The sequence below is a fragment of the Nicotiana sylvestris genome, chromosome 9 (genome assembly GCF_000393655.2).
Source record: "Nicotiana sylvestris chromosome 9, ASM39365v2, whole genome shotgun sequence".
Taxonomy (NCBI): Eukaryota; Viridiplantae; Streptophyta; class Magnoliopsida; order Solanales; family Solanaceae; genus Nicotiana; species Nicotiana sylvestris.
Genome location: NC_091065.1, coordinates 184,717,761 through 184,789,849, shown reverse-complemented (window position 1 = coordinate 184,789,849; position 72,089 = coordinate 184,717,761). Strand labels below are relative to the sequence as shown.

At 35.9% G+C, this 72,089-nt stretch overlaps 1 protein-coding gene and 1 long non-coding RNA gene across 2 annotated transcripts; both read right to left on the bottom strand.

Moving 5' to 3' along the window:
- Window positions 1-18,118: 18,118 nt before the first annotated feature.
- On the bottom strand, window positions 18,119-35,487 carry LOC104222708 (uncharacterized). Its single transcript, XM_070156694.1, has 16 exons — window positions 33,783-35,487; window positions 32,705-32,802; window positions 32,171-32,271; window positions 32,049-32,090; window positions 31,786-31,922; window positions 31,291-31,339; window positions 31,109-31,211; window positions 30,902-31,038; window positions 26,953-27,168; window positions 24,889-24,938; window positions 22,196-22,421; window positions 21,073-21,192; window positions 20,231-20,852; window positions 19,348-20,008; window positions 18,443-19,126; window positions 18,119-18,220 (listed from the first exon to the last, which is right to left on the bottom strand). The coding sequence occupies exons 1-8, from the start codon at window positions 33,806-33,808 to the stop codon at window positions 30,974-30,976; spliced, it is 621 nt and encodes a 206-aa protein (XP_070012795.1). The 5' UTR covers window positions 33,809-35,487; the 3' UTR covers window positions 18,119-18,220; window positions 18,443-19,126; window positions 19,348-20,008; window positions 20,231-20,852; window positions 21,073-21,192; window positions 22,196-22,421; window positions 24,889-24,938; window positions 26,953-27,168; window positions 30,902-30,973.
- A 10,486-nt stretch (window positions 35,488-45,973) lies between these two features.
- Window positions 45,974-46,885, bottom strand: LOC104222709 (uncharacterized). Its single transcript, XR_709981.2, has 2 exons — window positions 46,794-46,885; window positions 45,974-46,422 (listed from the first exon to the last, which is right to left on the bottom strand). It is a non-coding gene; the product is annotated as an uncharacterized lncRNA (long non-coding RNA).
- Window positions 46,886-72,089: the final 25,204 nt, after the last annotated feature.

Here is a 72,089-nt window from a genome sequence, read left to right as displayed (position 1 = left end):
ATCCTCACTTATTTCTTTAAGCTGAACTCATATCATTGTGAATAGGCAAGTTTTGCATTGGCTGTCAGTCTACCGCAGCCCTCCTCCTTTACCGAGGCTTGGGACCGGCAATGTGAGCAAGCTCATACAGGAAGTGTTACTACCACTTCTTTCCATATACTGCTTATTTTTGTAGGACCAAAAGATTATTTGAAAAATATTTGTAGGATCAAATAGATATTCCTTCTTTTTACATAGTCAGCACTAAGAAAGGGAGGCTTTGCCTCAGGAAATAATAGACTCTATTCTCTATTTACTAAGTCATTCAAAATTAATCAAATTCCATGCACACATTAGTTACAAATTAAAAGAACTGCAACAGCATGAAGACTATGGCCAAAAATATAGAACTGCAATAAAGCTGATACTAGCCATTGCATCCATCAATTTCATCTACAAGGGGCCTAAGCCTTGCAGCAATCTTTAAACGTTCTCTCGACAGCAAATATTCATGGCCACAACGATTTCTTTGAACAAACGATGGAACCTAAAAAAGCCATGTTCTTATTACAACATAAATTCATTCAAAATCTATGTTGCGCGGACTTTCCAAAATGTTGCCGTACCATGTCGGATCCTCCAAAGATGAACTACTTTTGGAGGATCCGACACGTATCCGGCAACATTTTCGGAGAATCCGAGCAACATAGTGCAAAATCACCCTACACAAATATGAAGTTGAAAAGAAGACGCAGCTTAGAATCATAGTTCTGTTTCGGCAAAATTAGGCTATTAGCTAACCTGAGAGAACAGTGAAAATCCAAGCTTCAAATGATTCCACATTGACGACCAAAATGACCACCATAGACCAAAACACATAGGTGCACTCCTTATACGGGCTTCCACAAAGAGAAGTCATTTCAGGCGAATATTATAATGTTACATGAGAAACTTTGCAGTTTCCTAAAGTCTCTTTTACTCAAGCACACAGTCTGCAAGAGCAATGAGATATCATTGATATAAATTGCGGAAAAATGATAATGAAAGACTTGAGAGAAGCAGGCATCTGGAAAAAAAAAATATATCTTCTTCTTTTTTGTTAGCGGCATCAGAAAAAGATAACTCTAGGTACAATAGCAAAGAGAATGATGCCAAACAGAACAATATGCACATTGAGTACATAACATATTTCCTTTGCAAGATTTTGTTTTCTTTTTTTTTCAATCATAATTTTTCTTCACAAGGTTCCCTTAATCTCACACTTGTTCATACACAACATACAATTCTTTAACCAGAGTAACAGACTCCTAATAGACATTGATCCTAATTATTTAGTATTAGCACAAAATGGACTTAGAAATTAACAACGGATTCTTATAGCTGACCCTCAACTAACTTGGGATTGAACTTTGGAGCATATTGATTGATTGATTTGATCGTGAACCCTTCCCAATTCGGTCATTCTTCCGCAAGTGTTTCTTTTCAAGGATGCGCCAAATATGAAAATTGAATTTGCACATAGATGCAGTACACCAGAAAGCTTTCCAAATAGCAAAAAGATTAAACCCACACATAGTTCAAGATCTTGCAGAATTTCTTTAAGCTATTAATTCTGTTTATAATGATTTACCACCACATCTAAATTAAGAGGAAATTTTTTCAAAAGAATTTTGACTCTTTGCAAATTCACCAAGATCATCATTAAGAGGAAATTTATATTACAACAAAAAGGGCAGCCCAGTGCACTAAGTTCCCGCTATGCGCGGGGTCCGGAGAAGGGCTGGACCACAAGAGTCTATCGTATACAAACACCAATCAGAAAATCACCAGACAATTCTATAAAGTATGGTCCATATGCATATGCACATACATAATCTAGATATATAAGTTATATTAGAAGTGCAGAAACCATCGTTACAGACCATGTTTTGATCTCACCAGCACTGGAAATGTCAGAATAGAAGCTTGTGAAATACAATTTCTGATATGAACAAAATCATCTGATGGAATATCATGCTTAAGACCAGCATATGATATACGATTCTATTTCTTAATAAAGCAATATGTGATAAATTTTTAGTGGTTTTAGTACAGATGGCAATAGCCATGGCCAACCAAGCAAACAAACAAAAAGCAAAAATTAAAGTAAAGATCATATCACTAACCTGAGCCAGCAGTTGTAGTGACATGCCTCTACTTCTTGTCTTGAATATACCTAGCAGCACAAACGTCCATGAACTAGCATCTATTGTTCCTGGCTCGGCTACAACATACCCGTCAAAATCCAATTGCAAGAAAAACCCGAGACCTCCAAATCTGAAGCCTCTCCAGTAATCATAATTTTCACTTTAAGTCCTACCAAAAGCCGGTTCTTCCGACAGGCCTCCACTGCCACACAGTTCCAAAGTACTTTGCATTGTTTTCGAAGCCCTAAACGCATTCCTCCTATAAATTATATATGTTTTGGATGGAAAGGAAGTGTATTGGCTGATGGTACCATATGACTCATCCATCTCTAGAAAAAGTGAATTGGATGTTACTTCTTCTGCACGTATCATTAGGTAGCCTTGCTCTCGAATTCTCTCTACCAAAAAATTTAATTCAGGTAGCAAGCTGAAGCAAATTATCTAAGAGAATGCAAGAGCAAGGCAACCTTATCACACCTGCGTAAGAAGTGACATCCAATTTACAATTTTTTTACAATGGACAAGACGAGTCACATGATGCCATTAGACAACACAAAGGAACTTCCTCTCATGCAACATCAACCTACACACTTTTGTTGTGATGAAAGAAGAAACAGAGGAGCATGCTTTTAGCAGAATGTGGATAACCAATCAAAGAGATGCCTGCAAAAGGAATAAGAACTGCTGAAGCATAATTTTTTCTGATATGAAGCAAATCATCTGATGGAATATCATGCTTGAGACCAGCATATGATATACGATTCTATTTCTTCATTAAGCAATATGTGATACTTTTTTAGTGGTTTTAGTACAGATGGCAATAGCCATGGCCAAGAAAACAAACCAACAAAAATCAAAAATTAAAGTAAAATTCAGATTACTAACCTGAGCTAGCAGCTGGCGTGGCTTGCATGTACTTCTTGTCTTGAATACACCTAGCAGCACAAACGCACATGAGCTAGTCTCTATTGTTCCTAGCTCGGCTACAACATACCCGTCAAAATTCAATTGCAAGAAAAACCCGAGACCTCCAAATCGGAAACCTCTCCAGTAATCATAATTTTCACTTTAAGTCCTACCAAAAGCCTATTCTTCCAACAGGCCTCCACTGTCATACAGTTCCAAAGTACTTTGCATTGTTTTCGAAGCCCTAAACCCATTCCTCCTATGAATTATGTATGCTTTGGATGGAAAGGAAGTGTATTGGCTGATGGTACCATATGACTCATCTATCTCTAGAAAAAGTGAATTGGATGTTACTTTTTCTGCATGTATCATGAGGCAGCCTTGCTCTCGAATTCTCTCTACCAAAAAATTTAATTCAAGTAGCAAGTTGAATCAAATTATCTAAGAAAATGCAAGAGCAAGGCAACCTTATCACACCTGCGTAAGAAGTGACATCCAATTTACAATTTTTTTACAATGGACAAGACGAGTCACATGATGCCATTAGACAACACAGAGGAACTTCCTCTCATGCAACATCAACCTACACACTTCTGTTGTGATGAAAGCAGAAACAGAGGAGCTTTCTTTTAGTTGAATGTGGATAACCGATCAAAGAGATGCCTGCAAAAGGAATAAGAACTCCTGAAGCATAATTTTATCTAATATAAAGTAAATCATCTGATGGAATATCATACTTGAGACCAACATATGATACACGATTCTAACTCTTAATAAAGCAATATGTGATACTTTCTTAACGTTTTAGTAAAGATGGCAATAGCCATGGCCAACCAAGCAAACAAACAAAAAGCAAAAATTAAAGTAAAGATCATATCACTAACCTGAGCCAGCAGCTGTAGTGACATGCCTCTACTTCTTGTCTTGAATATACCTAGCAGCACAAACGTCCACGAGCTAGTATCTATTGTTCCTGGCTCGGCTACAACATACCCGTCAAAATCCAATTGCAAGATAAACCCGAGACCTCCAAATCTAAAGCCTCTCAAGTAATCATAATTTTCACATTAAGTCCTACCAAAAGCCTGTTCTTCCAACAGGCCTCCACTGTCATACCGTTCCAAAGTACTTTGCATTGTTTTCGAAGCCCTAAACTCATTCCTCCTATGAATTATATATGTATTGGATGGAAAGGAAGTGTATTGGCTGATGGTAACATATGACTCATCCATCTCTAGAAAAAGTGAATTGGATGTTACTTTTTCTGCACGTATCATGAGGTAGCCTTGCTCTCGAATTCTCTCTACCAAAAAATTTAATTCAAGTAGCAAGCTGAATCAAATTATCAAAGAGAATGCAAGAGCAAGGCAACCTTATCACACCTGCGTAAGAAGTGACATCCAATTTACAATTTTTTTACAATGGACAAGACGAGTCACATGATGCCATTAGACAACACTGAGGAACTTCCTCTCATGCAACATCAACCTACACACTTCTGTTGTGATGAAAGAAGAAACAGAGGAGCTTGCTTTTAGTCGAATGTGGATAACCGATCAAAGAGATGCCTGCAAAAGGAATAAGAACTACTGAAGCATAATTTTTTCTGATATGAAGTAAATCATCTGATGGAATATCATACTTGAGACCAACATATGATACACGATTCTAATTCTGAATAAAGCAATATGTGATACTTTCTTAACGTTTTAGTAAAGATGGCAATAGCCATGGCCAACCAAGCAAACAAACAAAAAGCAAAAATTAAAGTAAAGATCATATCACTAACCTGAGCCAGCAGCTGTAGTGACATGCCTCTACTTCTTGTCTTGAATATACCTAGCAGCACAAACGTCCATGAACTAGCATCTATTGTTCCTGGCTCGGCTACAACATACCCGTCAAAATCCAATTGCAAGAAAAACCCGAGACCTCCAAATCTGAATCCTCTCCAGTAATCATAATTTTCACTTTAAGTCCTACCAAAAGCCGGTTCTTCCGACAGGCCTCCACTGCCACACAGTTCCAAAGTATTTTGCATTGTTTTCGAAGCCCTAAACGCATTCCTCCTATAAATTATATATGTTTTGGATGGAAAGGAAGTGTATTGGCTGATGGTACCATATGACTCATCCATCTCTAGAAAAAGTGAATTGGATGTTACTTCTTTTGCACGTATCATTAGGTAGCCTTGCTCTCGAATTCTCTCTACCAAAAAATTTAATTCAGGTAGCAAGCTGAATCAAATTATCTAAGAGAATGCAAGAGCAAGGCAACCTTATCACACCTGCGTAAGAAGTGACATCCAATTTACAATTTTTTTACAATGGACAAGACGAGTCACATGATGCCATTAGACAACACAAAGGAACTTCCTCTCATGCAACATCAACCTACACACTTTTGTTGTGATGAAAGAAGAAACAGAGGAGCTTGCTTTTAGCAGAATGTGGATAACCAATCAAAGAGATGCCTGCAAAAGGAATAAGAACTACTGAAGCATAATTTTTTCTGATATGAAGCAAATCATCTGAATTGAATATCATGCTTGAGACCAGCATATGATATACGATTCTATTTCTTCATTAAGCAATATGTGATACTTTTTTAATGGTTTTAGTACAGATGGCAATAGCCATGGCCAAGAAAACAAACCAACAAAAATCAAAAATTAAAGTAAAATTCAGATTACTAACCTGAGCTAGCAGCTGGCGTGGCTTGCATGTACTTCTTGTCTTGAATACACCTAGCAGCACAAACGCACATGAGCTAGTCTCTATTGTTCCTAGCTCGGCTACAACATACCCGTCAAAATTCAATTGCAAGAAAAACCCGAGACCTCCAAATCGGAAACCTCTCCAGTAATCATAATTTTCACTTTAAGTCCTACCAAAAGCCTATTCTTCCAACAGGCCTCCTGTGTCATACAGTTCCAAAGTACTTTGCATTGTTTTCGAAGCCCTAAACCCATTCCTCCTATGAATTATGTATGCTTTGGATGGAAAGGAAGTGTATTGGCTGATGGTACCATATGACTCATCTATCTCTAGAAAAAGTGAATTGGATGTTACTTTTTCTGCACGTATCATGAGGCAGCCTTGCTCTCGAACTCTCTCTACCAAAAAATTTAATTCAAGTAGCAAGTTGAATCAAATTATCTAAGAAAATGCAAGAGCAAGGCAACCTTATCACACCTGCGTAAGAAGTGACATCCAATTTACAATTTTTTTACAATGGACAAGACGAGTCACATGATGCCATTAGACAACACAGAGGAACTTCCTCTCATGCAACATCAACCTACACACTTCTGTTGTGATGAAAGCAGAAACAGAGGAGCTTTCTTTTAGTTGAATGTGGATAACCGATCAAAGAGATGCCTGCAAAAGGAATAAGAACTACTGAAGCATAATTTTTTCTAATATGAAGTAAATCATCTGATGGAATATCATACTTGAGACCAACATATGATACACGATTCTAACTCTTAATAAAGCAATATGTGATACTTTCTTAACGTTTTAGTAAAGATGGCAATAGCCATGGCCAACCAAGCAAACCAACAAAAAGCAAAAATTAAAGTAAAGATCATATCACTAACCTGAGCCAGCAGCTGTAGTGACATGCCTCTACTTCTTGTCTTGAATATACCTAGCAGCACAAACGTCCACGAGCTAGTATCTATTGTTCCTGGCTCGGCTACAACATACCCGTCAAAATCCAATTGCAAGATAAACCCGAGACCTCCAAATCTAAAGCCTCTCAAGTAATCATAATTTTCACATTATGTCCTACCAAAAGCCTGTTCTTCCAACAGGCCTCCACTGTCATACCGTTCCAAAGTACTTTGCATTGTTTTCGAAGCCCTAAACTCATTCCTCCTATGAATTATATATGTATTGGATGGAAAGGAAGTGTATTGGCTGATGGTAACATATGACTCATCCATCTCTAGAAAAAGTGAATTGGATGTTACTTTTTCTGCACGTATCATGAGGTAGCCTTGCTCTCGAATTCTCTCTACCAAAAAATTTAATTCAAGTAGCAAGCTGAATCAAATTATCAAAGAGAATGCAAGAGCAAGGCAACCTTATCACACCTGCGTAAGAAGTGACATCCAATTTACAATTTTTTTACAATGGACAAGACGAGTCACATGATGCCATTAGACAACACTGAGGAACTTCCTCTCATGCAACATCAACCTACACACTTCTGTTGTGATGAAAGAAGAAACAGAGGAGCTTGCTTTTAGTCGAATGTGGATAACCGATCAAAGAGATGCCTGCAAAAGGAATAAGAACTACTGAAGCATAATTTTTTCTGATATGAAGTAAATCATCTGATGGAATATCATACTTGAGACCAACATATGATACACGATTCTAATTCTTAATAAAGCAATATGTGATACTTTCTTAACGTTTTAGTAAAGATGGAAATAGCCATGGCCAACCAAGCAAACAAACAAAAAGCAAAAATTAAAGTAAAGATCATATCACTAACCTGAGCCAGCAGCTGTAGTGACATGCCTCTACTTCTTGTCTTGAATATACCTAGCAGCACAAACGTCCATGAACTAGCATCTATTGTTCCTGGCTCGGCTACAACATACCCGTCAAAATCCAATTGCAAGAAAAACCCGAGACCTCCAAATCTGAAGCCTCTCCAGTAATCATAATTTTCACTTTAAGTCCTACCAAAAGCCGGTTCTTCCGACAAGCCTCCACTGCCACACAGTTCCAATGTACTTTGCATTGTTTTCGAAGCCCTAAACGCATTCCTCCTATAAATTATATATGTTTTGGATGGAAAGGAAGTGTATTGGCTGATGGTACCATATGACTCATCCATCTCTAGAAAAAGTGAATTGAATGTTACTTCTTCTGCACGTATCATTAGGTAGTCTTGCTCTCGAATTCTCTCTACCAAAAAATTTAATTCAGGTAGCAAGCTGAATCAAATTTTCTAAGAGAATGCAAGAGCAAGGCAACCTTATCACACCTGCGTAAGAAGTGACATCCAATTTACAATTTTTTTACAATGGACAAGACGAGTCACATGATGCCATTAGACAACACAAAGGAACTTCCTCTCATGCAACATCAACCTACACACTTTTGTTGTGATGAAAGAAGAAACAGAGGAGCTTGCTTTTAGCAGAATGTGGATAACCAATCAAAGAGATGCCTGCAAAAGTAATAAGAACTACTGAAGCATAATTTTTTCTGATATGAAGCAAATCATCTGATGGAATATCATGCTTGAGACCATCATATGATATACGATTCTATTTCTTCACTAAGCAATATGTGATACTTTTTTAGTGGTTTTAGTACAGATGGCAATAGCCATGGCCAAGAAAACAAACCAACAAAAATCAAAAATTAAAGTAAAATTCAGATTACTAACCTGAGCTAGCAGCTGGCGTGGCTTGCATGTACTTCTTGTCTTGAATACACCTAGCAGCACAAACGCACATGAGCTAGTCTCTATTGTTCCTAGCTCGGCTACAACATACCCGTCAAAATTCAATTGCCAGAAAAACCCGAGACCTCCAAATCGGAAACCTCTCCAGTAATCATAATTTTCACTTTAAGTCCTACCAAAAGCCTATTCTTCCAACAGGCCTCCACTGTCATACAGTTCCAAAGTACTTTGCATTGTTTTCGAAGCCCTAAACCCATTCCTCCTATGAATTATGTATGCTTTGGATGGAAAGGAAGTGTATTGGCTGATGGTACCATATAACTCATCTATCTCTAGAAAAAGTGAATTGGATGTTACTTTTTCTGCACGTATCATGAGGCAGCCTTGCTCTCGAATTCTCTCTACCAAAAAATTTAATTCAAGTAGCAAGTTGAATCAAATTATCTAAGAAAATGCAAGAGCAAGGCAACCTTATCACACCTGCGTAAGAAGTGACATCCAATTTACAATTTTTTTACAATGGACAAGACGAGTCACATGATGCCATTAGACAACACAGAGGAACTTCCTCTCATGCAACATCAACCTACACACTTCTGTTGTGATGAAAGCAGAAACAGAGGAGCTTTCTTTTAGTCGAATGTGGATAACCGATCAAAGAGATGCCTGCAAAAGGAATAAGAACTACTGAAGCATAATTTTTTCTAATATGAAGTAAATCATCTGATGGAATATCATACTTGAGACCAACATATGATACACGATTCTAACTCTTAATAAAGCAATATGTGATACTTTCTTAACGTTTTAGTAAAGATGGCAATAGCCATGGCCAACCAAGCAAACCAACAAAAAGCAAAAATTAAAGTAAAGATCATATCACTAACCTGAGCCAGCAGCTGTAGTGACATGCCTCTACTTCTTGTCTTGAATATACCTAGCAGCACAAACGTCCACGAGCTAGTATCTATTGTTCCTGGCTCGGCTACAACATACCCGTCAAAATCCAATTGCAAGATAAACCCGAGACCTCCAAATCTAAAGCCTCTCAAGTAATCATAATTTTCACATTATGTCCTACCAAAAGCCTGTTCTTCCAACAGGCCTCCACTGTCATACCGTTCCAAAGTACTTTGCATTGTTTTCGAAGCCCTAAACTCATTCCTCCTATGAATTATATATGTATTGGATGGAAAGGAAGTGTATTGGCTGATGGTAACATATGACTCATCCATCTCTAGAAAAAGTGAATTGGATGTTACTTTTTCTGCACGTATCATGAGGTAGCCTTGCTCTCGAATTCTCTCTACCAAAAAATTTAATTCAAGTAGCAAGCTGAATCAAATTATCAAAGAGAATGCAAGAGCAAGGCAACCTTATCACACCTGCGTAAGAAGTGACATCCAATTTACAATTTTTTTACAATGGACAAGACGAGTCACATGATGCCATTAGACAACACTGAGGAACTTCCTCTCATGCAACATCAACCTACACACTTTTGTTGTGATGAAAGAAGAAACAGAGGAGCTTGCTTTTAGTCGAATGTGGATAACCGATCAAAGAGATGACTGCAAAAGGAATAAGAACTACTGAAGCATAATTTTTTCTAATATGAAGTAAATCATCTGATGGAATATCATACTTGAGACCAACATATGATACACGATTCTAATTCTTAATAAAGCAATATGTGATACTTTCTTAACGTTTTAGTAAAGATGGCAATAGCCATGGCCAACCAAGCAAACCAACAAAAAGCAAAAATTAAAGTAAAGATCATATCACTAACCTGAGCCAGCAGCTGTAGTGACATGCCTCTACTTCTTGTCTTGAATATACCTAGCAGCACAAACGTCCACGAGCTAGTATCTATTGTTCCTGGCTCGGCTACAACATACCCGTCAAAATCCAATTGCAAGATAAACCCGAGACCTCCAAATCTAAAGCCTCTCAAGTAATCATAATTTTCACATTAAGTCCTACCAAAAGCCTGCTCTTCCAACAGGCCTCCACTGTCATACCGTTCCAAAGTACTTTGCATTGTTTTCGAAGCCCTAAACTCATTCCTCCTATGAATTATATATGTATTGGATGGAAAGGAAGTGTATTGGCTGATGGTAACATATGACTCATCCATCTCTAGAAAAAGTGAATTGGATGTTACTTTTTCTGCACGTATCATGAGGTAGCCTTGCTCTCGAATTCTCTCTACCAAAAAATTTAATTCAAGTAGCAAGCTGAATCAAATTATCAAAGAGAATGCAAGAGCAAGGCAACCTTATCACACCTGCGTAAGAAGTGACATCCAATTTACAATTTTTTTACAATGGACAAGACGAGTCACATGATGCCATTAGACAACACTGAGGAACTTCCTCTCATGCAACATCAACCTACACACTTCTGTTGTGATGAAAGAAGAAACAGAGGAGCTTGCTTTTAGTCGAATGTGGATAACCGATCAAAGAGATGCCTGCAAAAGGAATAAGAACTACTGAAGCATAATTTTTTCTGATATGAAGCAAATCATCTGATGGAATATCATGCTTGAGACCAGCATATGATATACGATTCTATTTCTTCATTAAGCAATATGTGATACTTTTTTAGTGGTTTTAGTACAGATGGCAATAGCCATGGCCAAGAAAACAAACCAACAAAAATCAAAAATTAAAGTAAAATTCAGATTACTAACCTGAGCTAGCAGCTGGCGTGGCTTGCATGTACTTCTTGTCTTGAATACACCTAGCAGCACAAACGCACATGAGCTAGTCTCTATTGTTCCTAGCTCGGCTACAACATACCCGTCAAAATTCAATTGCAAGAAAAACCCGAGACCTCCAAATTGGAAACCTCTCCAGTAATCATAATTTTCACTTTAAGTCCTACCAAAAGCCTATTCTTCCAACAGGCCTCCACTGTCATACAGTTCCAAAGTACTTTGCATTGTTTTCGAAGCCCTAAACTAATTCCTCCTATGAATTATGTATGCTTTGGATGGAAAGGAAGTGTATTGGCTGATGGTACCATATGACTCATCCATCTCTAGAAAAAGTGAATTGGATGTTACTTCTTCTGCACGTATCATTAGGTAGTCTTGCTCTCGAATTCTCTCTACCAAAAAATTTAATTCAGGTAGCAAGCTGAATCAAATTTTCTAAGAGAATGCAAGAGCAAGGCAACCTTATCACACCTGCGTAAGAAGTGACATCCAATTTACAATTTTTTTACAATGGACAAGACGAGTCACATGATGCCATTAGACAACACAAAGGAACTTCCTCTCATGCAACATCAACCTACACACTTTTGTTGTGATGAAAGAAGAAACAGAGGAGTTTGCTTTTAGCAGAATGTGGATAACCAATCAAAGAGATGCCTGCAAAAGGAATAAGAACTACTGAAGCATAATTTTTTCTGATATGAAGCAAATCATCTGATGGAATATCATGCTTGAGACCAGCATATGATATACGATTCTATTTCTTCATTAAGCAATATGTGATACTTTTTTAGTGGTTTTAGTACAGATGGCAATAGCCATGGCCAAGAAAACAAACCAACAAAAATCAAAAATTAAAGTAAAATTCAGATTACTAACCTGAGCTAGCAGCTGGCGTGGCTTGCATGTACTTCTTGTCTTGAATACACCTAGCAGCACAAACGCACATGAGCTAGTCTCTATTGTTCCTAGCTCGGCTACAACATACCCGTCAAAATTCAATTGCAAGAAAAACCCGAGACCTCCAAATTGGAAACCTCTCCAGTAATCATAATTTTCACTTTAAGTCCTACCAAAAGCCTATTCTTCCAACAGGCCTCCACTGTCATACAGTTCCAAAGTACTTTGCATTGTTTTCGAAGCCCTAAACTAATTCCTCCTATGAATTATGTATGCTTTGGATGGAAAGGAAGTGTATTGGCTGATGGTACCATATGACTCATCTATCTCTAGAAAAAGTGAATTGGATGTTACTTTTTCTGCACGTATCATGAGGTAGCCTTGCTCTCGAATTCTCTCTACCAACAAATTTAATTCATGTAGCAAGTTGAATCAAACTATCTAAGAAAATGCAAGAGCAAGGCAACCTTATCACACCTGCGTAAGAAGTGACATCCAATTTACAATTTTTTTACAATGGACAAGACGAGTCACATGATGCCATTAGACAACACGGAGGAACTTCCTCTCATGCAACATCAACCTACACATTTCTGTTGTGATGAAAGCAGAAACAGAGGAGCTTTCTTTTAGTCGAATGTGGATAACCGATCAAAGAGATGCCTGCAAAAGGAATAAGAACTACTGAAGCATAATTTTTTCTAATATGAAGTAAATCATCTGATGGAATATCATACTTGAGACCAACATATGATACACGATTCTAACTCTTAATAAAGCAATATGTGATACTTTCTTAACGTTTTAGTAAAGATGGCAATAGCCATGGCCAACCAAGCAAACCAACAAAAAGCAAAAATTAAAGTAAAGATCATATCACTAACCTGAGCCAGCAGCTGTAGTGACATGCCTCTACTTCTTGTCTTGAATATACCTAGCAGCACAAACGTCCACGAGCTAGTATCTATTGTTCCTGGCTCGGCTACAACATACCCGTCAAAATCCAATTGCAAGATAAACCCGAGACCTCCAAATCTAAAGCCTCTCAAGTAATCATAATTTTCACATTAAGTCCTACCAAAAGCCTGCTCTTCCAACAGGCCTCCACTGTCATACCGTTCCAAAGTACTTTGCATTGTTTTCGAAGCCCTAAACTCATTCCTCCTATGAATTATATATGTATTGGATGGAAAGGAAGTGTATTGGCTGATGGTAACATATGACTCATCCATCTCTAGAAAAAGTGAATTGGATGTTACTTTTTCTGCACGTATCATGAGGTAGCCTTGCTCTCGAATTCTCTCTACCAAAAAATTTAATTCAAGTAGCAAGCTGAATCAAATTATCAAAGAGAATGCAAGAGCAAGGCAACCTTATCACACCTGCGTAAGAAGTGACATCCAATTTACAATTTTTTTACAATGGACAAGACGAGTCACATGATGCCATTAGACAACACTGAGGAACTTCCTCTCATGCAACATCAACCTACACACTTCTGTTGTGATGAAAGAAGAAACAGAGGAGCTTGCTTTTAGTCGAATGTGGATAACCGATCAAAGAGATGCCTGCAAAAGGAATAAGAACTACTGAAGCATAATTTTTTCTGATATGAAGTAAATCATCTGATGGAATATCATACTTGAGACCAACATATGATACACGATTCTAATTCTTAATAAAGCAATATGTGATACTTTCTTAACGTTTTAGTAAAGATGGCAATAGCCATGGCCAACCAAGCAAACAAACAAAAAGCAAAAATTAAAGTAAAGATCATATCACTAACCTGAGCCAGCAGTTGTAGTGACATGCCTCTACTTCTTGTCTTGAATATACCTAGCAGCACAAACGTCCATGAACTAGCATCTATTGTTCCTGGCTCGGCTACAACATACCCGTCAAAATCCAATTGCAAGAAAAACCCGAGACCTCCAAATCTGAATCCTCTCCAGTAATCATAATTTTCACTTTAAGTCCTACCAAAAGCCGGTTCTTCCGACAGGCCTCCACTGCCACACAGTTCCAAAGTACTTTGCATTGTTTTCGAAGCCCTAAACGCATTCCTCCTATAAATTATATATGTTTTGGATGGAAAGGAAGTGTATTGGCTGATGGTACCATATGACTCATCCATCTCTAGAAAAAGTGAATTGGATGTTACTTCTTCTGCACGTATCATTAGGTAGCCTTGCTCTCGAATTCTCTCTACCAAAAAATTTAATTCAGGTAGCAAGCTGAATCAAATTATCTAAGAGAATGCAAGAGCAAGGCAACCTTATCACACCTGCGTAAGAAGTGACATCCAATTTACAATTTTTTTACAATGGACAAGACGAGTCACATGATGCCAATAGACAACACAAAGGAACTTCCTCTCATGCAACATCAACCTACACACTTTTGTTGTGATGAAAGAAGAAACAGAGGAGCTTGCTTTTAGCAGAATGTGGATAACCAATCAAAGAGATGCCTGCAAAAGGAATAAGAACTACTGAAGCATAATTTTTTCTGATATGAAGCAAATCATCTGATGGAATATCATGCTTGAGACCAGCATATGATATACGATTCTATTTCTTCATTAAGCAATATGTGATACTTTTTTAGTGGTTTTAGTACAGATGGCAATAGCCATGGCCAAGAAAACAAACCAACAAAAATCAAAAATTAAAGTAAAATTCAGATTACTAACCTGAGCTAGCAGCTGGCGTGGCTTGCATGTACTTCTTGTCTTGAATACACCTAGCAGCACAAACGCACATGAGCTAGTCTCTATTGTTCCTAGCTCGGCTACAACATACCCGTCAAAATTCAATTGCAAGAAAAACCCGAGACCTCCAAATCGGAAACCTCTCCAGTAATCATAATTTTCACTTTAAGTCCTACCAAAAGCCTATTCTTCCAACAGGCCTCCACTGTCATACAGTTCCAAAGTACTTTGCATTGTTTTCGAAGCCCTAAACTCATTCCTCCTATGAATTATGTATGCTTTGGATGGAAAGGAAGTGTATTGGCTGATGGTACCATATGACCCATCTATCTCTAGAAAAAGTGAATTGGATGTTACTTTTTCTGCACGTATCATGAGGTAGCCTTGCTCTCGAATTCTCTCTACCAACAAATTTAATTCATGTAGCAAGTTGAATCAAACTATCTAAGAAAATGCAAGAGCAAGGCAACCTTATCACACCTGCGTAAGAAGTGACATCCAATTTACAATTTTTTTACAATGGACAAGACGAGTCACATGATGCCATTAGACAACACGGAGGAACTTCCTCTCATGCAACATCAACCTACACATTTCTGTTGTGATGAAAGCAGAAACAGAGGAGCTTTCTTTTAGTCGAATGTGGATAACCGATCAAAGAGATGCCTGCAAAAGGAATAAGAACTACTGAAGCATAATTTTTTCTAATATGAAGTAAATCATCTGATGGAATATCATACTTGAGACCAACATATGATACACGATTCTAACTCTTAATAAAGCAATATGTGATACTTTCTTAACGTTTTAGTAAAGATGGCAATAGCCATGGCCAACCAAGCAAACCAACAAAAAGCAAAAATTAAAGTAAAGATCATATCACTAACCTGAGCCAGCAGCTGTAGTGACATGCCTCTACTTCTTGTCTTGAATATACCTAGCAGCACAAACGTCCACGAGCTAGTATCTATTGTTCCTGGCTCGGCTACAACATACCCGTCAAAATCCAATTGCAAGATAAACCCGAGACCTCCAAATCTAAAGCCTCTCAAGTAATCATAATTTTCACATTAAGTCCTACCAAAAGCCTGCTCTTCCAACAGGCCTCCACTGTCATACCGTTCCAAAGTACTTTGCATTGTTTTCGAAGCCCTAAACTCATTCCTCCTATGAATTATATATGTATTGGATGGAAAGGAAGTGTATTGGCTGATGGTAACATATGACTCATCCATCTCTAGAAAAAGTGAATTGGATGTTACTTTTTCTGCACGTATCATGAGGTAGCCTTGCTCTCGAATTCTCTCTACCAAAAAATTTAATTCAAGTAGCAAGCTGAATCAAATTATCAAAGAGAATGCAAGAGCAAGGCAACCTTATCACACCTGCGTAAGAAGTGACATCCAATTTACAATTTTTTTACAATGGACAAGACGAGTCACATGATGCCATTAGACAACACTGAGGAACTTCCTCTCATGCAACATCAACCTACACACTTCTGTTGTGATGAAAGAAGAAACAGAGGAGCTTGCTTTTAGTCGAATGTGGATAACCGATCAAAGAGATGCCTGCAAAAGGAATAAGAACTACTGAAGCATAATTTTTTCTGATATGAAGTAAATCATCTGATGGAATATCATACTTGAGATCAACATATGATACACGATTCTAATTCTTAATAAAGCAATATGTGATACTTTCTTAACGTTTTAGTAAAGATGGCAATAGCCATGGCCAACCAAGCAAACAAACAAAAAGCAAAAATTAAAGTAAAGATCATATCACTAACCTGAGCCAGCAGCTGTAGTGACATGCCTCTACTTCTTGTCTTGAATATACCTAGCCGCACAAACGTCCACGAGCTAGTATCTATTGTTCCTGGCTCGGCTACAACATACCCGTCAAAATCCAATTGCAAGATAAACCCGAGACCTCCAAATCTAAAGCCTCTCAAGTAATCATAATTTTCACATTAAGTCCTACCAAAAGCCTGCTCTTCCAACAGGCCTCCACTGTCATACCGTTCCAAAGTACTTTGCATTGTTTTCGAAGCCCTAAACTCATTCCTCCTATGAATTATATATGTATTGGATGGAAAGGAAGTGTATTGGCTGATGGTAACATATGACTCATCCATCTCTAGAAAAAGTGAATTGGATGTTACTTTTTCTGCACGTATCATGAGGTAGCCTTGCTCTCGAATTCTCTCTACCAAAAAATTTAATTCAAGTAGCAAGCTGAATCAAATTATCAAAGAGAATGCAAGAGCAAGGCAACCTTATCACACCTGCGTAAGAAGTGACATCCAATTTACAATTTTTTTACAATGGACAAGACGAGTCACATGATGCCATTAGACAACACTGAGGAACTTCCTCTCATGCAACATCAACCTACACACTTCTGTTGTGATGAAAGAAGAAACAGAGGAGCTTGCTTTTAGTCGAATGTGGATAACCGATCAAAGAGATGCCTGCAAAAGGAATAAGAACTACTGAAGCATAATTTTTTCTGATATGAAGTAAATCATCTGATGGAATATCATACTTGAGACCAACATATGATACACGATTCTAATTCTTAATAAAGCAATATGTGATACTTTCTTAACGTTTTAGTAAAGATGGCAATAGCCATGGCCAACCAAGCAAACAAACAAAAAGCAAAAATTAAAGTAAAGATCATATCACTAACCTGAGCCAGCAGCTGTAGTGACATGCCTCTACTTCTTGTCTTGAATATACCTAGCAGCACAAACGTCCATGAACTAGCATCTATTGTTCCTGGCTCGGCTACAACATACCCGTCAAAATCCAATTGCAAGAAAAACCCGAGACATCCAAATCTGAATCCTCTCCAGTAATCATAATTTTCACTTTAAGTCCTACCAAAAGCCGGTTCTTCCGACAGGCCTCCACTGCCACACAGTTCCAAAGTACTTTGCATTGTTTTCGAAGCCCTAAACGCATTCCTCCTATAAATTATATATGTTTTGGATGGAAAGGAAGTGTATTGGCTGATGGTACCATATGACTCATCCATCTCTAGAAAAAGTGAATTGGATGTTACTTCTTCTGCACGTATCATTAGGTAGCCTTGCTCTCGAATTCTCTCTACCAAAAAATTTAATTCAGGTAGCAAGCTGAATCAAATTATCTAAGAGAATGCAAGAGCAAGGCAACCTTATCACACCTGCGTAAGAAGTGACATCCAATTTACAATTTTTTTACAATGGACAAGACGAGTCACATGATGCCATTAGACAACACAAAGGAACTTCCTCTCATGCAACATCAACCTACACACTTATGTTGTGATGAAAGAAGAAACAGAGGAGCTTGCTTTTAGCAGAATGTGGATAACCAATCAAAGAGATGCCTGCAAAAGGAATAAGAACTATTGAAGCATAATTTTTTCTGATATGAAGCAAATCATCTGATGGAATATCATGCTTGAGACCAGCATATGATATACGATTCTATTTCTTCATTAAGCAATATGTGATACTTTTTTAGTGGTTTTAGTACAGATGGCAATAGCCATGGCCAAGAAAACAAACCAACAAAAATCAAAAATTAAAGTAAAATTCAGATTACTAACCTGAGCTAGCAGCTGGCGTGGCTTGCATGTACTTCTTGTCTTGAATACACCTAGCAGCACAAACGCACATGAGCTAGTCTCTATTGTTCCTAGCTCGGCTACAACATACCCGTCAAAATTCAATTGCAAGAAAAACCCGAGACCTCCAAATCGGAAACCTCTCCAGTAATCATAATTTTCACTTTAAGTCCTACCAAAAGCCTATTCTTCCAACAGGCCTCCACTGTCATACAGTTCCAAAGTACTTTGCATTGTTTTCGAAGACCTAAACCCATTCCTCCTATGAATTATGTATGCTTTGGATGGAAAGGAAGTGTATTGGCTGATGGTACCATATGACTCATCCATCTCTAGAAAAAGTGAATTGGATGTTACTTCTTCTGCACGTATCATGAGGTAGCCTTGCTCTCGAATTCTCTCTACCAACAAATTTAATTCATGTAGCAAGTTGAATCAAACTATCTAAGAGAATGAAAGAGCAAGGCAACCTTATCACACCCGCGTAAGAAGTGACATCCAATTTACAATTTTTTTACAATGGACAAGACGAGTCACATGATGCCATTAGACAACACGGAGGAACTTCCTCTCATGCAACATCAACCTACACATTTCTGTTGTGATGAAAGAAGAAATAGAGGAGCTTGCTTTTAGTAGAATGTAGATAACCAATCAAAGAAATGCCTGCAAAAGGAATAAGAACTACTGAAGCATAATATTTTTGATACGAAGCAAATCATCTGATGGAATATCATGCTTGAGACCAGCATATGATATACGATTCTATTTCTTAATAAAGCAATATGTGATACTTTTTTAGCGGTTTTACTACAGATGGCAATAGCTATGGCCAACCAAGCAAACCAACAAAAAGCAAAAATTAAAGTAAAATTCAGATTACTAACCTACGCCAGCAGCTGTAGTGACTTGCACGTACTTCTTGTCATGAATATACCTAGAAGCACAAACGTCCATGAGCTAGCCTCTATTATCCCTGGCTCGGCTACAACATACCCGTCAAAATCCAATTGCAAGAAAAACCCGAGACCTCCAAATCTGAAGCCTCCATAGTAATCATAATTTTCACTTTAAATCCTACCAAAACTGCCACATAGTTCCAAAGTACTTTGCATTGTTTTCGAAGCCCTAAACTCATTCCTCCTATGAATTATATATGTTTTGGATGGAAAGGAAGTGTATTGGCTGACGGTACCATATGACTCATCCATCTCAAGAAAAAGTGAATTGGATGTTACTTCTTCTGCACGTATCATGAGGTATCCTTGCTCTCGAATTTTCTCTACCAAAAAATTTAATTCAGGTAGCAAGCTGAATCAAATTATCTAAGAGAATGCAAGAGCAAGGCAACCTTATCACACCAGCGTAAGAAGTGACATCCAATTTACAATTTTTTTACAATGGACAAGACGAGTCACATGTTGCCATTAGACAACACAAAGGAACTTCCCCTCATGCAACATCAACCTACACACTTCTATTGTGATGAAAGGAAAAAAAAAAGGAGCTTGCTTTTAGTAGAATGTGGATAACCAATCAAAGAGATGCCTGCAAAAGGAATAAGAACTACTGAAGCATAATTTTTTCTGATATGAAGCAAATCATGTGATGGAATATAATGCTTGAGACCAACATATGATATACGATTCTAATTCTTAATAAAGCAATATGTGATACTTTCTTAATGGTTTTAGTAAAGATAGTAATAGCCATGGCCAACCAAGCAAACCAACAAAATGCAAAAATTAAAGTAAAATTCAGATCACTAACCTGAGCTAGCAGCTGTAGTGACTTGCGTGTACTTCTTGTCTTGAATATACCTAGCAGCACAAACGTCCATGAGCTAGTCTCTATTGTTCCTGGCTCGGCTACAACATACCCGTCAAAATGCAATTTCAAGAAAACCCCAAGATCTCCAAATCTGAAGCCTCTCTAGTAATCATAATTTTCACTTTAAGTCCTACCAAAAGCCAGTTCTTCCGACAGTCCTCCATCGTCATATAGTTCCAAAGTACTTTGCATTGCTTTAGAAGCCCTAAATTCATTCCTCCTATGAATTATATATGCTTTGGATGGAAAGGAAGCGTATTGGCTAATGGTACCATATGACTCATCCATCTCAAGAAAAACTGAATTGGATGTTATTTCTTCTGCACGTATCATGAGGTAGCCTTGCTCTCGAATTTTCTCTACCAAAAAATTTAATTCAGGTAGAAAGCTGAATCAAATTATCTTAAGAGAATGCAACAGCAAGGCAACCTTATCACACCTGCGTTGGAAGTGACATCCAATTTACAATTTTTTTGCAATGGACAAGACGAGTCACATGATACCATTAGACAACAGAGGAGCTTGCTTTTAGTAGAATGTGGATAACCAATCAAAGAGATGCCTACAAAAGGAATAAGAACTACTGAAGCATAATTTTTTTTTATATGAAGCAAATCATCCGATGGAATAGCATGCTTGAGACCAACATATGATATACGATTCTAATTCTTAATAAAGCAATATGTGATACTTTCTTAATGGTTTTAGTAAAGATGGCAATAGCCATGGCCAACCAAGCAAACCAACAAAAGTAAAAATTAAAGAAAATTCATATCACTAACCTGAGTTAGCACCTGTAGTGGCTTGCCTATACTTCTCGTCTTGAATATACCTAGCGGCACAAATGTCCATGAGCTAGTCTATATTGCTCCTGGCTCGGCTACAACATACCCGTCAAAATCCTATTGCAAGAAAAACCCGAGATCTCAAAATCTGAAACCTCTCCAGTAATCATAATTTTCACTTTAAGTTCTACCAAAAGCCTGTTCTTCCGACAGGCCTCCATTGTCATACAGTTCCAAAGTACTTTGCATTATTTTCGAAGCCCTAAACTCATTCGTCCTATGAATTATATATGCTTTGGATGGAAAGGAAGTTTATTGGTTGATGGTACCATATGACTCATCCATCTCTAGAAAAGTGAATTGGATGTTACTTCTTCTGTACGTATTATTAGGTAGCCTTGCTCTCGAATTCTCTCTACCAAATAATATAATTAGAGTAGCAAGTTGAATCAAATTATCTAAGAAAATGCCAGAGCAAGGCAATCTTATCACACTTGCGTAAGAAGTGACATCCAATTTACAATTTTTTTACAACGGACAAGACGAGTCAAATGATGTCATTAGACAACATAGAGGAACTTCCTCTCATGCAACATCAACCAACACACTTCTGTTGTGATGAAAGAAGAAACAGAGGAGCTTGCATTTAGTAGAATGTGGATAACCAATCAAAGAGATGCCTGCAAAAGGAATAAGAACTATTGAAGCATAATTTTTTCTGATATGAAGCAAATCATCTGATGGAATATCATGCTTGAGACCAGCATATGATATACGATTCTATTTCTTAATAAAGCAATATGTGATACTTTCTTAATGGTTTTAGTAAAGATGACAATAGCCATGGCAACCAAGCAAACCAACAAAAAGCAAAAATTAAAGTAAAGATCATATCACTGACCTGAGCTGGCAGTTGTATTGGCTTGCAGAATTTTTTCTAATATGAAACAAATCATCTAATGGAATATCATGCTTGTAACCAGCATATGATATACGATTCTAATTCTTAATAAACCAATATGTGATACTTTCTTAATGGTTTTAGTAAAGATGGCAATAGCCATGGCCAACCAAGCAAACCAACAAAAAGAAAAAATTAAAGAAAACTCATATCACTAACCTGAGCTACTAGCAGCTGTAGTGGCTTGCATGTACTTCTTGTCTTGAATATACGTAGTAGCACAAATGTCCATGAGCTAGTCCCTATTGTTACTGGCTCGGCTACAACATAGCCATCAGAATCCAATTGCAAGAAAAACTCGAGATCTCCAAATCTGAAACATCTCCAGCAATCATAATTTTCACTTTAAGTCCTACCAAAAGCCTGTTCTTCCGACAGGCCTCCACTGTCATACAGTTCCAAAGTACTTAGCATTATTTTCGAAGCCCTAAACTCATTCCTCCTATGAATTATATATGCTTTGGATGGAAAGGAAGTGTATTGGCTGATGGTACCATGACTCAGCCATCTCTAGAAATAGTGAATTGGATGTTACTTCTTCTGCACGTATCATGAGGTAGCCTTGCTCTCGAATTCTCTCTACCAAAAATTTTAATTGAGGTAGCAAGTTGAATCAAATTATCTAAGAGAATGCAAGAGCAAGGCAACCTTATCACACCTACGTAAGAAATGACATCCAATTTACAATTTTTTTAAAAATGGACAAGACGAATCACATGATGCCATTAGACAACACAGAGGAAATTCCTCTCATGCAACATCAACCAACACACTTTTGTTGTGATGAAAGAAGAAACAGAGGAGCTTGCTTTTAGTAAAATGTGGATAACCAATCAAAGAGTTGCCTCCAAAAGGAATAAGAACTTAAGCATAATTTTTCTGATATGAAGCAAATCATCTAATGGAATGTCATGCTTGAGACCTTGCATATGATATACGGTTCTAATTCTTAATAAAGCAATATGTGATACTTTCTTAATGGTTTTAATAAAGATAGAACAGGAGCTCCTTTTAATAATTCTTTTAAATACCCTATAACAAAGCTCTTGAATCATAGGAGACTAGACACAAAAATAAGAGCCTCGAGAATTCAGAAGTTTAAGTATCACCAAGCTGCTGCTCAATCCCCAGGAAGAAAAAATAAGAGAAGAGATTTTGAGATGTTTCCCTTCAATGTATAAATCTGTAGGCAGGATGTTCCCCATGCAATCAATAAAATTACTCATTTTCCTTTCTCCTTTGCTACTAGGAAGTAAGGAATTTATATTAGTGCATGACCTTGAGTTGCATTGGTTGTGTCATGTGTGACGGCCTCCAATGATGGATCATCGCTGTTCATTACTTCAGACTTTCTAGGAGTCAATTTTGGCTTGCCCCTTCCCTCTTATTAGCCATATAGGTTTGGAACCCTATACAATGGTCTGCTTGCCGCTTCGTCAATAAAATTATCAAAATTCCATTCGCTTCTCCCTTTTTCTCCATTCTTTATAATTAGAAAGAAGAAAGAAGGACGAAGGAATCTCATCTAAAGACATGGAATAAGAAACGATCCTATTGATGTAGATTCCGTAACTTTTCCAAAATGGGAAGTTCTGACACATTTTGGATTTTTTTGGAAATTAAAACCAGATACTAATTCATGAGCTGGCATGTATAGAATCAAAAATAGGATATTATCAGATGTGATTGAAAATCTCGATACAGATATTCATATTAGTATCTTAAGGTGAAAATCATGATTTTTCGTCTGCCAATCACTAGGGGTTTAAAGCTGTTTATGCTGAAATCTTATGCAAATCTTTACTTTGATGAATTTTACTTTTTTCCTGCATAAGACTCTCTCACATTTTTTAATTAAAGTTTTAAAGTTAATTTCTTACTTAAATAGCGACGATTCATGCACAAAGTTGCAGAAATCTCAAAGACCAGAATTTTCTGAAAATGAATTCAAGCTCCATGTCAAAACTAAAATAAGAGCTTTTTTGGTACGATCAGTCGATCACCAGGAACAAACTGATTGCTAATAAGCATTCAAGTTACTCCTGCATCTTTTCCGCTTAAATTGGAATGAGTAAGCATATCCAATATTTGAGATTCCACTTTAGGTAAAGTATCCTGTAGGATTCAGTATTTGACAGTTGTTCTATTTATTTGGTACTATTAAACTAGGCTAGACAATTGACAGTCAATGACATCACAAACAGAACCAACTTTCCGAGAAGAAATGAACAGAATGATACCGAAAAGTTGAAACTAAATATGCATATACAATAACTACTATGCCTCAATCACACACAATTTGGGGTTGGCTACAGGAATCCTCACTGAATTTCTCCATTTTGTCAACTCATGTCATCATCATACCAAACAAAAATAGAAGTGAAAATTAACTTAAATATATATAAATAATATTAAGATTGAAAGTTCTCTATATTTTTACTGGCATATACATCTATGATAAGGTCAAAATACTCCTAGGAAAAACCAATAGGTTCAATAATAGTGATAATAATATTAATATTGAAAGTTCTCTATATTTTTACTGCAATATACATCTATGATAAGGTCAAAATACTCCTAGGAAAAACCGATAGGTTCAAAATGAACATACTAACACGACTAAAACCTATTCCCAACTAGTAGATATAACCTATATTGGATCTTTTTATTCCATTGTGTCCTATCTTTAGCTAAGCCGGAATTTATTCCAAAAATTTGTAGGTTTTCGAGGCAATTTCCTTCCATGTGATTCTCGTCCCGTTTTAAGTTTTAACACCTTCATTCACCAAGAAAGTAAACATGCACATAATGTCAACCTTTTTCCTTTGATGTGAAAAATTCAGAGCACTTACAGCTGACAGCCAAACTTGATTAGATACTTGTTGGGCAGCTTTGTTTTTCCCTGGAGGCACAACGGAAGGACAAATCAATAGGAAGTACACCAAGAAATAAATAAAAAATCATAAAGAACACATAAATGCCTCCACCAATATTTAACTAAATAAAGTAGCATGAATCTACTGAACTGCTGGTTCAAATTCATCAATTGTATGATCTAGACCTTAAGAGATTTAATATATCATATGTGTGATCATTGCAAGGAAATTTAATGGCAGCTATTGTGATGCTAATTGATGAGAAAAATCTTCAAAATGAAACTGTAGATAATATACAGAAATGGAAGGTGATTCGCAGCTCCATGAGCAAGCCAGTGGAAATATGTGCATATTCTAAGTACCAAATTCAGAATCAAAGGATAAAGAGATGCAGAGGGGATAGAGGAGATGACCAATTTTCAGCTCCTAATAACCACAGTTCTTCACTCATAAGCTAATAAAGTAAGTGGTATTCTATTATTAGACCAGATCTCGTCTCAAAGTTGAAGCATTTGCCAATTTAAACATACAGAAAGGCATATATACACATGGATTGCTCGCTCTCTCTTTTTTCTTCTTCTGGTGCAAAGGCATTTACCTGAACAGTTGCATAAATTTTGTGGATTTCTAAGATGAAATCCATATTGTATAGTTCTTTTTTCCCAGGATGCCACTTGTATAATGATTTGACAACAGTGAATTATATAACATTCGCTAGCACCTATCAAAAATAAAAAGAAGCATAATAGAATTCTCAGTATAACTGAAGGATTTTTATGAAGAATTACACAGCCAGCACGGAAACAGGTCATTTCCAGTTCATTTAAGATTTTATACGTGATATAAATTTAATAGCAAATATGGAAGATTTTTTTTTTCCCTGGTAGGATGCAGTAGTAATTTTTTATGCAAAAAAATCCACCCTGTGGTGGCGAGGGGTGAGGCAGACCACAAGATACGCATGAAAACATTACCACACAACTCCAAGAGGTTTCAATTGCACAAGTTTGATTAAGTCATGCCAACCAGAAAGTTTTAAGTCACTGATGATTCATGGACTTAAAAGAGTAAACTCTTTTCCATGCTAAGCTCATACTTAAATCTACAACAAATTCTTGTCCTTCATGGGCAAATCTATCAGAAAGAAGATTAGTTTCAGTTTCTACTTTTGATTCTTAAGTCAAACTGGAATTTGTGCCAAACGGGATCCCGGCTGTCATCGATCCATTTCAGGCCACACAAGGTTAAGCTCCTGGAGAGGACTATCTCACTTGACTAGAAGAGCAAAGGCAGAACACATCTCTTTTATTTGCTAATTCTTGTTTGACTTTCTCTCTTCCTAATAAATGAATAGCACTTACTAAGAAAATAGATGATCTGGTATATAATTTGTATGAATTTCCATAAAGTCAACAAACAGGATAGCCATTTTGCGCAGGTGGTCTCTTAGTCCTAATATGTTGGTCTAAGATTTTACAACTTGATTTCACGACTTATGAACATCACAAATTATAACACAGGAGCCATTCATAATGCAGCAGCTAAGTTTTATGAGGCTAAGTGATACATTTACAAGTATGCAATGACCACAGCGCGCCCATCTGAACCTCAATCCTAATTGCTTACCATGTGATCCTAAATAGTGACAATTGACAAACCGCTTCCCGGGAATACTTCCTCAGAGAACCAAAGTCGACATCATGCTAACTGTTAAGGGCCAATTGTCTCTACCAACTATGTTAACCACTGTTTAAGAAACTCAATTATGCAACTTAGGGAGGTCCTAGAAGCAATGATAAAAGACTAAGTTTTTACCATACCCAAATACATTTATCATGGTGAGGTACATTTATCACGGTGGAATGACTAACAAGTTTATCACATAAACACGACAACATAATACGTCATAACTATTATGAGAAGATTATCCTATTTTATAATATTGGTGTCCAGGTCAGCTTGCGACACCTAGCCTAATCCACCAGGAACCAACTATCTACCACCAGTATCAGTAAGACTTCAGTAAACGAGAAAAATCACCTAGCATCTTTTTGTCTCTGTTGGAATTTGAATTCTAGCCATGGAAACAGCCTCTTGTAGAATCAGGGTAAAGCTGCATACAATAGACCTTTGTGGTCTAGCCCTTCCCCGGACTCCACGCATAACGGAAGCTTAGTGCACCGGGCTGCCCTTTTTGGAATTTGAATTCTGGTCTTCAATGATTTTCACCACACTATATTGACGGCTGGCCATACCCTGAGGTGCAGAAATTACAAAAGCATAATGTTGCTTGATTTTCATATAATAGATCTAAATATTTAATATCATTAGCATGTAAGGGTGTGGCCTAGTGGTCAACAAAGTGGGTTAAGAACCATGAGGTCTCAGGTTCAAATTCTAATAGAGGCAAAAATACTAAGTGATTTCTTCCCATCTCCAAGTCTTGATGGATAGAATTATTCGATACTTGTGTGGGTGTGAGCTAGCAGGTACCCCAAGGATTTAGTCGAGGTACGTGCAAGCTACTCTGGACACCACGTTTATAAAGAAAATTAATATATTTACTTCTAGGAAATATTATAATGTAGTAACTCGGAAATTCATGTTTTTTAGTAGAAGCTTTAGTTCTTCTAGATGTCATAAATTATCTTTTTATGAGAGATAGTAAGAGCATTTGACCAATGAAAAAATTCTTTTAGCCCCAAACTTCTACCACTACGGTCTCAATCCCACTAATCACAACTAATGTCATGAATACTTTCCTTTTCTTTTAGTCCAAACTAATAAATCGTTCATGTGTGAATGTATTATTTCTAATAGGATTTGCAAATATAATCAAGAAAGAGGATTAGGAAACTCCGTACAGTCATGGAAAGTCATACTTGCTATTAACACCAAAGTCATACTTGCTATTGAAGAATTGGGATGAAAAAAGTTCAACTTCACAATGTATATCTTTACTTTAATGCTCTATCTTATGACGGTTAGAGAAAGACAAAGGAAGTCACAAATGGAATATAACTAATTAATTATGACTTCCTCTGATACTACTTGTATCGGGTCGGACGCCCTCTAGTCATAACTTGCTGAAATTGGAATGACCTAGATAGAAGGCTTTTGGACCTAAGTTGCTCGAACTCTTCACTTACAGTGGTGCACCCGTGTCGACACTACATGGGTATGGGCGCAGGTGTGAGTGTGTGATCCATACCAGATCTGGTCAACCGATTTTGAGTACTTTGACTAAAATCGACGGAGAAATTCGGGATATATGCAATGTTTGAAATCAAAACAAAAGTTAGGGTGAAATTTAAAAAAACGAAATACCTTGTATATAGAAATTTTTATATTAGTCATTTTCCTTTTATCTCCTCCTCGGATTCTCCTCTTGACCAAGATTATTTCCTTCTTAGAATACCTTTTAAGTTTTTCACATAATGTCTCATAATTTAGATATATCTTTATAATTCTAATTTAGATATGTGAATTATTTTTAGCCGAATCCACGCACTCATATCCGTACCTGGATCCGTACTCCCCGTTTCTTATAATTTAGATCATGAAGGATCCGACCTCTAGATCTGCACCCGTATCGGATACCCGCACCTGAGTCCGAGCAACTTAGTTTTGGACTACTTGCAAAGACGAGTAGTTTAAAATATGTTAGCTTTAGGAAGCTACTTGAAGAATAAGTTAGTCGATCAAGGTAAAGAAAGATGGCTTTCAAACATGTTATGTTATGATGGCAAGATCAGATGAGTCTCAATAGTATTATTAAAAGTCATCGCTTTGCCACTTAGAACGGCGAAACAGAAACGAGGAGTTATCACTTCGTGGGTGAAGCCATGCGCTTCAGAGAAGTGTGCGCTTCAAATAATGACGCACGAAATCATTGTAACAAGATGCGGTCCATTTTTTGACTCAACTATGAGGAGTTCGATTAATATCAACGCTATTATAGTACTAATTTATACATGTTTGGTATTTTTTTAGTTTTCCATAACTAGTGCACTTTACTTCAAAGAAGCATGTGCATCACTTCTCGCTTTTCGCTTCAAACCTCATCAAACTCGTTGCTTTTTGTGCTTTTCGATTTTAAAAACACTAGAGCCTCATGGTTTAAGCTTGCTTGACAGTGAGATCACTACTTGAACAGTGATGAAAGTGGGCCCCTCTGATTGGTGTTTTCATATGGAAGGCTTCAAGATTAAAGGGCATCGAGCTAAGTCCTGACTCGACGAATGTGCAATAATTCTTGAATGACACTCAAGGTTCCTCTTTAAGTGGATTGCTTCCTTTTCTCTTTGATAATCCAATGAGAAAAGGTAGTGAAGTAAATTCCTAATACTTGATAATACAAAACTTAAGTATTTAAGCTTAAAAGGAGATAGACTAGTAGGTGTTATGGAATTCCAAAGCAATTGAACTTCCATTCGTTTTCCCTTTACCAACTCAGGGATACCCTTCCTCTTTTACCCTACCCCCTATTCACCAAATGATGCACCGGGAGGATGTATTCCCCCTGAATATCGCAATGCAGAAACTTTCCTGAATCTATGCACTCTACTCTTACGGCACAGTCTCAACAGAACAAACAGAAACAAAAGCATCATATTTAACTTCGTGGAACGATGTAACACACCTTTCAGGTACCAATTGTGGTCCCCCAACTCAATCTCCAATACCAATCTTCCTTCATCCACATGGCTCAAATAATGCATGACTCTTTGGACATTAACTTTAAATGTTCTACTCCCGTCATCAACTCCTAATTCTATAGAACCAAAGGGGTAGACATTCACCACCTTGAATGATCTGGATCATTTGGACTTAGGCTTGCCCGCGAACAACTTTAGTCTGGAGTTGTATAGAAGAACCATGTCCCCGGGTAAAACTCTCTATTCAAGATCTTCTTGTCATAACGATATTTATTATAGCATATCTTTTAGCTGCATATCTTTACAGGAAAAGAGTTTAGAATGCTGTCCTGTTTTTATCATTTTGACAGTAATGATAAAAACATTTCTATTATTAGAGAATCTTTACAGGAACGCCATCTTTTATATAAGCCTAAAAATGGACTTGAATACAAGTACCATGAACATAATGTTCTTTCAAGCATCGATGATCAAGTTCATTAATATTATTTGGAGTCTTATCCTCAAAAGCTTAACTACCATAAGTATAATGTTACTTCAAGCATTAACGATAAGGTTGCTAATATGAATACCAAATATAGTCCTCAAAAGCTTAACTAAGTCATTGACAATGCATTTTATCAACTTCTTTGATATTGGTCAATGTAAGAGAATTCCCTAATAGAACCATTATCACCTCATACAGACCATTCTCAGTGGACACTCGCACTTCTACGTCAAAATGGGAGATCAAGGAAACTTGTGATACAACAAACCTAGGACCAACTGTAGTGTTGTATATAACATTGTATTATCACCATCACCAACTCAGCATTCTATATTACATTGTTCTAGATGTAACACAGTTGCCTGTGACCTTATCTGAATCACTCATGCCTGAAGCCATTGATATTATGATTTCTTCACTGTCAAAACCTAAACCCTCTTTGCTACATCTAAATGTATTAGCAGCTTAACTTTAACCATCAAGACACCGCACCTTAAATCTCTGTGTTGATTAACAAAATGCAAGAGACTGCATATAGTGTCATTTTTCTTATTTGTAGAAAAAGTTTCAAAATGCTTCTTGAAGAACTATTTCTCCCAAATCTCTGTGTTGATTAACTAGCATGCAACAGCTATTTGGTAATTGGGAGAAAGAAACATGTAATATTTGTATCAGAACTTATTCCACCCATGACCGAGTACTCATGAGTAAAACTTGGATAACAAGAAAAGTCAAATGCTTAACATGATAAAGAAGTAACAAAATTCATGTGTCTCTTCTCATGGATAAAGCCTACATGTACTCTATAATAGCTAATGAATTATAAGCTTTCTCAAGTGATCACCTTCTTCACGCAATGCCAAGAGGAAGATCAGAAAATCGCGAGATCTTGATTTGATTAGGGAGCTTGCTGCATCTAGGAGCAGGAGCCGGTGGAAGAGTCTGATAGGAGAGCAGCAGAGGATCTGGTATGAGTTTCCACTAAAACAGAAAACTTCCTTAACATTTTAATATATGAATACGAAACATTTGAAACCAGATATAGACAAACCAGCATCAGAAGATTCAGTTTTAGGAAGCAAAGCTTTTGTAGGGCCACAGGGATTTGGATCCATCTGCTTGGTTATTCCAAAGTAAATACCACTTGTCTCATCCTATCAGAAATGAAATTTTGTCAGTTACGTCACAACTTTATTGAAAAAGTTCACTGTTGTTAGGGAAATGTAAACATACTCTGGCCTCCCACTGTTGAGGCATATTTGGCATTTGCTGCACCGGGGGGCTGTATGACATCAAAGGAATTAGAAATCTTCTGATTCGCCAACTTCAACAACTAAAATGATGCTTTCGCTACACAACTTCTTAGCAATAACTAGTTCGTAGAAAGGCTATATCACATTCGTTAGCAATTGATCTCAAGTTACCAGACTAAAGGGCATGTAACAACAGCAGCCTCTTGCAAGAGACACGGAGAACTGGATACATCCAATCAATGTAACGGTCATAACTCATAACCTCGTTGCAAAACCCAACGGGGGCATAATTTTGCCCAATTCCTCTCATTCCATTCCCTTAGTAACTAAAAACAAAAATTTCACGAACAAGCAGAACAGATACAACATGGCCCCAAGCTCTTTCCATGCACATTTAAGTGAATAAGGCAAACACTGTAAAATAAATTAAGTGCAGAAAAGTTAATCGGAATTAGGAATAAACAAAACATGTTACCTAGAAGCGGTTGCAGATGGCACCCTGTGACTCGCATCGTCCACCTCAAGAATTCGTAACTTGGACGTCACTTCTTCATCAGGCAACACAAGGTTGCCTTGCTCTTGTATTTTTATCTTAGAGTCAGGATTAAAGCCCTGCATCTCAAGAGATATATTAGGTGCCATATAGTTAGGATAAAATGGTGGCATCACAAGGGAGATACTAGAATCCATGAATTTAGGACCAAAAGATTGCAAAGTTAGGAGAAAATGATGGCATACAGAAGGGATATAAGGTACCGCATTGTCCATAGTCCGTGGAACCTGAAAATTTTAAAATCATGCATTCAGTTTATAATTGTCACAGAAAAAGTGAATTCAACTTAGAAAAGTTTAGCTAACACCTCAGCATAGGGTTCTTGGGCCTGCTCGGCCTGATTAGAGCTGAATATATCATAGAATACATCCCACCACTCAGCTAGAAATCCCCCAGGAGAATTGACAGCTGAAACATATCCCACAATAAAATAATAGTACATTAAATAAAATGATCAGTCACTTTGTTGTGCACATTTCTCTAAAATAAACAAGCAATTAATACAGTTTTAGAAACATGAAAAGCGTCTTACCATAAACAATTGAATTAGTCTATTATTCCCTCCATTTTCTATTTTATATACTACTCTTTTTCTTAAGAGTAACACGGTCATCAATCATGGGTTCACATTCCAAATTAAGCATAAGCATTGAGAACCTTTAATGAATTACGCTAACTATTAAAGCACCATTAAAAATCAGTTTCAACCCTACTACCTGGTATTTAAATGGAGAAAGATAGAGAAGCCCATTATCCACCGACTTACAAACCTTGCACCATTGGTCCTCGGGAATTTCTCCGTAATAAAAAAAAACAAGAAAAAAAAAAGAAAAACATTTACCAGCTTGTCCCGGATTAACATTAGCTTCCCTGGCCAATGCCTCAGCTGTCGTATTCATGCCCTTCTTAACCAAGTAATCATGGATGTAGATGTCAAGCCTGAAAATTGGCCACATATCAAGAAGAAAAGGAACAGTGAGTCATATAAATTTGTTTGGTATGATGTAAACTGCTTTCCCTAAACTATTTTCTTGATGAAGCCGTGTTCAAATATTTAGTTATCTTAAAATGTGAAAATATTTCTTTTTAACAATAAAAAAAGAAAAAAAAAGGAGGGTTGGTTTGGGGGGGGGGGGGGGCAAGGGAAGAAAATGCCTTTTGTCACTTGTAGGTGAAAATTATGGTGTCAATATAGATCATGAAAATGTGATCTGTCTAATCAGCCTAGATTTGAGCAGATTGAATTGGATTTATATTCATTGGCAGATTAAAAAGAACATAACCCAAGTTAGCCATCTAAAAGATTGGGCCAATTTTGGCTACGTCTATAATCTTAAAAAAAAAAAATTATCGTATGTTACTGAATAAATTTTTCATAGCGCGAATTGACCATAAGAAACTTATGAAAACATAGAAATATAAGTTTTTTTGTTTGATTAGTCAAAATAAATAAAAGAAAAGGTATTAGTTTGATTTGGTAATTAAAAAATTATAAATAAAAAAACGATTTGGGTTATGGCCCGTTGTTTAGTCCTAATTGACCCGCCAAGTTCTGATCCAAGAAAAAATTGGACGGGTTATAAGCCAACTCAGTTATTTATTCGACCCGTTTTAACCTGTCCGTGTATATACAGCCCAAGCCGCTCTTTTAACACTTAATAAAAATCATTTTCTTTTATTTTATGCTCATTTCATATCACTTGCTTCAATCAATAGTCATGCAATTTTTTTTTCAATTTTAATACTTTAAAATGATAAAATTCTCCAAAAAACTATTTTTCAAAGATAAAGTCTTTTTTTTACAGATTCTTTGATAAGAAAGCATTCGCATCGAACAGATGAAATAAAGTACTGCCTAAAAATTATGAGAACAGAAAAGGAGAAAAGAACATCATAAAAATGTACACTGATAAACTCACATCTTCTGAGCATCCCATGAGTCCATGATCCTAAAAACAAGCTTCACTTCAACAAAGAAAAGAAAGAAAGACCAGAGAAAGGGAACACAGAAAAAAAGAGAGAAAGAGGAGAAAATGAGAGTGAGGGGTGGGGGTGGTGAAATAAAAGGGGGTATATTAGTTTGTAAAGAAGTTATGTGACAATGCCATGCAAAAAGCAAATGGAAGAGAAGGCACAAGCAAACAAAAAATAGTATTGACTTGACAAAAGAGTTAGAGACAAAAGGCACAAAAGAGAAGAGCTGACCATATATATATATCGGTGACAACAATGGAAAAAATGGGGAGATCTATATTTTCATCGTTAAAATGGAAAAAATTTCATTATAAAATTTATGTAAACAAACATAAGACATGTAAATAAAATAAACACCAAATGCACTACCTTTTGTACAGGGCATCACTTTGGGTAGAGCATTCAAACTGATAAAAAGTATTCTTGTTTTGTCTTCACAAATAAGATTTTCCTTAAAAATCAAAGAACTTTCTTTTTCAGCCAATTCACATTACACTTTTTTCCTCTTTATTTTTCTCTTTGAGATTTTTCCTTATATACCTTTTACCTCTTATGCCTTCAATTTCCTGAAGCCATTGGACAATTTTAAAAGCTTCCAGAAAAAAGTGTTGACAGCTAAGGTGTTTGGGTAATTTTATTTTTCAGGAAATTGATTTGTTTAAAAGTATCTCAATAGAAAATAACATTTCTTTAAAAAAATTAAATGTGTTTACAAACAAACATATTCAAAGAAGTTTCTAAAGGTAATTAGAGGATCTTGCAGGGCCACAAACTTAAATTAATTCCTAGAAATTTCTTTCATTTCTTAACTCATGAGGGGAAAAATTAATAGTCCCCCTATTTCAAAAGAATAAACCTATTTCCTTTTTAGTCCATTTCAAAAAGAATGACTCATTTCTAAATTTTGAAATAACGTAACTTTAAACTTCTCATTTTACCCTTAATGAGATGATTTATAGTCACAAAATATCTATTTATTGGTTTAGACCACAAGTTTCAAAAGTTTTTCATTCTTGCTTAAATTCCGTGATTAGTCAAATAGGTTCATTATTTTTTAAACGGAGGGAGTCTAACGAAAGTGGATTAGACCAAAGTCAAAAAAATCATGGTGATTGAAGGTGTTAAAAGGACAAGGTAAAGAAGTTGTCCCAGAAGACTACAAGCTAGGGCTGTGCACGGATCGGATCGGATCGGATTTAGCATATTCGGATTCGAATTTCGGATTTCGGATTCTAGAAAATGCAATCCGAATCTGATCCGAATTATATCGGATCGGATCGGATTTTAAAGTTTGGATCGGATCGGATATCGGATCGTATTATTATGCCTCAAAGTTAAACTAATATGTATATTTTCTTTGTAAAAGAGGCAATACATTAAGAAAAATTCATGTTTATGCAATTATGAGAGTACTATGGTGCCAATATAGCTAAATCTAGCAATTGTAAAGGTAATAACTTGGAGGTTGATGTAAATTAAAGTGTAGTATTTATACATGTCCTAATAATTTCGGATTTCGGATTGGATTGGATTAAAATATACCAATCCGAAATCCGAAATTTTAATAAACATAATCCGAAATCCGATCCAATCCGAAATCCGAAATTCAAAATTGAATGGATCGGTTCGGATTTCGGATATCCGATCCGAATGAACAGCCCTACTACAAGCCCTTAAATTCCATTTAAACCTAGAGAAACATAGAATATAATGGGGAAAAATAGATCTATGTTGACGATACCAATTAGTGGGGATTAAATTTTGGTTATGCTACTACATTAATGCTAGGTCCAATGCCTGCTAGGAGTCTTTAGTATTGTCAGAGACTTATATATTCATCCATATGTGGAGAATATCTAGTGTTAGAGAAACTAATAATTAAAATATTGAAAAGCTACAGGCTTAAATGGAGCGACATGGACACTATAACTAATATACAATTACAAATTCCAACTTGCTTAGAATTGAGGCGGAATAATTTTTGTCGTAGAGCAATGTCAAACAACATGAGAAGCCAATTCTTACAAGCAAAGGGGAACAATGCAATGCATGAATTCTTGTCCAAATATGAGTTTTTGTTGACAAAAGACAACAATTTTCATTGAAAGACCCCGCTCAAACCAAAAGAGCAAGTGAATCTATTAAATATGTGGTAATCCAATTGTGAGACTTTTGCACAAGACAATCACCCCATTAATTTTGTGTTGATCCCCTTTCAGTGATTGACAAATTTCACCACCTAATTTTTGCACTGAATTCCATGCTAAGACATCAGCAAGTCATCACTTCATAAATTTTTTAGAGTGTAAATTATAAACTCCTCACCAAAAAAACCCCTCCTGTTTATTTTTATTTGAATGAAGTTATCAAACATTTCAGTCAAGAATAACTGTGTAAAGGTATCTCTTTTTTTTTGGGTGTGTAAGGGTATAAGATAAATTTAAACCATTAGAGATTCTGTGACAACTCAACGAAGAACAAATCATAAATGGATGATCTAAATTAGATATAAATTTAAGTTTTCCCCTTTATATCAATTCCCTGAAGTCATGAATTGAGCTTTAAGCTCGACATTATGATATTGCATTATATGATCATAGACAATACAGCTTGTTGAAATGATCATATTTAGAAAAGAATTTAGATTATAACTACATCGATTCGTTTTTTGAATTACTAGATTGCCTCTTAAAATTGGCATAATTAATGGCTTCATGCTAGTAAACAAAATGAAATGTTTTAATAGTTATTAAAAGAACAGTTGTTCCAATAAAAATTTGTATGAAAATGGTATATTAGCAAGCATTTCTAGAGATAAAATGTAAGATTAATACAATATTTCTGCTTTTAGGTTCACCAAACACTTAAGAACTTAACCAGATAGATCGAATGATCAAAATTTAACACTAAAAGAATTTCATTAAAGTTCCGCAGTTAGTACTTAGTAGGAAAATGACCTGTTTAGATTTAGGTGTTTGAAGACTAATTTAAGAAAGTCTTGGAATCAAATAGAAGTACGGAGTGACAAATTCTTTCTTTGAATTTGTTGACAACCTTAAAATTATTGCATTTCATAGTGTGACATATTTTGAAATTTAAGGTAAGTCGGATATGCTTTCAACAAATAGGCAATGCTTTTGAACGACACACAAAACACTCTCTAGTATTTGTACAATTGAAAATAAAACTGACAGCTATATATATATATATATATATATATATATATATATATATATATATATGTTAGAGTTATGTTTTTTACTGGCTCAAGCTACATAAAACTATATAGGGGAAAATAAGTATCCACCAATAGAAGGGATAGACGCGAAAAACAACAGAGTTATGTGTTCAACAAAAGCTGAGCCATACCTGCTAAGGAGTAAGAGGATGCCTCCAGTGATTAGAACAATAACATGGAGAGCCAACGTATAGGCACAGGAGGAGAAAGCCAATCCCCAAAATAGCAGCAAGATGAAAGATCTCTTCTTATTCGTTTAAACCAAGTGGACCCAAAACCAAAGATTTGATCTCTACGTTTCCCCCCATAGTTTGTCCTCTTACAATAAACCACTTTGAATGGTTACTTACTTAACATAGGTCGATTCACATCGTTTTTATACGCAAATTCAGCAGTTGGAAGAACCCGCGATGCCAAAACGCCAAGAAGAACCACTTATTCTGATGATAATTCTTCTCTGCTTGATGCTTTTGACTCCATTCCGGAGACTCGTCAGTGGTGCAATTTGATTCAAAACTGCAATATGAGGAAGAATCGATCAGACGTGAAGAAAAAAAAAGACAAATAGGCAAGACTTTTGGAAAATTGATGGGAGGCACTGATCCGAGTCAATAGAATTTGGCTCTCCTAGTTCATTGATTGAAATGAAAAAGAAATTTTCTGAAAATTATCAAGGAGGTTCAGCTGAAAAATAGTATGATTTGATCCATTCATGGAAGATCTATCTAGTGCTTCCTAAACAACAGTTAGAAAGTAGAATGTGATGAAGTTATCCTAATTCATAAGCAAACACTTCCATAATTGGAGCTCATGACCAATGTATGATGAAGTTTTTCATTAAGGTCCCTGCGGTCAATTAGTGATGTTACAGGAACAGCCATGAAATAAATTGTCACCTCGCCCAAATTACTAAAAGTTTGAAAAATATGGGATTTTTTTTGGTGACAAGTGAAGAAAAGGGGACATTAGCAGTTGAACACCTCGTAATGATATTGTCAATTTATGAATTTGCACATGAGAAGAATATCTGAATGACTGGTTAATTTTCTATGAAGATACAAGGATTAGAGATTTATAGCAATCACCTTTTTGCCTACTACACACACCAAAACTTTAGATCACACCCCCGTAGACGTAGTGAAGAATGAATCTGCGGACATTAGGACCAATTAGTAGTCAAACAACACACTCAGTCACCAGCCAATGTTGCTCCTTTTTATTTGGTTCTCTTATGCTTAACTTCTTTCTTTTGTCCCACAACAGTGATACCCTATCTAATAACTCACGTAAAATCTCTAACTTTTTTCTCCATTTGACATAGATCTACTGTAAGGAGGCAAAATCCAAACATGAAACCAATCTTTAACTACAAACAAGGCCAGGAAAGTTAACATATATTTACTTTGTCTTCATTACTCCTCAACTTACTCTTTTGATCTGTACATAGAACTAAAAAAGTTACTTATGCCTCCGCATCCAGAAGCAAAAGAAGACTTGTGGAAATTATTCATACTTAGTTCTAATGCATCTCACATTCAATCCAAAGCAGTTAAGCAAGAAAACCGTTCACAAGTCATGTAATCAAGGAAATTTACATTCTTTCAGCTCCTCCTCATGGTACTGCCGATAGAAGATTTTGCAATGGAAATTATCTCCTAAGATTTCAATTATTTTAGAACCCAGTTGATTAATCCAACTATCCAAGCATAACCAAGAGAACGCCACATAACATTTTTCCATACATTCACATATTCTATACAACAACAATTACTAGTTGTGTTAGGGTCCGAACAAAGCTCCGTAATCGAATAAAATACTATCAATGGTATAAGGTTTTTTTGGAAAGTCATGCGGGTTTAGCCAAAAGTGGACAGATGATAAGATGTTAAGTGAATCACTGGGCTGGTTTAGCACAACAAACTGGTATAAGAGCCAATGTTTTGGACAAGTTTGGAGATGGCGGAGTGATGGTGTGGAGCGGACTTGTGTTCCATGTCCGTTGGAAATAATAACAAAAGAGAAGCCAATCAGTCTTGATGGTGGCTTTGCCCATAAAATACTTGGAGAATATTGGTGGCACATATCTCTAGATATTGAGTTCGAGGGGCCCGTCAATACTAGTGTGGGCTATGCAGTATTTAGATCGATAGTGAAATTTGGAGAGGTGCAAACAAAGCTCCACTTTTGAACTTTAAACTTGAACAAAAATAGAAGCTAGATATAAGTGAGTGCCTTTTGGAAAACAATGAGGGCTTGACCCAAAATCAGATTTCTATACCATATAAAGTGAGTCTTTGGGCTAACTTGGTCCAACAAGTTTGAGTCAGCTATATAAATTTTCAACAGTAGTAATGGCGCAGGCTAGCCACTTTTCAATATTAAAAAATAGCCACAGTCCTGAAGTTTCAACCTTTACAAGTGAAACTACATAATAGTATCCCAGAGTTTCACCTTCACCTTTCACTTGTAGAAGGTGAAACACCAGGGTACTAACTAATTTTCAATTACAAGGGCGAAAAAGTGGCTATTTGCGAACAAAATTTCCTTCTCAATAGGCATTTCGCTATACTTGAACTTTTCATTCCCATACTCAATAATATAGGGGGAAAATAATGTTTTTCCCCCAAAATGTGCAGTTGCGGCCTGCAAATTTCACTAGTGTGTAATTTTTTTGAGAATTCAAAATATATGCAAAACGCAGATGTGTAATGCAATTTACATTGCGTCCTAAGTTAATTGAGATAACGGGCGTTCTGAGAGATGTTGTTAGCTTAAACTGCATTTAAAATACAATTTATAAATCGCATTTTAACAATGCAATTTATAATTTGCATTTATGAAATGAAACATACAAATCGCATTTAACCATTTGTTATGACATTATTTTGTGAATTTTGCAAATAGCATCATGCATACTCCTTCTATGGTCTTGAATTTGAAGCGGCACAGAATTTAATAAAGAAAAGAATACTTTTGAATTTAAGAAAAAAAAAAAGAATACTTTAGAAAAGAATACTTTTGAATTTATAATTTGAAGCGCCACAGCATTTAAGAAAGAAAAGAATACTTTTGAATTTTATAGTACATGTCTAATATTTGTAAGGTTATAAAACTTTAAAAACTTGTGGCCTTAGACATATCTTAACATCTATACAGCTATAAGAAACTTCTCATTAAAGGTTAAATGGAAAGTGTAAATCAACGGTTTTCAAATAGTAAAATATGTCATTCTTTTCAAAATGGACTAATAAGGAAATAGTATCACAGTAGAACGGCGGGAGTACATGGAATAATTAGTGCATTTCCAAGATGATTATTGACCATTTATTACATCAAAAAGGCATAAAGCGAATACTAATTGCATTTCTGACAAGCATTTTATATACTGCATTTCCAATATCGCAATTTATAAATTGCATTTCAGAAATGGAATTTATAAGTTGCATTTCAAAAATGGAGTTTTTGACTAATATTGTCCCTTATCTTTGAGGGAGGTCTATTTTGGTCCCTTAAATATAACTCTGCGCATATTTAGTTCCTTAAGTATGCTAAAGTGGAGCACATGTAGTCTCACTGACAGAATGTGTTAAAAAACTAACGGTGTTAACAAACTCTTATTCATGAAGCAAATCTCCTCTCCTTTTATTGGATAACACAAATTATTACTTTAATTCATCATTTTTAGATAATGTTTCTAAAATTTTGACCTTGAAAATATCATCTTTTGTGCCAGTTTTCAATGAGAAAATGACACTGTGTAGCCACTGTAAAAATAATATCCGGAAAAATATATAAAATTTTGTATATTATTTAATATATATATACACAAAAATTATACAAATTTTATATACTTTTTTGGCTACCAAATGTAAATAATTTCTGGCGCGGGCTAAAAGTGATAATACAATCTAATTATTTGTTTGGTTCAATAATATGCCTAGAAGTGATCTTGGCAGCTCTATTATTTTCAAATTTTAACTTTTCTTTTTGGAAAAATCAACTGAAATTTTTAAAAGTAAAAGTTTCATCGTTAAAATCTTAAATTTATCAGCTCTATACTATTAGTGGGTGTTGGTTTATAAGCAAATTAAAAAGACGGTAAGTGCCGAAACCAACCCCGTTAGTTTTTTAACACATTCTGTCAGTGAGACTAAAGGTGCTCCAGTTTAGCATACTTAAGGGACCAAATATGCTCAGGGTTTATTTGAGGGACCAAATATGCTCAGGGTTTATTTGGGGACCAAAGTAGACCTACCCTCAAAGATAAGGGACAATATTGGCCAAAAACTCTCAAAAATGCTATTTAAACTAACTTTATCTCCTAGATGATCCGTCACTTAACGCATATAAATGGCATTTCATATATTTTGCATATTTTTCGAATTCTGACAAAAACTACAAACTAATAGAATTTTTCAGCCAAAATTCCCCACATTTTGAGAAGAAAAAAACATTATCCACCAACAGAAAGGATTAACATGAAGGGGAAAAAACAGAGTATTTTGTTCAACAAAAGCTAAGTCATACCTGCTTAAGAAGTACGAAGATTAGAACAATGAAAGTACAATGGAAACTCTTCTCTGCTTGATTGTTTTGGCTCCATTTTTGTGACTCGTCAATTTGATTTAAAAAAAGAGAAAACAAATAGGGAAGATTTTGGGAAATTGACGGGAGGCTCCGACCCGAGTCAATAGAATTTGGCTAATTTTCTTCCCTAGTTGATTGCTTGAATTGAAAAAGTAATTTTCTGATTATTATTAGGGTGTGTTTGGACATTGGGCATCACTATTACAGCCTAGTAATTACTTTAACCACACAAAAAATAAAAATAAAAATATTAGTAATTAGGGGTTTTTTCATGAATACCGAGGCGAAGTAGGCGTTTGGACATAAAAATATAATTTTTGGAAAAAAAATAGTATTTGAAAAGTAAAATTATATTTGGACATGCATTCCACTTGAAAAAATATTGCAGTCCTGTGAATTATAAAGTAAAACCTCCACTATACTAGTTATGGAGGGGATTGGTGCCGGATTGAACAAGGCGCTTCGACGCCAATACCGTAGCTTGATTGAAAAGCAATCCCTTACCATTTTGGTCGAGTACAACCTCCCAAACGCTAGGTTCAAGTAACTTCATACTTTGAAAATCCCGAACTTCAAATGTGCCGCCAGGAAAAAACTCATTTTAAAAAAAAAAGTTGAAATGTTCATGAACAAAACACATTTAAAAAAAAAAAAAAAATTATGGACAAATGGAGCCGAAGTACTATTAGGGTGAGATTTGTACGCTTCACTATTTAAATACGGGATTTAATTAATTCTATTTTTAAAGGGTACCGGATTCAAGTTTAACTATAATGATGCAATGCCAAACTCTACTATGTACGATTATTTTTCACTATCATATTTTAAGTCACTTTATTTTTCTTTTCTTTTTTGTTGTTGTTATTGTTCCTTTCGTAGCTTACATTACTATATTATTGTGTTTACGTTTTTTTTTTAACCGATGGTCTATTGAAAACAGTCTCTTTGCTCTAGGGCTGCTTATCGGGCGAATTGGGCGGTTAATTACTCTTAACGGTTTGGCTTAACGGTTATCGGCTTTTAAATATATTAATTCGTTAGCCACCCGATAAGATATCGAGCGAATTGGTATCGGTTTAGATCTTATCAGGTGGTTATCGGACGGTTTATCGGTCTAATTCAATCTATATTGCGTGCATTAATAATTAACTCCTACGTAAGAATTGTAGAGTGAAAAGATGAAGCAATGGCTGCCAACCATCACATAGAAAAGCAAGAATATGGATGGGAATCACCACTGTACCAGTCATTATTTATATGTATTGAAGAGCGATCATATTCATCAAACTGAGAAAACAACATTTTCTTATTCATTACATACGTCAACATTATACAAGTAGCCTAGTAATGTTTCAATGGAGGAAAAGACTATTGTTTCCTTATTGATTTAAGATCATATGCTACTGAATATCCATTCAACTAAACCATTCAAATTGCAGAGAAAGATCACATACCTGCTGGTTGAAATTTAGACGTTAGGGTTTTTGATTATTTAGGAATTAGGCGTTAGAGATAGAGTACTGGAAGCGGAAGGGTTTTTGATATTTAATATATATATATATATATATTCTTAACGGGTTAACGGATTATCCGTTAAGAAAATTGAATAATCCGCCACCAAACCGATAAGCCGTTAATAAAAAAAATTCAATCTGTTCCCAGTCCGTTAAACCGTTAAACCTATACCAATAAACCATTAAGCTTCGGTTTCGATTCGATTTTGAACACCCCTACTTTGCTCCCATAAGAGTAAGGATTAATTCTGCATACATAATATCCTTCTCAAATTCCATTGTGCGAGATTATATCGAGTATGTTATTATTGTATATTTTAAGTCATTTTTACGTATATATAACAAACAACGTACCCATCATTTCCTTTTTTTATATGTAGAAGAAAAAATAATGACTATGGTCGACATAAAAAAGAAAGGGAACAGGACAATAGATTGTAGGAAGTGAATTCACACTATTTTGTGAGTATTTTTATCAATAACAAAAACATATATATTTACAAAGCCAATATTTACATGACATGTCATGAATAATATGTATTATCACAAATTATTTGATTTGACATAAAGAGACCTGGTTAGTATTTTGAATGGGTAAAATTGGGGTCCACAAATTTGTAAGACAAAAATGAGCCTCATACAACTAGTAAAGAGACAGTTGAAAAAGAAAGGGTTAAAAAGGATAATAAACGAAATGGGTGGCCTCATATCAGCATATTTGAGGTTATAGGCTTATAGCTAGCTAGAAATTTTACACGGAAAATAATATGGGCTAGTCAGTTTTTGAAAATAATTGAAAATTGATAATTGAAAAATAATTAGTATTTACAAAATTATTAAAAAATAGATATTATTTTGAGCATAATATACTAGATGTTGGAGCTATTGTGAATAAACTTTCTTGGAACTCCAAGACATTATGAAATACCATTTTATTATGCTTGAATTTCATATGTAAAAAATTAAACTCCAGCATATTATGTTAGAATATTTCCGAATTTTAAAAAGTATTTTCGTTCAGATTTTATCGTTACATGGAAAAATATCTAAATTTCGATTACTTTTAAAATTATGACTATTTTTTAATTATCAATTGTAAATTAAACTATTTCTGCTCTCTTTTTTTTCAATTTTACATGTATGCTGTGGATTAATTGTAAATTTGTATAGTTTATTTTTCAATCAAAAAGATGAAAATACAAACAAAAGAAAAATCACAAAAATGGAAAAGAAAAGAGCACAAAATTTTCTGTTTGGTTGCCTCTTGTGTTAAGCAATTTCCACTCCCAACTAAGAGGTTGTGAGTTTGAGTCTCAACAAGAGCAAGGTGGGAAATTTCTTGGACGGAAGGATACCGGTGGTCTATTTGGAAACAGTCTCTCTACTCTATGGTAGGGTAAAATCTGCGTACACACTACCCTCCCCAGACCCCAAGTAAGTGGGAATACAATGGGTTGTTGTTGTTGTTGCCTAACATGAAGCTTGTCGTACTACAATAGTTTAACGAAACAAATTACAAAAAAAAAAAAAAAAAAAAAAAATTCTAAGGCCAAACCATATCAACACAAATCCTTGGAAGTTCTTCAAATTCCTCTTCCTTGTCAAAGTAATTGTTAAAACTCTTTTGCTGGAAATTGATTGAGCTCCTTTTGAAGCCATAATAGTACAAGAATTGACAGCTGAAGCTGAAGAAGAAGAAGAAGCTGAAAATGAGGCCAAATAATCTGTATTTTCATGTCTAAGAAGTTCAGATAAGAGAAGAACTAGAGAAGCCATTGAAATTCAGCTTAAATATTTGATTTTCTGGCTGAATATATTTTTCTTTTCGAGATTTGAGGCAATGAATTGAAGATTTGCATACACAGATATACAATTTATAAGCAAGAAAAAGTGGTTGAATAATAAAAAGAAAAAGTTGCAGCCCACTGATTATTTGTTTCTCACAAATGGAAAAGTGACCAACTTGACTTAATCTGTGTGAGACTTTAATACAAGAATTAGAAAACTGGGGGCCAACAAAAGCAATTGGCAGAGAGGAGTGAGGTTATATTGTTTTGTTTTCGAGTGCTACCCTTTGTCGTTTAAGTCTGATATTTAAAATATATTCATAATTTTTAATGTATTTAAGGATTAATTAATAAATAGTCCACTATTTATTTTGAATAAATCTGAGGTTGTTGCTTGTAGTTTTAAGGTTTGTCATATGCACGAAAATATAACTCGCGGAACCTGCTTGCCGGTAAAAATATAACTCAGTATTTATATTAAATTAAATAATATAATCTTAACATATAGGAGTAATAATTAAGCAAACCTGTCTTGCCGGTAAAAATATAACTCAGTATTTATATTAAATTAAATAATATAATCTTAACATATAGGAGTAATAATTAAGCTGAAGATATATATATATATCGCTTAATCGTACTTTATATATATATAGACGTAAGCAGAAATTTTTGTAAGTGATATCGAAATTTATATAAGAACGAAAATAAATAACTTTAATTATCATACAATAAGAAATAGCATTAATCCATTGGTTTCATTGGATTTTAAGTTAAAAAAGGTACTAGGTTCAATTCTACATAATTACAATTTTTAACCGACCTCATAGAACATAGTCAAGCAAGACAATCTTTGTCAAATCGTGTAATTTTTTTTTACTTATCCGTTTTCTTATTGTATTAATACACATATTTAATAAAAAAAATCGACGAAGCGGTGTCGCATGACACCACTTTGTCGGACGTAATATATTTATATATATATATATATATATATATATATATTAACATTGTGCGCGATTAAGTTTTTACTTTTTTATTGCCACCAAACCTCTAGTTCATTCTTCAACCAACACTGTTCAACTTTGAGTACAAATAAAACTAGAAAGTTTTATTATTATTTTCGTACAAAGCAAGAAAAGATGAGGAAAACACACAACTCACACTAGAAAAGGTAAATACATAATATGAAAAGGTAAATACATAATATGAGGTTTTAGGGTTGGTTGTAATTGGACGCTAATGCGCCAATCTACCAACAATTTGCATTATAACACACAACCAGATCTAACACATCTACAGCAAATCCAACAATCATCTTTACAATCATTGTAAACACAATCTCTCCCACAAGTCATAAGATTAAGTGATGAGAATAGCCTCTTCTCAAGTCCCAAGAGATTGCTATCAATATCCCGTGAAGCCAGTACTTGTGTCTCTGAGAACCACGACATATTGACTGAAAATTTATCGTAATAAAAATTGATCAGAATCAAATGATGAGAAGTATTACATGAATGAAAAACACACATCCAAATAATATGTATAGAAACACTTTGAAGACCATGTATGTAGTAGCGAAGTCAAGAATTTCGTTAAGAATTTTCAGGATTTAATATATATATGTTAAAAAGTAATATTTGTCATATATACACTATAATTTTCTTGTAAAATATGTTCAACTAACCACCTTTCATCGGATTTAGCTCTGACTCTGCTTATACGCATATATGCGTACACAATCACCTATGTAACCATATATATATAGAGTAACAAAGTGCAATAAGTAAAATCGCTATATATAGAGAGATAAGAGAGATAGAAACTAACTAGTGGTTGTCATGAGAAGAACGGTTAAAACGAAAGCAAACCTAAGCAACGCCATGCTAAGAATAACTCTTTATGATTTATGAAAGTTTTTTTGTGAGCATATAATTGCTATTCGAAGGGGCGTAATTTATAGACCTTCCCCTCTAATGATTGATGAGGCTCTAGAATAATGAATTACAATTGTTTTGTTGTTATTTTTTCATTATTATATCTTAAATTATTTTTTTCTTTCTATCAAACCTTGTGGAGCTTGTCTTAATTTTTAAATAATGCATTCTATATTATAAAAGTCCTTTCTCTCTGCAACCACCCAAAAAAAAAAAAATTAACATGAATGAATCCAGATATCTAGAATTATCAATTCCATTCATTCTGCAGTAGATTGTGAGAATTGTAGATTAACTTGACCAATAGCAATTTTACGAATTGAATAAGGCTACTAACATATGCTCCACTGTAAAACTATATATAGTTTGAATTACAAACAACAACAACAACAACCCAGTATAATCTCATTTAGTGGGGTCTGGGGAGGGTAATGTGTACGCAGACCTTATCAACAACAACAACAACAACCCAGTATAATCCCATTTAGTGGGGTCTGGGGAGGGTAATGTGTACGCAGACCTTATCAACAACAACAACAACAACAACAACCCAGTATAATCCCACTTAGTGGGGTCTGGGGAGGGTAGTGTGTACGCAGACCTTACCCCTACCCTGAGGTAGAGAGGCTGTTTCCAAATAGACCCCCGGCATCCTTCCCTCCAAGAACTTCCCACCTTGCTCTTGGGGAGACTCGAACTCACAACCTCTTGGTTGGAAGTGGAGGTTGCTTACCATCAGAGCAACCCCTCTTGTCAGTTTTAATTACAAAAGAAAGTGCAAAAAAATCTTTTTAATTATATACACTCTCCTGCATATTCTTTCTACTTTCTACTATACCCCTGATTTAGCATATTATTACGTTAATACTATCGCATAATTTAGTGAATTAAAGGAAAATGTTGAGGCAATTTCTAAGGCCCAAATTGTTAGGTCCATTTCCATTGCATGAAGACTATCATGATCAGATGGGTCTCACTTAAATTTGTCATTTCATACCATCCTTTACAATTTACACGTTTATCACATATTTAAATTATCAATGACCATGTAGGCCCCAGTAAATTTTATCATCTCACATCTCTCCCTTATTCGGAATCTTTATATGAACTAGCCCCTTATATTTCGCGCGGCTAAAAATATCCATTAAAAGGAGCAATGGGATCGTTTTTCAAGCACGAATAAAACGATATAAAAGGGTTGTGCAGCCTAGAGAGGCTATACTAATTTATTGGCCAAATACATAGACAACCCCTTAAAGTTACCATACTTTTTTCACTTAAACACCTCAACTAAGATTGTTACCTATTGAACACCTAATGTTAGTAGGTAGTGTGTCTATTGAACCCTTCTCTAACAATCAGCCAAAACAATAAAGTGTGTGTAACTCACTCGATATCGTGGCAAATAATGAATGAAACAGAGACATGTGGCTTTAGGCCTAAGAGTCCGTTTGGCTTAGCTTATTTAGAGTAGCTAATAAGTATTAGATGTTGAACAACACTTTTAAGTGTTGAAACTGATTTAAAAAATAAGCAGTTACGTGTTTGGATAAAAGTGCTAAAATTAATAATAAGCAGTTGAAGAACTACGAAGAGTTTTGTTTTAAAAAGAAGTATTTTAGGGATAGAATAGTAAATATTTTGGTCAAACCTAAAGTGCTTATAAGCTGAAATTTGATAAGTTGGGGGAGACCAACTTATCACTTTTAGCTTGTAAGCACTTGACTTATGAGCACTTTTAATTTTACCAAACGCGTAAATAAGCCAAAAAGTACTTATAAGCCAGTTCAACCAGCTTATAAGCTTAGCCAAACACATTCTAAGTAATTATTGAAAAGTTGCTATTGACCCACACAAAATCTATTATCGCATCCCGTGCTCATTCCTTCATCTTCTCTCCCCTCCCACATTCAAGGAAATGAACAGCCAAAGTAAACAAATATTAGAACAGCGTGTTAAATATATTAGAACCCAGTAAGCCGGGAAAAATGGAGAATCTAATATATAAAAAATATATAGTGCCATGACAGTACAGGAGACTGCTTTTAGCTTGAAAGAAATACAGAACAGAAGTCATTCCAATTAATATCTGAACAAGAGTTCAAAGAAACTCGCTTAGTTGACTGTGGGTTTCCAAAAAAGAATTAATATCCGGCGAGGCTGGTTGATTTCTGATCGGAATATTTGAGAACAAACATCTTCCTTAATCCTTTAATGGTAGAAAAACAAAACACTGCCATTTTTTGTATTTGACATCACAAGAATGCATTATTTTTAAGGCTCTAATCAAATCCATCTTCAAAATACTAATAGAAGAAGGGGATAATCTGCTCTTGAAATTTTAGTTTATTTCTTTATATGAATTAGTGGGTATAAATTTATTTGTTTTTCTTTATGAAACTATAGATGGGTCTTTCAAAAATGAGATTTCATTGAAGAATGATCAAAATTTATTTCTTGGAAGAAATGGATTTGGTCAAGAACAGTCACTTTTGGGTGGAAAAAGAAAAGGCACACCCCACCATTGGCGGAGACAGGATCTCTACGAAGGGGGTTTAAAAAAAAATTATATCTAGTGGGAATTGAACACATGACCTTATGTAGATTTTGAACCCCCTTGACCACTAAACTATACTTTTGGATTGTATTAAAGGGGTTCAAAACTTAATATATAGAGGTAAAAAATAGATTTTGCCTTATATATACATTATATTTTTTCGGCGAAGGGGGTTCGGTTGAACCCCTTGCGCCCCTAAATCCGCCCCTGACCCCACCCCCACCCCAAAAACAAAAAAGGAAACAAGAAAGACAAAAAACAGAAAACATAGTAAAAACTGAAAACAGAGAAAAAGAAAAAAAAAAGAAACAACTAATCCATTTCAAAGGCATTTCACGCGCTTAAAAGGGGTGGAATGCACTCACTACGCCATGTCACTCATATGTGTTCAATGGACACACTTCCCACTAACATTAAGTGTTCAATAGGAAACAACATTAGCTGAGGTATCTAAGTGAAAAAATATGGCAACTTTAGGTGGCTGTTTATATATGATACGGACTCGCTCGGGGCTCCAAACCAAACATGCTGATCTACCCTAAAAATATCATACGGACTCGCTCGTACATTCAAATCACTAAAATAACATTAACAATTATGAATTAAACCTCAAAATTAATGAAATTTTCCCAAAACTTCCTTAAACATCAAATTTTGCAATTTAAGGTCTGAATCATGTCAAACAGATTCCGTTTCTTACCAAACTTCATAGAATTATCTTAAATCACATATAAGACCTGTACCAAGTCCAAAAATACTAAGACTCCAAAAATAAAAAGAAAAACATTCTGGAAATTCAAAAGAAGAATAGTATACACCTGATATACAATTTAAATATTTTGATATACGGATTCAGAAATTAAGGGTTAAACATTAATTAGTCTTTTAAATCTGAAAAGATTCCCTTGGCTTCTGTCCGTTGATTGTTGTTGGTGTTTTCTGGATTTTTTTATCTTGAGTTTTAAAATCCGTCACTGGTTTCTCATTGCTGGTTGCTGGGTGTTGTTGTTGTTGTATGCTACTGAATTTCTGCTGATCTCCCTTTTCTTTTGCTTCTAATATCAGGTACACAACTGACACACTGATTATTGTAAACTGAAACATGAAGCATGAATACAAAAAATGAAGAGTTGAAGTTCTAAATTTATTTTAATTATATTCTGAATTTTATTTGTATATATAAATTATTTAGCTTACTCTAATCAGAATCATGTAGCTGTTAATATATATAGTGGAACATCTGACGACAGCTTAACAGACGAACTATCTATATATTGCCTAAAAAATAAATAAATAATGTAGTAACTCCGTCTAGTTAATTCGTTATTGTTGGATGATTATCATGTCTCAAAAAGCACGTTAGTTCATCAAACGAATAGACCATTTAGGAACTTGTAGGAATGTTTTTTAGTTAAATACTATTGGTTAATTTCAGCATGTAAATGGTTTAGAATTAAAATTAGATTGCTAAGTTTTTTTTTAATTTGACAAACTGTGAACATGCCTAGTATAATATAACTAGGTAGTAACATGTGAACAAGATGGCCCAGGTCTAGTTTATGCCATACACGTTGAGCCTGGGCCCGTATTGGCAACAGATTGCCCCGCTTGCATCATTTTTAGAATTTATGAATCATATTCGAAACCCAAATATAACAACTCAAGCATGTAAATAAATTAAGACATTTTTCTCTTTTATTTTGTAGAGACAATTTTAATAGAAAAAATGTAGGCACTTTAGGATTATCCTTTTAAAATAAATGAGATGAGCCTCACCCAATAAAACTAACAAATTGCGGGGCCCTCGATAAATGTTTAATTAAAATTACTTAGACTTCGGGATGAGCCGTTTTAGCAAAATTCCACGGCCTTACCCAGAAATAATAATACGCTAATTGTTGTAGGCGCGCATTTTAATAATCTTACCCTCTTAAACTCGGGTGCGCATTTATGCGACCCAAATCCAAATTCCAAAACATTGAATAAAAATGCGTTCCGGATCGCGGGTGCATTTCATGTGACGCAATCCAAAGACATGTTTTTAAACGATGTTCATATTCTTTTAAAATATAATAATAAAAGCGACTAAAGGATAAAATTTGCACATAAGTTATAATATGTATTATATCAGATAATCAAGCCGAATATAACAGTTGAGCGACCGTGCTAGAACCACGGAACTCGGGAATGCCTAACACCTTCTCCCGGGTTAACAGAATTCCTTATCCGGATTTCTGGTTCGTGGACTGTAATACAGAGTCATTCTTTTCCTCGATTCGGGATTAAATTGGTGACTTGGGACACCCTAAATCTCCCAAGTGGTGACTCTGAAATAAATAAACAAATCCCGTTTCGATTGTCCTTTAATTGGAAAAACTCCTTCGCCCCTCGCGGGGGCGGAAAAAGGAGGTGTGACACTCCTCAGACACTATAGAAACCTCACTTGTAAACAGATTGGTCCACTGTTGAGAATCACAAATGTCCACCAATTGTCTCATCTCAGTACTCTATTGTTAGAGGCAAATGTACGGCCCCATAGTACTTTCTGATTCCCCAACTTCCTTTTTCAAACCTCAAAGACCCACTCATTTTTCCTTTCTTGATGGAACCAGGTTCCTCATCATCATCATCCTTTTTTCTTTTCACTGACTTGCCAACAACCTTTTCCTTCTCCACTGACTTGTTCTGTCTGTATAACCAAGGATATGTAGGCAGCTCAGATACCAGGGCTCGGTCACATTCCCTCCCTTTCCTGAAGTGTAGTCCGTCCAAGTAATGGTCGGGTCAAAAACACGGCTAGTCGTTCTTTGTCGGAAAACTCTTCGTGTTTCCAGTCAAAGAGGGGCAGCTGTAAGCACGTGATTTTTGACCCTCCCCGAGAATTTTCACATTTTTAGCGTGAATATGTGAAATTGGGTCTAGTATAGCTATTTTAACTATTTTTACTTTATTTCGTTGCAAAAAGAAAAATTTCAAAAAATATATATATAAATTTTAGTTTATGTATCTCTCATAAACTTGAAAAATACAAAAATTGCACTTTATTTTTGTACTTTATATAATTTCGAAAATTACAAAAAAATATAGTTATATTAAGGTTTTATAGTCATTTTAACTTTGAAAAATACAAAAAATATTACTTCATATTTTATCTTAATATTTAAAAAACGAAAATTACAAAAAAATAGTTTTATTAATATTTTGTAGCTATTTTAAATCTTGAAAAAATATTAAGAAAATAATAATATAGTTTTGTTTTAAATTAGTCTTATTTTAGTAGCTATTCTGCTTATATAGGACTAGTTAAGCAACGTCGTGTTCCTATTTCTCGGGTCCGGGCAAAAGGATAATATTCGGGTTCAAACTACCCGGTTTTAGGCCTAATTTTCGGACCTAGCCCATAATAAACCGAGTCCATGACACATGGGGAACCCCACCACGCGTGGGGGACACAAGTCTCGAACCCCACCACGCGTGGGCTCATTTCCCTGGGCAAAGCCATGACAAATACACGGACTAACATTTGGAAAGGGGGGGATTTTTTGAAAACCAGGTACTGTAGATCTTCTTCTTCCTAAAGAAGAAGAAGAAAACCTACGGGAAGAGGACTACCAGCCCAACTCCATTCCCTACTGTCCAAACACCACCAAGTCACCTTCCCCATCACCCACCCGGCCATAACCATGTCCGAAAACCACCCTCAACCCTAACCCAAAACCACCGTGAAACCTACCATTATTGTCGCGTCCCCAGCAGTGAACGAAACCACCTCCCTCCGTCGACCTCTGCCCAACACCACCACCCAAACACCAGCACCAAACAGACCACCAAACAGGCCCGTCACAACCCAACACCACGACCAACAGCTCCCCCCCTCGTCGTCAACCTCCAGCTCCAGTCCGTCACCTTCCACCGCGACCACGACCAACGACAACAACCCATCCAGTCGAACCCCTTCCTCCTCACGTCCAGCAAAACCACCAGCTCCATCGCCCACCTCCATCCCGCTGACCCCTCGTCGACCACCGGCGTACATCACCAAACCTCCAGCTCGACCTCACGCCACCACCAGTCTCCCCGTCGTTTCCTCACGCCCAGCTGTGGATCAAACGACCACTGAACACCGTCCAAACACCACTGCTTCAGCTGTACTGTCCAAACGTGACAACCAATCAGCCCATGTTATCGATGTTCTTTCAGTGTCGTCGTGCAGTCCGTTGAGGTCGCCTTTGGTTCGTCGAGGTCCGGTACGTCAAGGTTGTTGTCCGAGGTTTCGTCGCAGGTCCAACGCATCGGACGTTAATCTCAAGTAGGTTATCTATGCCCGTGTCCTTCATGTTTGCTGTTTAGTAATATGTATAGGTGTTTGTTGAAATACAATCCTAGTTCATGCGGATAGTACGCGAAATTACGCGAGACATATATACACGATGATTGCGAATTGCTATATTTGATAATTAACTCCGTATGGTATTGAAATTTGGTCGTGAATGTCTTTTCCGTTGTTTCGTTATTTTAAGTAGCTATTTGACATTTTGTTTCTTCATGTTTAAATTGTTTTTATCCAAATATTTGTCGTAATAGAGGTTTACACATATTCTGAAAGGTGTTAATTATTTAGTTTGTCTTAATAGTTGTTTATACATGTTGTAGTAATGTTGAAATTATAGTAGCAATTTTAATTCCGCGGAAAAATATTCCTTCATCAAATAGGTTCAATCTATAACCTATGACCTCGCAAAGTGTAAGCACGTGATTTTTGCCCTATATGAGAATTACTCCCAAAAAATCCAAAAATAAAATGATTTTTCTTTGGTGTGCAATTTTGTGATATTTTGAATAATTATTTGTATTTGTCTGTGCGTGTTTATTTGATAAATTAATAAAAAATACAAAAATATGTCGCATTTTGCATGTAGGATTTAATTCTATAGTTGTTAGTAATTAAATTTGTTTTACAAAAATTAAAAAATTACAAAAATAGGCATCGTTTGCATTTTTAGCATTTAATGTCCAAATATACAATTTTACGCTTAATTAATACTTAATTGTGCGTTAATTGTTATTGGGAGTTAATTTGCGCTTTTATAACTTAATTTAATTCTTAATAATAGTTTAAGTATTTTTATAATTTAGTTTTAGAGAAATAAAAGAAGAAAAGAAAGCAAAAATATAAAGAAAGTCGGAATTAGGCCTCTTCTTCAATTTCAAGCCACAGGCCCAAAAATTGGCCCAATCTTCCCTACGACCCAGTCCATTTCGAACTGGGTCGACCCAGTCCATAACCCAAAAGACTCAAACCCCATTTGTCTTTCATTTTTACAAAACAAAAACAAAACAAAAAAAAATAAGAGAAGAAAACCCTAAAAATCTAAACCATCCCCCCCCCCTCTCCTATCTTCTTCTTCTTCCTCAAGCTCACATCCCTTCCAACCATGGCTGCCCCTCTCCCATTCCCTTCATCCCCACATCACACTCACACACACACACACTCACCAAACACATCCAAGCTGACCTCCCATGAACGACCTCAAGAACCTAAGCGACCAAAGCTTCATCGAGATGCTTCATCTTCCAATCCAAACGTGTTGCGGACTGCTGCTGCCATGGTCGCCATTAACGCTATTTCAAGCTCGAGTTTTCTGCTTGCTGCGTCGACCACCTTCCTTCTCCTCGACGAACAGCTGCTACTGCCCGTCGAACCCACGCGAACGCCACCCAAACCAGTCCGACAGTCCCCCGAGCTACTGCTGTCCGCCATAGCCTTCCTCCTCGTCGAGCAGCTGCTCGACGTCCAGTCGTCCCCAGCTGCGGACTGCTGCTCCTTCCTCTCCATCTTCTTCATTTATTCGTCGTTGTTTCGAATCGGTTAGTTGGTTTATGTTTTCAAATTTCGTCCATATTTTTTTGTTGTTCGTTGTTTTTCGGATTCAAAATCGATAAATGATTCAATGTTTGTTTTGTTTGTCCGTAGTTGAAATAATTTTAGTTTGTTCATATGTTTCGTTAAATTAATTTTCAGATTTCAAAATAGAAGTTTAATTAGTTGTTTTCATGTTTATTTCATGTTTGTATTATTGTTTAAGTAAGTATTTGTTAGTTTGATGTTTGTTAGATTCAAATTGAAATTTAATCAACTATTTCTTCAATTTGTTTCATGTGTTTATGTATTGTTAGAAATTGTTAATATTGTTAAGTTCAAGTTTAAGTTCATAATTGTTTCTTCGTCGATCTTGTTATTTGTTTAAAGAATTTAGTTGTATTAAAGGAATATATTATTTTAATCGTTTAATCCGTCATGTTTGTTGTCTTAAAATAGATTCATTCATGTTCATACTTTGTTTGGATGATCTTGAATCCGAATTTTGTATAGTTTGATTTCTTGTTTACCATTTATGATTATTGCTTGAATTGTTCTCATAATCTTGTTTAAAGTTTAATATAAGAATTGTTTGTTGTAATGTTGTTAGAGTTGATTTTAAGTTCAATATGATTGAATTTAGAAATCTTCATACTTTGTTTGTTGTTGTTGTTGAATCCGAAAATAGGATTGTTTGTTGCTAAAATATTGTTCAATCAAATTTTAGTTGTTCTTGGTTGTTCAATTTGTGTTCATGTGATTTGTTGTTGAAATGTTGTTAAAATCATGTTCATGTGATATTGTTGTTATGATGTTCATCCGTGTTCATATTGTTGTTTGAACATTGTTAGAAATTGATCATATTGTCTATATTTTGGTTAAGTTTGATTAATTGATGTGTTATAGCTGATGGGTAGTTTGGTAAATTTGTAATACGTTCAGGGGTAGTTTGGTAATTTCAGTAAGGTCGGAAGGGGTAGTTTAGGAATTGTACATTTTGTAATTGTTTATTTGAAGCATGGGGGACAAAATAAAATGGGGTGGGTTGTGATATGATTATTTAATATAAAGGGGGACAAGATTTAATTTAAAGGGGAATCTTGCATTATTTTAAATGAAGCATGGGGGACAAAATGAAATGGGGTGGTGTGATATGTTTATTTAATATAATGGGGATGAGTGGGAAGATAATGAGTTTGGTAGAGAAAATGGGTTGATTTTAATTGATTAAAAGATTTATGGGATGGGTTATAAGAAGTCTTGAAATCAGAATAAAAAGGGAGGACAGGAGAAATACACAGACAGAAAAAAAAAACGGGAGAGAGAAACAAATCAGAAAATAAGAGAGAGAAAAGGGCTGAACATTTAAGAGATAGAAAATTCCGAAAAATATTTAAGCTTTCAAATATAAAAAAAACTAAAAAAAATATTTTGTTTTCTTTTGTTGTTTGAAATCAGAATTAATTGTTGTTTCATAAAAGCTGGAAGCTTTTGTTTTTTTGGATTACTACTCCACCGGTCTGTTACTGGGTTGTTACTGTTGCTGGGCTATTGTTGCTGTGTTGTACTGATTTTACTGCTGTTGCTGATTCTCATATTCATTTTCTTTTGCTTCCAATATCAGGTACACAACTGAAAAGCTGTTTATTGTAATCCGAAATATGAAGCGTGAATACATATGAAGAATGAAAATTTGAAGTTTTAATTTCGTTTTTTATTTCTTTGTTCCTTTTGTTGATTGTATTTAAGCTATTTCATGAATTACTAAATAATAACTGGAATAAGAAAATAATATCATAAGTTAGTCTGTAATAAATCAGTTCGGCAAAATAGGTTAATTCACTAGTTATGAAGGCTTCAAGATTATAGGTTGATCATGAACAAGTAGCTAAATTTAGCTAAGACACGAATTTAAATTAAACATCGTAAATTAGGCATTAAGGCATGACTTGAGCTTAAGCAAGATTAAAAGAACGTTTAAGTCTAATAAACTTTCTAATAAGCTTTAGTAATTATGGTTAAATCTAGTTTCAAATGATTGTGAATAATTAATCTCAATAATTTTTTTTAAAAAAAATAACAATGCTGAGTTTTAATCTAGCTATATTTGTTTATTTTGAATATTAGTTGTTGAATTTTTATTTTATTTATAATTTCGAAATTAAGAGTGAAATTCCTTTTTCATCAATATTTGTATTAATCAAGCAATTAGCATGTCATGTCTTCTTAAAATAATAAAAGCTAGTAATAAATTAGGATTTTCTTTCTTTATTTTAGAGACTCATTTTTATAGAAAAATGTAGTCGTTTTAAGATTTGTCCAAATAAATGAGATGAGCCTCGCTTAATGAAATGTATAGATTGCGGGGCCCTCAATAAATGTACATTTAATCGCTTAGAATTAGGGAGGAGCCGTTTTAGCAAATTTCACGGCCCTACCCAAAATAATGATACGCTAGACTCTTTAGGCGCGATTTAATTAATTTTACCTTCTTAAACTCGGATGCGCATTTCATGCGACCCAAATCTAAATCCTAAAACATTGAATAAAAATGTGTTCCGGATTGCGGGTGTATTTCATGTGACGTAATCCAAAGATATGTTTTAAACGATGTTCACAATTTTTTTTTTAAATAATAATAATAATAATAATAATAAAGTGGTAAAGAGTTAAAATTGGCACATCGGTTCATAATTGTATTAAAATCAGATAAATAAGCCAAATATGACAATTGAGCGACCGTGCTAGAACCACGGAACTCGGGAATGCCTAACACCTTCTCCCGGGTTAACAGAATTCCTTATCCGGATTTCTGGTTCGCGGACTGTAATATGGAGTCATTCTTTTCCTCGATTCGGGATTAAACTGGTGACTTGGGACACCCTAAATCTCCCAAGTGGCGACTCTGAAATAAATAAACAAATCCCGTTTCGACTGTCCTTTAATTGGAAAAAACTCCTTGTACCCTCGCGGGGGCGGAAAAAGGAGGTGTGACAGCTCTGGCGACTCTGCTGGGGACTTAACCCAGAACCAGTGGTTCAGGGTTAGAAATTCGAGCTCATATAAATTGTTATATTTGGTTTTATCTGATTTTTACATGTTTGAGCCTAATGTGCTAAATGCTGCTTTTACCGCTTTGATATTACGTGAACTGTGTATAAACTGTGCCGAAACCCATCTCCTCTCTGAGTCTTCTAAATCATGAAGAAGGGTGTACTTCGTACGACTTCTTTTCTGTATAGTGTAAAATCCCAATTTAGAACGAGGTTCGGACAAGTTGCTAAGCCGGTGAAGCTTCTGTATTCCCGGTACGCTACCCCCCCTCGGCTCGAGCTGTCCGCTCGGGTAAGCCAGGTCTAGAACAAACACCCAGGTTCTGAACCTAGTATAACAAAGCCACATGCCGGATCCCTAGTAGGAACGTTTGTTTGCATCACGTGCATCTGACTTTGGAGGCTCAACACAGGGGTTGGGTCTGTCTAGGACAGGTGCACCAAAAATGAAAATGACCATCCTGATGCATCTTACTTGTTACTACTTGCGCATTAATTTGATACGGACTTGTGTGTTGACTGACTTGTGAATATCAGGAATAATATTTTGAAAAAAAAAAGAAATAGCGGTTAGGGAATTGATTGTTTATTTTGAAAAGAAAACAAATGCCCAAATACTGTCAAAACTCTGCCGGAATTTTGAGAAAATGAAAAAAAATGTCTTATTAGTTTGTTTTATTAAAAGCTAAGAAAAGAAAAAAAAGAGTCGTTGTTCTGTTTTGTTTTTCAAAAAAATAAAAAAAATATATAGTTTGTCTTGCCATGAAAATGAAAATGAAAAAGAGTCTTATTTTTAAAATGGTTTTTTTTATTATTTATTTGCTTATGAAAATGCAAAAAAAAAAAAAAAGTCTTTCATTATTTGTCGCAAATATATATATATATATATATATATATATATAAATCCGAAAAGTTTTTTTTATTTCCAAAAGATATATATATCTTTATTTGTTGCAAAGAGTATTTGTCTTACCAAGAAAATTCAAAATAAAATTCCAAAAGATATGTCTTGCAAAAAATAATATAAATATCTTTATTTTCCATTGTTGATAAAACAAAAATAATAAAAGTGTTTTCTTTTAAGAAAAAAAAATCCGAAAATAATTTGATTCTTCTTTCAAAATTGAAAAGAAAATTCAAAATTCAAAAAATATTTTTTAGAAGCATTTCTTTTATCAAAAAGTAAAATTCCAAAAATATTTTTTTTTTTAGAATAAAAAAAACAAATGGAAATTCGAAAAAAAAAAACTTCCTTTTACTTTTGAAATTCTCAAAGTTCAAATCAAAAGAAAAGGAATTTTTACAAGCTTTTCTTTCAAAAAGAAATCAATCAAAAAAAAAAATATATATATATATATATATATACTTCCTTTGAGCAGTTCTTTCACAGTTCCAATAATAAAAAAAATATTAGTTCATTTACTTATTCACGAGGCTCGAACTACGCGGGTTTGATTCTCACCGGATGTGAGATACGTAGGCAACCCTCATCGGGTCCAACCTCACCTTTTGCTAAAATAGCCAAAAATCAAAAATTTTAATCTTGTCATGAATAAGTCGGGTGGTGTCCAACCTCCCCTTTTGCTAAAATAGCCACACAAAAAAACATGTCAAAATTTTAATAGAGAAGTCGGGTGACGCTGTTTTATGAAGACATAGCCGAATGTTCCCGAAAGGGACGCCGGGAGGCTGACTTTGCATAAACAGCAACCTTCGGGTCATTTTTAAGATTTTGTCCAGTTGACCCACACAGCCTTAAAAATCTTCGTCCCCGAGGCATTGTAAGGCCGTGTTTGCAATATTGACTTTTCTAATTCGAAAAATGATAAAAAGAGTCATAAATAAGTTGGGTGATGATGTTTTGTCAAAAATAGCCGAATGTTCCCGAGAGGGACGCCGGAAGGCTGACTTTGCATAAACAGCCACCTTTTTGGGTCATGTTTAGGATTTTGGTCTAGTTGACCCACACAGCCCTATAAATCTTCGTCCCCGAGGCGCTGAAGGGCCGTGTTTGCAACATCAGGTTTTTAGTATAATTTGAAAAGAAAAAAAAGAGTCAGCGGTCAGGTGAATACCGTTTGGATTTTTTAGTCAAAATAAGCCGAGCCAACTTCGGCCGCGTCTTGAACCGTTCTTGCCGAAATAGCCTTAGAGTATCTGTCAGTTGTCGAAAGGTTATTTTCGTAAAAGAATGGACAAGTGTGTAAAGTGTCATAAAATAATCCTCCCCGGCCTCAAATTCATATGAAATTTGGAAGGGGCCACATTTGCAAAAATAACCGTTTGGTTGCATTTGTCAAATGGGGAAAGAAACTGGCCGTTTGTAAATCTTTTAATCAGAATATGTGAGTTGTTTGATTTTCCAGCTTGTAGGTCATCTCCAAACCTTTGAAACCCAGTTTGTTTTAACATGAAAATTGAAAAAAAAATGATTAGCATTGTTTATCTTTTATTGGGTCCGAACTACGCTCGGTCTGATTCATGCGGGGTCATGATACGTAGGCAATCTCCATAAGATTCGACCACCACTAAAAAAAATATATAAAAAAATATAATAATAAATAAATAAAAGAGAGTGTGGAAGATTTTCAGGGGGGCACAATTGTCTAACTGCTTAGGTACGTTGTATCTCTGATACATGATTGTCTGTCCAATGCCCTAACACTAACGTGATGGCTTCCATTTGATGTGTCCATGTATAGAAAGTGGTTGGTTGTGGTAACTCCTCCCTGCAAAGCAAAATCAAAGGACAATGGCTCAGAACCGTAGAACCGAGTGGTTCGGTACTGATGACCGACAACAATTGGTCGAACAGAACAACGGGTTGGTAGAAGAAGTGAAAATGCTGAGACAACATGTGGCAGACATGTATCAGGCATAGATAACTGGAAAGCACCACCCCCACCACCGCCAAGCTTTTCAAACTCTGGCATTACCCATCCCCCATACTCTCCATCCCAGCCCACTTATGACAGCTTTCCTAGCTACCCGAGTAGCTCCATCACTCGTCCACGCTACTCCCTTCCCCAATGCTACTTCTCTCCACGAGATTCCCAAAGACGGGCTTCACTTTCCAAATACCCAGCTCCACAGAAGGCCTATCCACCCGTACAAGCCTACCAAAAGCCATCTGGATCAGGTTTCCGGCCCTGTCAACATGCAAGAATGAAGAGGTTGCTGAAACGAGGAAAGGCTCTCACCCCTATCGGGGTATCTTATGCCAGTCTGTTTGAAAGGCTAAGGCATGCTGGCTCGATTGAGCCACTCCCCGCATGTACTCCAAATCCACTTGCAAGGAGCTTTGATCCGGCAACGCGATGCGCCTACCACTCCAATGTCATAGGGCACAACATTGAGAGTTGTCATAGTTGGAGAAGGGAAGTAGAGAAAATGATCCAAGAAGGGCGGGTTGTGATTAATAACAGTGACATGGTGCACTCGAGCCCCCTCGAGAACTTGCCAACGGATGTTGATGATATTGAAGCTGGTAATGGTCTTGGCAGTATCGATGCAAAGCTCAGTGGCTAAGATGCCAGTCTTGATAAAGTGGAAGGACGCTCTGTTCCTTGGTTAACAAGAGAGAAGCTTGTGGTGGCTTATTTTGTTGACATTTATGTTGTTCGGATTATTAGGGTTATAAGTCGGATATTGTCTTGTCCAGTTTGTTTTAGGATTTTGTTCTGGATTGTTTTGTTTGTTTTGTTATTTAAACCATTTCACCGGTAGTCTAATACAAAATCCGGTCTTTCTTTATTTCCAGTCATCTCTTTGTTTAGGCCTTTTATCATTTTTGTTCAGTGCCGATTCTAGTGACATGATATGCGCACACAGTTTGGGCCAAACCTTAAAAGTTAATCGTAAAACCCTGGAAAGGCGATCAGACCATTTAAAGGAAATAAGAACGGTTTGAGATTATTTGAAGCCCGAGTCATGTGGAACTGGGGCAAGTTAAACACAAAGAAAACCGTTAAAATCAAGATTCGCCAAATTGGCGTGAGGGTCATTCATGATAATGAGAGTGTCGCCCAACGATGTTTTAGAAATAACAAAGGGAAAAGCAAATGTTTAACATAATTGTCAAGCCCAGCACCGTCGGAAGAGACTATAAATCTATTGTTTGTTGTGTTGTTTGCATTTGGCATGTTTTGAAGACTGGAATGACGAAGGCATTTTGTTCTGCTACCTAAACACTTTATCCTTCGTTACCCCTTTTTGAGCCTTACTTATTTTTCTTTCATACCCCTCGTTCGGAATCAGTAAAAACGACTAGAAAACGCGAGCATGGCATGAAAACATGAAAAAAAAAACGAAAAAAGAAAGAAAAAAAAGAAGAAAAGAAAACAACAAAACGAAAAAGAAAAGAAAAGAAAAGTGATAAAAAAAAAAAGTCAAATGAAAAAAGAGGAATTGGGAACTACGTTTGACCTGATTCCTCAAAGAGGATACGTAGGCGCTTCACAGCTCGGTCATAGGGTGCATAGTGTGCATAATGTGCATGGTATGCATGGTGTAATAAATAAAAAAAAATTTAATAAATAATCCCCAAGCAAGAAACTGGGGCAAGGGTTGCGCTTGTGGTAAGCAAAATTGGTTCCGAATGTTGTAATTTTAAACCTCCAATTTATTTTGTTTTGAGCCTTTAATACCCTTTCTTTCTAAGCCTATCCAAAAAACCCACATTACGGTCCAAAGAAAGACTTTCTGATCAGTCTGCAAAAGATGCCAAGTCAGACAAATGAGAGTCTTACCGGCGAAAATAACACTCTGTTCCACAACAGAAAGGAGTCTAATCTCCAGCAGAGAGAGTCATACCGGCAACACTCCAAATCCCCAGCGGGAAAGTGATACAAATGAGAGAGTCTTATCGGTGAAAATCTTCACGGACACCATAAGGCGATGAAAGCTGAGAGAAAAACCAAAATGAGAGAGGCTTGATAGTGAAAACCCTTCGGGCACTACAAGTCGAATAAGATTAGGAATCAGATGGAGAATTGCCAATTGAAGGTCTTGAAAGACGATTGACGGCAGAGGATAGGCCACATGTGCATGTCATGACCATTAGAGTCGTTGTTTTCGTTTGATAGGTTTTTATTTATAGTTTCTTTTGTAAAAGAGTCATCGTTTCCTTTGTCTTTTATTTTGTTTCTTTTATCTTTCTCCTTTCATAGAAAAACTCCCCAATAGAGTCTGTCTGGTCATAACAAGTGTGAATTGACTTCAAAATATGTCATCAGCTTCCCAATTATACAAAATGAGATCTGACTAGTGCATCCAAATGGTATAGTCAGCGAGGAACAAATGCGAGGCCAGTGTCAAGAAAATATCCCCAGCAAAAGGGAATTGACAAAAGGATTGACGAGTGTCAAAAGGGATATCCTTGCCAAAACCAAAGTTATAAACCTCAAGGCCAAAACCCGTGGGCAAATCAAGGAGAGCAATGAGCATGATTTGGGAAATTCATACTAGGACTAAAAGGTCGGGGAAATGCCAGCTTCCGAGCTATGTCACAAAAGAAGACGGATATCCCCAGCAGGAAGGGATTATCCCCAGCACATAATATCATCCCCAACAAGCTGTGGAACGCAGAGCAAGGAAGGAGAAAGGGAAAAGCCATCCCAGTAGGGGTATCACAACCAACCACCATGTTTTAAACTAACAAATTTTGTTTGATTTGAAACAGGTAAAGGAAATGGCATTGATGCCAGAAATGCATGCCGCAAGGGATATTATCAAACTGGGGCAGAAAATTTTCCTTCCGCTTAGAAAATTTTCTGGAAGTCAGGTACCCATGCGGGGAAGAATAAAGATAACACTAGTCTCAAGGGAAGTGTTCTTAGAACCAGTGTTACCCCCAACATAATAAGTTTCTATGGAGGAAGTTGTTCCCCAGCAAAGGGATGAAACTTGAGCTCAGTGAAGCACTAGTTCTGAAAGAATCAGAATCCCCCAACGGTGTTATCCTCGACAGCGTTATCCCCAGCTGATAACATTTTACCCCCCAACAGGTAAGTAAATAATTCCCCAACAGTGTTATCCCCAGCAAGTATTCGAGGTAAGACATTTTCAAGTCTTAAGGGTATTTTGGGTTCATCCGCCCTCGAATAGGATATTTTGGGTTCATCCGCCCTCGAATAGGATATTTTGGGTTCATCCGCCCTCGAATAGGATATTTTGGGTTCATCCGCCCTCGAATAGGATTTTATTTTCAAAGTTGTTGTTGAAGCCAGACGCCCACCTGAATAACGAGAGGAATACTTTTCTTGTCTGTCCATTGCATATTTTAGGCGCCCACCTGTATAACAAGGGAATACATTCCACGCCTTTGCCAATAGGAGACGCACTTCCTAAGTCTAGTTCTGCCAATAGGAGACGCACTTCCTAAGTTAGTTTCACCCATAGGAGACGCATTTCCTCCTAAGTTTAGTTTTACCCATAGGAGACGCATTTCCTCCTAAGTTTAGTTTACCCATAGGAGACGCATTTCCTCCTAAGTTTAGTTTACCCATAGGAGACGCATTTCCTCCTAAGTTTACTTTTACCCATAGGAGACTCATTTCCTCCTAAGTTAGCATTGAAGTTGGGAGCCCGCCCATATAACAGAAGCATACATTTCTGTCCTTTTACTTTCTGTCCTAGGTCGCTCACCAGTAAAATGCGGGAATACTTTCTGTTCTAGGTCGCCCACCAGTAAAATGCGGGAATACTTTATGTTCTAGGTCGCCCACCAGTAGAATGCGGGAATACATTTCAGTTCTAGGTCGCCCACCAGTAGAATGCGGGAATACATTTCAGTTCTAGGTCGCCCACCAGTAAAATGCGGGAATACTTTCTGTTCTAGGTCGCCCACCAGTAAAATGCGGGAATACATTTCAGTTCTAGGTCGCCCACCAGTAAAATGCGGGAATACTTTCTGTTCTAGGTCGCCCACCAGTAAAATGCGGGAATACATTTCAGTTCTAGGTCGCCCACCAGTAAAATGCGGGAATACTTTCTGTTCTAGGTCGCCCACCAGTAAAATGCGGGAATACATTTCAGTTCTAGGTCGCCCACCAGTAAAATGCGGGAATACATTCATGTTCTAGGTCGCCCACCAGTAAAATGCGGGAATACTTTCAGCTCTAGGTCGCCCACCAGTATAATGCGGGCATACATTTCATAATTTTGCATTGAAGCAACCTTTTAGTCTTGTATTACAGATTTTGGAATCAGTAACCCCACCAGAAGGCGGAAGGTTACAACAGGAATCCCCAGCAGTAAACAATAAAATCCCCAGCACCGGGAAGCAGAAGGTTGCAACAAGAGGTCCCAGCATAAACTCAAGTCCATGTGTCAAAAGGAAGAAAAGCATCGGAAGAAAAGCACCGGAGGAAACACAAGCCGACAAGAAAGCAAGGCAACAAGAACAAATTTTAGTCTAGCCTAGCTTCTTGTTTTCTTTTAAGCACGGTGTAACAAGGAGATCGGTAAGCAGTGATAACAGCATGCAACAGCAGTAACATCGCAGTCCCACGGTAGTCCCAGCTACCAAAAACTTCCCGAACTACATTGACCTGATTCCTGTTTAGCCCAGGATATGTAGGAAACCTTTGAAGCAAAGGTTCGGTCAATCTTTTTCAAAAAATGCTTCACACGGAGTACTCGGATGGGCAAAAATCGCTCGCTTTATCTTTGCACGAAAACCCTTCGTGTCTCCGGGCAAAGAGGGGCAGCTGTAAGCACGTGATTTTTGCCCTATATGAGAATTACTCCCAAAAAATCCAAAAATAAAATGATTTTTCTTTGGTGTGCAATTTTGTGATATTTTGAATAATTATTTGTATTTGTCTGTGCGTGTTTATTTGATAAATTAATAAAAAATACAAAAATATGTCGCATTTTGCATGTAGGATTTAATTCTATAGTTGTTAGTAATTAAATTTGTTTTACAAAAATTAAAAAATTACAAAAATAGGCATCGTTTGCATTTTTAGCATTTAATGTCCAAATATACAATTTTACGCTTAATTAATACTTAATTGTGCGTTAATTGTTATTGGGAGTTAATTTGTGCTTTTATAACTTAATTTAATTCTTAATAATAGTTTAAGTATTTTTATAATTTAGTTTTAGAGAAATAAAAGAAGAAAAGAAAGCAAAAATATAAAGAAAGTCGGAATTAGGCCTCTTCTTCAATTTCAAGCCACAGGCCCAAAAATTGGCCCAATCTTCCCTACGACCCAGTCCATTTCGAACTGGGTCGACCCAGTCCATAACCCAAAAGACTCAAACCCCATTTGTCTTTCATTTTTACAAAACAAAAACAAAACAAAAAAAAATAAGAGAAGAAAACCCTAAAAATCTAAACCATCCCCCCCCCTCTCCTATCTTCTTCTTCTTCCTCAAGCTCACATCCCTTCCAACCATGGCTGCCCCTCTCCCATTCCCTTCATCCCCACATCACACTCACACACACACTCACCAAACACATCCAAGCTGACCTCCCATGAACGACCTCAAGAACCTAAGCGACCAAAGCTTCATCGAGATGCTTCATCTTCCAATCCAAACGTGTTGCGGACTGCTGCTGCCATGGTCGCCATTAACGCTGCTTCAAGCTCGAGTTTTCTGCTTGCTGCGTCGACCACCTTCCTTCTCCTCGACGAACAGCTGCTACTGCCCGTCGAACCCACGCGAACGCCACCCAAACCAGTCTGGCAGTCCCCCGAGCTACTGCTGTCCGCCATAGCCTTCCTCCTCGTCGAGCAGCTGCTCGACGTCCAGTCGTCCCCAGCTGCGGACTGCTGCTCCTTCCTCTCCATCTTCTTCATTTATTCGTCGTTGTTTCGAATCGGTTAGTTGGTTTATGTTTACAAATTTCGTCCATATTTTTTTGTTGTTCGTTGTTTTTCGGATTCAAAATCGATAAATGATTCAATGTTTGTTTTGTTTGTCCGTAGTTGAAATAATTTTAGTTTGTTCATATGTTTCGTTAAATTAATTTTCAGATTTCAAAATAGAAGTTTAATTAGTTGTTTTCATGTTTATTTCATGTTTGTATTATTGTTTAAGTAAGTATTTGTTAGTTTGATGTTTGTTAGATTCAAATTGAAATTTAATCAACTATTTCTTCAATTTGTTTCATGTGTTTATGTATTGTTAGAAATTGTTAATATTGTTAAGTTCAAGTTTAAGTTCATAATTGTTTCTTCGTCGATCTTGTTATTTGTTTAAAGAATTTAGTTGTATTAAAGGAATATATTGTTTTAATCGTTTAATCCGTCATGTTTGTTGTCTTAAAATAGATTCATTCATGTTCATACTTTGTTTGGATGATCTTGAATCCGAATTTTGTATAGTTTGATTTCTTGTTTACCATTTATGATTATTGCTTGAATTGTTCTCATAATCTTGTTTAAAGTTTAATATAAGAATTGTTTGTTGTAATGTTGTTAGAGTTGATTTTAAGTTCAATATGATTGAATTTAGAAATCTTCATACTTTGTTTGTTGTTGTTGTTGAATCCGAAAATAGGATTGTTTGTTGCTAAAATATTGTTCAATCAAATTTTAGTTGTTCTTGGTTGTTCAATTTGTGTTCATGTGATTTGTTGTTGAAATGTTGTTAAAATCATGTTCATGTGATATTGTTGTTATGATGTTCATCCGTGTTCATATTGTTGTTTGAACATTGTTAGAAATTGATCATATTGTCTATATTTTGGTTAAGTTTGATTAATTGATGTGTTATAGCTGATGGGTAGTTTGGTAAATTTGTAATACGTTCAGGGGTAGTTTGGTAATTTCAGTAAGGTCGGAAGGGGTAGTTTAGGAATTGTACATTTTGTAATTGTTTATTTGAAGCATGGGGGACAAAATGAAATGGGGTGGGTTGTGATATGATTATTTAATATAAAGGGGGGACAAGATTTAATTTAAAGGGGAATCTTGCATTATTTTAAATGAAGCATGGGGGACAAAATGAAATGGGGTGGTGTGATATGTTTATTTAATATAATGGGGATGAGTGGGAAGATAATGGGTTTGGTAGAGAAAATGGGTTGATTTTAATTGATTAAAAGATTTATGGGATGAGTTATAAGAAGTCTTGAAATCAGAATAAAAAGGGAGGACAGGAGAAATACACAGACAGAAAAAAAAAACGGGAGAGAGAAACAAATCAGAAAATAAGAGAGAGAAAAGGGCTGAACATTTAAGAGATAGAAAATTCCGAAAAATATTTAAGCTTTCAAATATAAAAAAAAAACTAAAAAAAAATATTTTGTTTTCTTTTGTTGTTTGAAATCAGAATTAATTGTTGTTTCATAAAAGCTGGAAGCTTTTGTTTTTTTGGATTACTACTCCACCGGTCTGTTACTGGGTTGTTACTGTTGCTGGGCTATTGTTGCTGTGTTGTCCTGATTTTACTGCTGTTGCTGATTCTCATATTCATTTTCTTTTGCTTCCAATATCAGGTACACAACTGAAAAGCTGTTTATTGTAATCCGAAATATGAAGCGTGAATACATATGAAGAATGAAAATTTGAAGTTTTAATTTCGTTTTTTATTTCTTTGTTCCTTTTGTTGATTGTATTTAAGCTATTTCATGAATTACTAAATAATAACTGGAATAAGAAAATAATATCATAAGTTAGTCTGTAATAAATCAGTTCGGCAAAATAGGTTAATTCACTAGTTATGAAGGCTTCAAGATTATAGGTTGATCATGAACAAGTAGCTAAATTTAGCTAAGACACGAATTTAAATTAAACATCGTAAATTAGGCATTAAGGCATGACTTGAGCTTAAGCAAGATTAAAAGAACGTTTAAGTCTAATAAACTTTCTAATAAGCTTTAGTAATTATGGTTAAATCTAGTTTCAAATGATTGTGAATAATTAATCTCAATAATTTTTTTTAAAAAAAATAACAATGCTGAGTTTTAATCTAGCTATATTTGTTTATTTTGAATATTAGTTGTTGAATTTTTATTTTATTTATAATTTCGAAATTAAGAGTGAAATTCCTTTTTCATCAATATTTGTATTAATCAAGCAATTAGCATGTCATGTCTTCTTAAAATAATAAAAGCTAGTAATAAATTAGGATTTTCTTTCTTTATTTTAGAGACTCATTTTTATAGAAAAATGTAGTCGTTTTAAGATTTGTCCAAATAAATGAGATGAGCCTCGCTTAATGAAATGTATAGATTGCGGGGCCCTCAATAAATGTACATTTAATCGCTTAGAATTAGGGAGGAGCCGTTTTAGCAAATTTCACGGCCCTACCCAAAATAATGATACGCTAGACTCTTTAGGCGCGATTTAATTAATTTTACCTTCTTAAACTCGGATGCGCATTTCATGCGACCCAAATCTAAATCCTAAAACATTGAATAAAAATGTGTTCCGGATTGCGGGTGCATTTCATGTGACGTAATCCAAAGACATGTTTTAAACGATGTTCACAATTTTTTTTAAAATAATAATAATAATAATAATAAAGTGGTAAAGAGTTAAAATTGGCACATCGGTTCATAATTGTATTAAAATCAGATAAATAAGCCAAATATGACAATTGAGCGACCGTGCTAGAACCACGGAACTCGGGAATGCCTAACACCTTCTCCCGGGTTAACAGAATTCCTTATCCGGATTTCTGGTTCGCGGACTGTAATATGGAGTCATTCTTTTCCTCGATTCGGGATTAAACTGGTGACTTGGGACACCCTAAATCTCCCAAGTGGCGACTCTGAAATAAATAAACAAATCCCGTTTCGACTGTCCTTTAATTGGAAAAACTCCCTTGCACCCTCGCGGGGGCGGAAAAAGGAGGTGTGACACAAAGTAGCAAAGAATGTAGTTATTTTAGCCTTATCCTTTTTTTTTCTTTTGAAAAAAATGAATAAATAATAAATAATAAAAAAAAACGAGATAAGCTTCACCAAAAATAAAAAATGTACAGATTGCGGAGCCCTCTAAATGTATATATTAAATACTTAGATTCCGGGACGGGCCGTTAGCAAATTTCACGGCCCTACCCAATATAATAATGCGCTAGTTGCCTTAGGCGCGCCTTTAATAATGTTATCTCCCTAAACTCGGGTGCACATTTATGTGACCCAAATCCAAATCTCAACGAAATCGAAATGTGTCTCTAATCACGGGTACATTAACTGTGACGTGGTATGAGATGCATTTCCATGACGTTGCAAATTCCTTTTTTTTTATAATGAATGAGACGAGCCTCGCCAAATAAAAATGCAAATTGCGGGCCCTCAATAATTAGTCATAATAAATACTTAGAATTTGGGATATACCGTTTAATGAATTTCACTGCCTTCCCTAAAGATAATAACGCGTTAGCCTCTTTAGACGCGATTTAATTAAATTACTTTCTTAAACTCGGGTGTGCATTTCATGCGACCCAAATCCAAATCCTAAAACATCAAATAAAATATGTTTCGGATTGTGGGTGCATTTCATGTGACACAGTCCAAAGATATGTTTTAAGCGATGTTCACATTCCTAAAAAATAATGATAATAAAGCGGTAAAAGATAAAATTTGCACATGGTTCATAATTGTATTAAAAATCAGATAAATAAGCCGAATATAACAGTTGAGCGACCGTGCTAGAACCACGGAACTCGGGAATGCCTAACACCTTCTCCCGGGTTAACAGAATTCCTTATCCGGATTTCTGGTACGCAGACTGTAATATGGAGTCATTCTTTTCCTCGATTCGGGATTAAAATTGGTGACTTGGGACACCCTAAATCTCCCAAGTGGCAACTCTGAAATAAATAAACCAATCCCGTTTCGATTGTCCTTTAATTGGAAAAACTCCCTTGCCCCCCTCGGGTGCGGAAAAAAGAGGTGTGACAGCTCTGGCGACTCTGCTGTGGACTAGACCCAGAACCACTGGTTCAGGGTTAAGAATTCGAGCTTAAAATAATTGTTATTATTTGACTTTATCTATTATCTGATTTTTACATGTTTGAGCCTAATGTGTTAAATGCTGCTTTTACCGCTTTGATATTATTTGAACTGTATATAAACTGTGCCGAAACCCATATCCTTTTTGAATTTTCTAAATCATGAAGAAGGGCGTACTTCGTACGACTTCTTTTCTGTATAGTGTCAAATCCCAATTTAGAACGAGGTTCGGATAAGTTGCTAAGCCGGTGAAGCTTCTGTATTCCCGGTACGCTGCCCCCCCTCGGCTCGAGCTGTCCGCTCGGGTAAGCCAGGTCTAGAACAAACACCCAGGTTTTGAACCTAGAATAACTCAGCTTCATGCCGGATCCCTAGTAGGAACGTTTATTTGCATCATGTGCATTTGACTTAGGGGACTCAACACAGGGGTTGGGTCCGTCTAGGACAAGCAACCTGAAGATAATAGACCATCTTTTGGCATCCTATGTGCTACATGTTGAATTTACTCAAGGGCGAATAAGTCATTTGGTCATTTCCATCATGGTGTTATTTTAATCAAAGCATGAGGAACATTTGTGGAATCCAAGAAGCCTTGGAATTCCCTATGTCCCCCACACTTCATTTTTGGGAAAAGCACATGGGGAACATTTGCGGAATCCAAGAATTCTTGGAATTCCCTATGTCCCCCACGCTTTCATTTTGTGGAAAAGCACATGGGGAACATTTGTGGAAACCAAGAAGTCTTGGAATTCCCTATGTCCCCCATGCTTCATAGTTTGGAAAAAGCGCATAGGGAACATTCGCGG

Bases quoted from the DNA above. Each gene is read 5' to 3' on its own strand.
- LOC104222708 (XM_070156694.1), bottom strand. From the start codon at position 33,808: ATGGACTCATGGGATGCTCAGAAGAT. The intron at 32,091-32,170 runs GTGTTAGCTAAA...TAAAATTTTCAG, and splicing joins CCCAAGAACCCTATGCTGAG to GTTCCACGGACTATGGACAA. The intron at 31,340-31,785 runs GTAACATGTTTT...GATGTCATACAG, and splicing joins CCATCTGCAACCGCTTCTAG to CCCCCCGGTGCAGCAAATGC.